Raw genomic sequence first — 60948 nt, 5'->3', positions numbered from 1 at the left:
GCTGTATGAAATGGATTTTTTCCTGATTTTTGCTTCTGTTATTTCATTGTTGGTTTAAAAAATGCCTTCAACTTCTGAATATTGACTTTGAATGCTGCTGTGTTGCCAAATTATCTTATTAGGTTGAGTAGTTTTTTGGTAGACTCTATAGGATTTTCTATGTACACTATCATGTCTTCTGTAAACAATGACAGTTTTGCTTTCTTCTTTCCAATTCAGATGCCTTTTATTTCTTTTTCTTGTCTGATTGCTGTGGCAAAGACTTCCAATACTATGTTGCATAGGAATGGGGAGAGCATGCATCCTTGTCTTATTGCTGATCTTAATGGGAAAGGTTTTACTTTTTGCCCATTGAATATGATGTTGGCTGTACGTGTCTCATATATGGCCTTTATTACATTGAGGTATGCTCCTTCTACTCCCATTTGCTGAGTGTTTTTAACATAAATGGGTGCTGTACCTTCCCAAATGCTTTTTCCTCATCAATTGATATGATCATGTAGTTTTTGTCTTCCCTTTGGTTTATGTGATATATTACATTTATTCACTTGTGACTATTGTACCATCCTTGCATCCGTGGGATGAATACCACTTGATCACTGTATATGAGCTTTTTTTTTTCTTTTTTTAATATTAAATTTTATTTAGTTACTTTTCAAGTACATTTTTTTATCTATTTCTCCCATCCCACCCGCCCCCCGCCCGGTATCCCCCCTCTCTCCCATTCCCCCCCCCAGTCCTCATCTCTGTGTCTTTCATACTTGTTCCTCAAAATCCCTCCCCCTTTTTCCCCTTAAGTTCCCTTCCCTCTCCCCTCTGGTCGCTGCCCACTTGTTCTCTATTTCAGTGTCTTTGTTTTTATTCTGTTTGCTTGTTTGTTTTATTCTTTAGCTTCCTGTCAAAGGTGAGATCATATGGTATTTGTCCTTCAATGCCTGGCCTATTTCACTCAGCATAATGCTTTCCAGTTCCATCCATGTTGTTGCAAAAGGTAGTAGCTCCTTCTTTCTCTCTGCTGCATAGAATTCCATTGTGTATATGTACCACCATTTTTGGATCCATTCATTTACTGATGGGCACTTGGATTGTGTCCAGCACTTGGGTATTATAAATTGTGCTGATATGAACATTGGGGTGCACAGATACTTTGGATTGGTATTTGAGGGTTCATAGGATACAATCCTACCAGTGGAATTGTCAGGCCAAAAGATAGTTCCATTTTTAGTTTTCTGAGGTAATTCCATACTGTTTTCCACAGTGGTTGCATGAGTCTGCAACCCCACCAAAAGTGCACTGGGGTTCCCTTTTCTCCACAACCTCTCTAAAATTTATTCTTTGTTGGTTTGTTTATGATGGCCACTCTGACTTGTGTGAAGTAGTACAGCATTGTTGTTTTAATTTGCATCTCTTTGATGGCTAGCAATACTGAGCATCCTTTCATATGTCTCTGGACCCTCTGTATATCTTCCTTGGAGAAGTGTCTGTTCAAGTCCTTTTCCCATTTTTTAATTGGGTTCGATGTCTTCCTAGAGTGGAGTCGTGTAAGTTCTTTGTATATTTTGGAGATTAAACCTTTGTCTGAGGTATCATTGGCAAATATGTTTTCCCATACAGTTGGTTGTCTTTTTAATTTAATACTGTTTTCTTTAGCCATGCAGAAGCTTTTTATTTTGATGAGATCCCATTTGTTTATTCTTTCCTTTATATTCCTTGCTCTAGGGGACATATCAGTAAAAATGTTGCTGCGTGGAATATCTGAGATTTTCTTGCCAATGTTCTCCTCTAGGACTTTAATGGTGTCACGGCTTATATTTAAGTCTTTTATCCACCTTGAATTTATTTTGGTGTATGGTGTAAGTTGGTGCTCAAGTTTCATTTTTTTGCACGTAGCTGTCCAGTTCTCCCAACACCATTTGCTGAAGAGGCTATCTTTACTCCATTTTATGTTACTGCCCCCTTTGTCGAATATTAATTGACTGTAGAGGTTTGGGTTGATTTCTGGGCTCTCTGTTCTGTTCTATTGAGCTTTTTAATGTATTGCTGGATGTGGTTTGCCAATACTTTGTTGAGGATTTTAGCATCTATGTTCAACAGTGATATTTCCCTGAAGTTTTCTTTCTTTGTTGTGTCATTATCTGATTTTGGGTTTAGGGTGATACTGGCTTCATAAAAAGTTTGGGAGTGTTCCACATTCTTGGATATTTTTGAATAGTTTGTGAAGGATAGGGGTTAGTTCTTCCTTAAATTGTTTGTAGAATTCTCCTCTGAAACTGTCCAGTCCAGGGCTTTTGTGTGTTGAGAGGTTTTTTATTACTGCTTCAATTTTGTCAGCTGTTATTGGTGTGTTCAGGCTTTCTGTTTCTTTTTCATTGGGTTTTGAAAGATTATATTTTTTCTGGAAATTTGTCCATTTCACCTAGGTTTTCAAATTTCTTGACATAAAATTCTTCATAATAATTTCTTACAATCCCTTCTATTTCTGTGGTATCAGTTGTAATGTCTCCTCTTTCATTTCTGATTGTGGTTGTCTGGGTCCTCTCTCTTTTTTTCTTGATGAATCTGCATAAAGGCTTGTTGATTTTGTTGATCTTTTCAAAGAACCAGCTCCTGGCTTTATTGATCCTTAGAATTCTGCTTTTCATCTCTATTTCATTTAATTGTGCTCTGATCTTAGTTATTTCCTTCCTTCTACTTGTTCTGGGCTATCTCTTTTGTTGTTTGTGCAGTTCTTGTACATGTAGGACTAGGTGGTTTATTTGAAATATTTCTCTTTTTTAGTATGAGTATGACCTTTCCTCGCAGGACTGCCTTTGCCATGTCCCATAAGTTTTGGTTTGCTGTGAGTTCATTTTCATTTGTTTCCAGAAACTTTTTTACTTCTTCCTTGATCTCACTCTTGATGCATTCATGAGTTTGAGTGTTTTTGAGTTTTTTTCCTTGAGGTTGGATTCTATTTTCAGTCCCTTGTGGTCAGAGAAAATGCTTGATATGATTTCAATTTTCTTGAATTAGTTCAGACCTGTTTTGGGTCTTATCATGTGGTCTATCTTTGAAAATGTTCCATGTGCATTTGAAAAGAATGTGTATTTTGCTTTTGGGGGATGAAAGGCTCTCTGTATATATATCAGTTAAATCCATTTGATATAGGACATTGTTCAATGCTGCTACATCTTTGGTGATATTTTGTTTGGAAAATGTATCCATTTTTTTTAAAGCGGTGTGTTGAAATTCCCTACTATAATTGTGTTGCTGTCAATTTCTTTCCTGAAGTCCTCCAAGATTTTTCATATATATTTGGTGTTCCTATGTTGGGTGCATATATATTTACAATGTTTATGTCTTCTTGATGGATTCCTCCTTTGAATGTATTGTGAAGTGACCTTCTGTGACTCTTATTATGGCCCTTGTTGTGAAATTTGTTTTCTCTAATATGAGTATTGCTACCCCAGGTTTTTTTTCCCAGTCCATTTGCTTGGAATATATTTTTTCCAACCCTTCACTTAAATCTGTGTAGGTCTTTTGTTCTGAGGTAGGTCTCTTGTGGCAGCACACATGTGGGTCATGATTTCTTATTCATTTAGCTATTCTATGTCTTTTGTTTGGAGCATTTAATCCATTTACATTGAAGGTTATTACTGATAGGTACTCATTCATTGCCATTTTTTCTTACCCCTTTTCTCTCTCTCTCACACTTTTTTTCCCTTTTCTTAAAGCTTTTCTTAGCATCTCTTGAAGTGGTGGTTTAGAGGAAGTGTATTCTTTGAGCCTTCTTATATCTTGGAAACTCCTTATTTGGCCTTCCATTTTAATTGAGGGCCTTGCTGGATAGAGCAGTCTTGGTTGCAGGCCTTTGTTTTTCATTAGTTGTAATATTCCTTGTCAATCTCTTCTCACTTGGCGAGATTCCATTGAGAAGTCAGCTTCTAGCCTCACTGGGGCTCACTTGTGTGTTACTTCCTGTTTCTCCCCTGCTGCCTTAAGATTTTCTTTGTCTTTAAATTTTGTTATTTTAACTATGATGTGTCCTGACTTGGGCCTCTTTGGGTTCATCTTGATTGGAACTCTCTGTGTTTCCTGGATTTGTGTGAATTTTTCTCTGATCAAATTAGGGAAGTTTTCCATGATTACTTTTTCAAACAGGTTTTCCATCTCTTGCTCTTCTTGTTCTCCTTCTCGTATCCCTATTATATGGATATTATTATGTTTCATATTGTCATGCCATTCCCTTAACACCTCTTCATTCTTTCTGAGCCTGTTTTCCTTTTCTTTCTTTTTAGATTTTTTTCTACCTTTTTTTCCAGCTTGCTTGTTTGATCCTCTGCTTCATCTGACCTGCTTTTGATTCCTTCTACTGTGTCCTTCTATTCAGAAATTGTGTTATTCATTTCCTCTTGTACCTTTTTGATGTTTTCCACTTCCTGTTTCATATTGATGTAGTTTGCAGTGAGTTCATCATAGTTTTCCTGTAGTTTTTGGTAATTCCCTGTGAGCTCATTGTGCTTCTTTATAACCATTACTTTGAACTCAATGTTTGATAGTTGACTTGCCTCTATTTCACTTAACATTCTTTATTTGGCTTCCTCCTTTCATTTCATTTGGGGTTCGTTTCTTCATATTTCCATTGTTTGTGTAACTCCTGTTGTTTGCTCCTGTTTATTAAATTGATCTGTTCTGACTCCCTAGGTTTGTTGTGTGAATTTATGTGGTAGGAGACCTGTGAGATTCAGTGGTCTCCTTGATTTCCTGAACTTGCTGCTCTTGGTCTGTCTTTTATGTTGGCTCTCTGGATGTCTTTGGGTTTTTATTGTTGTTGGGTATTTCTGTGGTTGGTCCTTCCCTCCATCTGGTTAACTGAGGGTCAGTCTGCCCACCACATCTTGTGTGCTCTTACACAGGTGTGGACATGTTGTGTTGAAGCTGGTTCTTCTGTCGGTCCGAGGTTTGAGGCTACTCTCTCTCTGTTGTTCAGTGGTTTGTTTTCGGTAATTTCTCCACCATTTAGCTGTAATTCCAGATTGGTCCTGGGTGGAGATTAGTGTGGCTTCCACTCACTCTCTCTCCTTCTTCAGTTATTATCTGTTGGTGGTTCCTTTGTTGGTGTGTTCTCTCTTCCAGCAGGCATACTGGAGTTCACAACTCCTGCTTGTGAGAATGACCACAATCCAGAACATCGAAAACATGAAATGCTGGTGAGGATATGGAATAAAAGAAACTCTAATTCACTGCGTGTCCTCCTGACCTCTGAGACCACTGGCATTCACACTTCCTGCTTGGCCCATGGAAGCTTGCTGTGCACCCCAACTTTTCCCAGTCATGGCCTGAGCCCCACAGAGGTGGGGATTCTGTGTCTGGATCCACAATGTCTGGGCTGGCTTGCATCTCCTCAGCCCCAGCCAGCCCAGCCTGCATGAGTTGCATTTGGGACCAGCTTGGCTTTTGGGCCTCCACAGTCACTGCTTCTTGAATTTTTTGAGGCTCGTTTTGTGTGCTATCATGTGGTATATCTTTGAAAATGTTTCATGTGCATTTGAAGAGAATGTGTATTTTGCCGATAAAATCAGCAATGAATATGTATTTTGGGGATGAAGGATTTTATATATATCAGTTATGTCTATTTGATCTAATGTGTCATTGAGTTCCATAATATCTTTGTTGATAGTTTGTTTGGAAGATCCATTGTTGTTGACATTAGAGTGTTAAAATGTCCTACTATAAGTATGTTGCTGTCTATATCTTTCTTGAAGTCCTCCAAGATTTTCTTATATATTTGGGTGTTCCTATGTTGGGTGCGTATTTCTTTACAGTTTATGTCTTCTTGACGGGTATTTTGAAGTGTCCTTCTGTGTCTCTTTATATGGCCTTTGTTTTGAAGTCTATTTTGACTGATATAAGCATTGATACTCTGGCTTTTTTCCCCCTGTTTCCTTAGAATATTTGTTTGCAGCCCTTCACTTTCAGTCTACATAGGTCTTTTGTTCTGAAGTGGATCTCTTGTAGGCAGCATATGTGTGGATCATGCTTTCTTATCCATTCAACTATTCTATATCTTTTGATTGGAGCATTTAATCCATCTACATTTAAGGCTATTATTGGTAGGTATTTATTCATTGACATTTTTCCCCTTTGTACCTGTGTTCTTCTCTCTCTTGCTGTTTTCTTCCTCTTCTTAAAGCATTCCCTTTAGCATATCTTGCAATGCTGCTTTGGTGGAGCTGTATTCTTTTATTTAGCCTACTTTTTTTCTGGGAAACTCATTATCTGCCTTCCATTTTAATTGAGAGCCCAGCTGGGTAGAGTAGTCTTGGTTGCAGGCCTTTGGTTTTCATTACATGGGATATTTCCTGTCATTCCCTTTTGGTTTGTAGTTTCTTTGTTGGTAAGTGAGCTTACAAGCTTTAGCAGAGCTCCCTTATCTGTTATTGTCTGTTTTGCCATTGCTCCCTTTAAGATTCTCTCTTGTTCTTTGAATTTTCCAATTTTAATTATGATGTGTCTTGGAGTGGGCCTCTTTGGGTTCCTCTTGATTGGGATCCTCTGTGCTTCCTGGACTAGTATAAATTTCCTTCAACAAATTAGGGAAGTTTTCCATCATTACTTTTTCAAAAAGGTTTTCTATCACTTGCTCTTCTTCTCCTTCTTGTATTCCTATTATACAGATATTATTACATTTCATGTTGACATGCAGTTGCCTTAACCCCTCTTCATTCTTTTTGAGTCTCTTTTTCCTTTTCATGCTCTTTCTGGGTATTTTTTCTAACTTGTCCTCCAGCTTGCTGATTTGTCCTGTGCTTCATCTAGTCTGCTTCTGATTTCTTCTACTGTGTTCTTTAGTCCAGAAATTGTATTCTTCATTTCCTTTTGGCTCTAGTTGATATTTTCTATGTCCATTTTCATGCTAATATACTTTGTAGCAAGTTTCCCTGTAGTTTTTGGCAATTCTCACTGAGTTCACAGAGCTTCCTTATAACAATTGTGTTGAACTCAATATCTGATAGTTAACTTACCTCTACTTCATCTAGCATTATTTCTGAGGATTTCTCCTTTCCTTTTGATTGGGGGTTGTTTCTTTGACTTCCCATTTTTTGTGAGACTCTTCTTGTTTTGTTCTGCTTCTTAAATTGGTGTGTGTTGACTCCCCAATTTTGTGGTATGAACTTCTATGGTAGGAGACCTGCAAGATTTAGTGGTGCAGTCTCATTGATTTCCAGAACTTAATGCTCTTAGGATGCCCTTTATGCTGTCTATGTTGTCTCTCCGGATGTAATTGGGTTTTGGTTGTTGCTTAGTCCTTCTTTGGCAGTTCCTTCCCTCCAGTTGGTTGATTGAGGTTCATTCCACCCACTAAATCTTGTATGCTGCTGTGCAGGTGCTGCCAGAACAAAACCACAAAGCCCAAGAAACAAACCCACACCCACAAAAATAACTCCCCCACTGCCTGCAATCCCACTATCACCAGCAATTTCACTTGTATTAATAAGGATGAAAAGAGGTTAATAGTATTATAACAAAATAGAGTGAATATGACATGAACTACTGAAAGAAAAATTATTTTGAGAGGGTAGAAAGAGGAGCACTTATAATAGTTGGGAGTAGGAGCAATGTTAAGGGAGAAAGTAAAATTTACGTCATGAATAAAGTAGGAAATGGAGAAGGCTAATAGAGTATAAGAAGGGAAGCATATGGTATTAGTTTTAAACAGAAACTAAAATAAAATAGGATAAAGTGAGAGAGAAAAAGAAAAAAGAAGGAAAAAAGCAATATATATATATATATATATATATATATATATATATATATATATGACAAATTGAAAAGAAAGATCCACCAGAGCACTACCAACAACAAATGAGTTAAAATTAATTTACATGGAATGGGAATAAGAGGGGAAAAGAGAAACAAAGAAAAGTCTTAGAGTGGGAAGTGATTGCCTAGAATGGTAAGTGATTTTGTTTTTTTTGTTTTTTTGTTTTTTTGTGCAGGGACAGAGCTTTTATTTTTTTTAATTTTATTTAGTTACTTTTCAAGTACATTTTTTTTATCTATTTCTCCCATCCCACCCCACCCCCCCCACCCGGTCTCCCCCCTCCCTCCCATTCCCCCCCCAGTCCTCATCTCTGTATCTTTCATACTTGTTCCTCAAAATCCCTCCCCCTTTTTCCCCTTAAGTTCCCTTCCCTCTCCCCTCTGGTCGCTGCCCACTTGTTCTCTATTTCAGCGTCTTTGTTTTTATTCTGATTTTGAAATGACAGAGGGAGATATAATACTAAAAGTGAAGAATGAAAACCATGCTAGGACAGAAAAAAAATTAACATTTGAGAAGAAAAATAAAAAAGTAGAATATAGGAGAAAAGGGAAAGGTGAAAGGGAAAAAAGAAAGAAAACCATGCTAAGACTGGGAAAAATTAAAAATCTAAGAGAAATAAAAAGGGGAGGAGAGGGGTAGGTAAAATTTGAGATGGGAAATACAAAATTAGTGAAGATCCAGAGATAAAATTGAAATAATGCGACAACAGCTACCCCATCCACAATGAACAAGCAAATATTGCTAAAAGTGGGAAGAGAATGTGGGTATCTTAAGAGCCAGGGGGCATGAATATGAGATGACCATTGACAAGAAAATTGGTTTTGCGAGGCTGGATAGGGGAGAAATAGTAATAGTTTGGCATGGAAATGAGTTGTAGCAATGGTGAAAACAAAATTTAAAATGAAAATAATAAGCAGGAAGAAGGTAAAATGGGGTAAGAGAAGGGAGGGGCAAAGTATGTGAATTGAAATAAACTATAGTATAAAATCTAGTGACTTAATATGCACAAAACTGATGGACCAGATATGAATGTTAAAAAGCTATGCAGGAAAGAAAATATTGCAAATTGTGGAGAAGACCACAGTGGATTTTGTGTTGGTAGCCTCTAGCATTTCCCACTATTTTTTGTTTCTGGATCTGCCTCTGGTGATGTCAGATGTTGACCACTTCTGACCTTAGGCAGTCTGTTGGAGACTAGCAGGGATCTAATGTCTGTAGCTGTCTCCTTCAGTTGTTAATCTAGTCACTCTATACTCAGCAGTGAGGCTTAAGCCACATAGGGTGGTGGAGAATCCCTCCTGGGGTCTGGGCTATTGTTTTCACTAGGTTGCTCAGACTGCTGCTGCTCAGAGGGGAGTGATCTGCCTAAGCAGGATGGCTGCTTCAGTATGAGGGATGACTCAGCACTGGGATCCTGGTGGCTACTCTGTCAGTTCTCTCCCCAAAGTCTCTGTCCCCAGTCTCTCCTCAGGTGTCTCTGGCCCACTCTGTCCACCCACCCCCCTTTGCCATATCTCAGGATAAGTAGCTGCAAATGAAAATTTTTATGTTGGCCCTTTAAATGGCCTTTTGTATCTCCGGCCATCCATCTCTGGCAGAGAGCAACCCAGCCACTTTTCGCCACTGGTTGTTATCTGTATACTTTTTGGGCTCTGGTGCTCTAGGCTGGTGATACCAGCCTAGGGTTTGGATCCCACTCTTGTCAGGGGGATCCAAATGGTTGCTTAATTATCCTTCTGGAGCTCCCACCTGTGGGTGTCCAGCAAGTCTTCTCGAGTCTCCACTGCATTTCTTACCAGTGAGGTTGTGCTGAAGCTGATTATTGTGTCTGTCCAAGGCTATACATCTTCTCTCTCACTATTGTTCAATTGTTTGTTCTAGGTGATTTCTCCACAATTTAGTTGTAATTCCAGATTGGTCCTGGGAGGAGGTTAGCGTGACTTCCATTCATTCCTCCACCATCTTGCCAGTCCACTAATAATTCTTTACTATGTCAATTGGAAGCAACCTCTCCATGGCCCTGGCAATGCTGAGGGTGATGACCTGGCATGTATCTGATGATTGGAAGAGGCTCCAGCAGAAGACACAGTTGAGTGGTTCCACCAAAAGATGTGCCATGTGGGACAGAAGACTTTCTGGGAAGTGGTAAAAGTTTGGGGCTTACTTCTTTGCTACTTCAATACAGTCACAGCCTGTGAGCGATGTACCAACTATGCAGAGAAACACCCTCACTGGCTACACCAAGATCTGGGAGGCCTGTGATAAGGGGACACTCCACTGACCTGTTGACAGGTCAACTACATTGTCCCCCTGTCACTATCTGAAGGCTAATGCTGTGCCTTGGCGTGTGTGGACACAACTACTCTCTTGTTGCAAGCAGACCTATGGCAGTGGGTCACAGAGTGAGCCACCATCTGAGGCCTAAAGCTGCTCTGTGCTGCCTATGGGAGCCCGGACGTCATCGAAAGCTACCAATGTACCCATTTCATGGGACATCAAGTACAAGAATGGGCAGACACCCTCAATATAAATTTGAGATTCTATCTACCATACAACCCCTCTGGAGTCTGTCTCACTGAAAGGTACAACTGTCTTTTGAAAGATGCCCTGAACATTGACACTAGCTCATTCTAGGGGTGGATGATCCACCTTTCTGACTGCCTGTGAACCTTGAACAAATGACCTGGAGTAGGAAAAGGATCTCCTGTCACCACCCTCACTAAACCTTGGGTGGCCCTGGGCTGAGACAACAAAAATAACATGCTTTTGCCAGTGCCCCAAGACATACCCCCAGGGAAAAGCACCCTCATCTGGTAGGCGCAGGTAGAGTCCTACTGGTGTTCCTCGGTGGCTACTTGAAGGAAGGGCCTTGTCATGAGGTTGCAGCTGGCACCTGTGGTAACAGCCTTTTGGCCCCTTAACCTTGTTTGTTACAATGCACAGCAGACTTCAGTTCCTAAGGGAACCTACACAGCCTCAGTTTGGCAGGTATACACACACCTCCCTTGGCCCTTTGAGTACAGGAGACCCTTAGCCTAGGGCCAGATAGGACATGGTACCAACCAACAGCCAGGGCATCCACCAGTCAGTGTAGTCATATTAACCAAAGACCAGACTGTAGCATGTGTATTCCCAGACTGCCAAGACCTACCTTTATTAGTTCCTATTAAACATCTTACTTATCACTCTTAGACTCTGCTTTGGAAACTCCTTTCCACAGTGGGCTGGTAGGCTAGTAGCCATCAGCAACTGTTCTGATTGCTGGGTCTGCAATGAATTTCCCACTGCTGCCTCCTCCTGCCTACCATGGTGGATCTGCCCTATGAACCACATACCTTGGGACTGGTGGCAAGGCTGGAAGGATCCTTACCCCTCTTTGAGCAGATGCATGAAAAGGTGGTTTCCCTCACGAGATAACAACAGGCCAATTGCACCAAGGCATGGGTTTTGTGTGCAGTCTGGGACATTGTTGGGTGGCTGTCAGCATTACAGGTAGAGGTATGACCACCTGTGCCCATATGTATTGAATGTAGAAATGGTACTATAAAAGACTATTCAGCTCATGGGGTGGATGTCAGTAGCCTTATGCAAAAAAACAACAGTAATGACTGCTACTGACCACTGGGGACAGTATACTAGCAGGGCACAGGCCCACCCAGTCCCATGGGGAGCTCTGTGGGCCGTGGCCAATACAGTTGGCCTACCTCCCATTTAAGTGGACTGGGTGTTGCACCTGGGGTAAACCATACATCCCCAGGTAAGTGTTACTCTTGCAAATGTCCCTATCAATTGGGACTCATTTTCGGCATACTATCAAGTCAAGCACTCTGACTGGAGGTTGTGTCCTCTAGCCACTTTTGTGCCCCCTGCAGGTACTATTCTAACCCATGAAGCCATTAAAGCCCTAGCAAATCACACTGCAAAAGCTCTTAATCACACTAGATACACTATAGCCCTGGTTGCTGATGAGGTAAATCAAATGAGGAAAGTTGTACTGCAGAACAGAATGGCATAAGACTAATTCACTGCTGCCCAGGCTGGTACCTGTGCCATTCTGCACACAGACTGTTGCATATACACCGATAATCCTCACAATGTATACCAGGCCTTAATTGTCCCAGGAGCTGAGATTAAACATATATCAGCCATAGCCTCTGATCACTTTACAACTTGGTGGAATTCTCTAGGTTCCTGGTGACAGTCCCTTCCCCTAGGTCTCTTTGGGTTTTGTCTTGCATTGTTGGTCTTGGAGTGCAGCCTTTACTATATTTGTGGTATATGGATGTCATGTGCCAACATGCTCACCACACAGATCCCCTATCTGAAGAATGTAACATGAAAAACATGAGGTGGAAGAGCAATGTTGGGCTGGACTGTACAGTTGTGCTGGGCATGGCTCCTCTAAACCCCACAATGGAGGGCTGGCTGGAGGGTCCTTGGCCAGAAGGAATGGGTATTGCTTTGGAAATGGACTGTAATTTCCTCATTTCCTTTTGGGAGCAGCTTCTTGTCTTTTGTGACTGTTTTTTGACCTTTCCCCTCTGCATGTATACACTGAGGTAATGTAGTTTAGAGTCATGTGTAAGACACATGTCCTGTTTGTGTGGGACCCCCTAAAACAGGGGTGTCCAACCTTTCGGTGTCTCTGAGCCACACCGGAAGAAGAGGAGTTGTCTTGGGCCACACAGTAAATAGATTGTGACACGTAATCACACACATACAAAAAAAAACTCAATGTTTTTTTAAAATATTTTATTTATTTATCTTTAGAGGAGAGAGGGAGAGAAACATCAATGTATGGTTGCCTTTCGTGCGTCCCCTGCTGGGAACTGGCCTGCAGGGAACTGGTCTGCAACCCAGGCATGTGCCCTGACTGGGAATCGAACCGCAATTGTCTGGTTTGCAGGCCCACGCTCAATCCACTGAGCTACACCAGCCAGGAAAAAACTCAATGTTTTAAGTAAATTTACAGCTTTGTGTTGAACTGCATTCATAGCCATCCTGGGCTGAATGTAGCCCTCAGGCTGAAGGTTGGACACCCCTGCCTTAAAACAAGTCTCAGACTCAGGGAGTTGTGGTCCTACTAAGCCACCATCAGTGCTCCCTCTAATGTGAGTAGTAAAGGCTATGTCTGTTCCACGTGGTCCTCCTCATGATTTTTTTTGGCTTGTGTAAATTAGCAGTCGAGATCCTCAGGCTTGACCTCCTGTGTTACGTGTAGTATAGACTTTATTATTTTTTCTATTTTGAAAAGTAATTTGACATTTGATTAAATATGAGTATTTGCTGGCATTGTAGAAATTCGGGATTCTTCTCCCTGTAAATTTAACAACCTCACCTTACCAGCCCTTTTAAATCTAACAGTCTTCAAGGAATATCTTCTATGTCCTGAATTTCATTGACTTTCACACAATTTTTCTAGGTGTTGTTGCCACACTTAGCTTTATTGTCAAAGACTTATGTCCCTCCAACTGCTCCCTTTAATTTTCCTAACCACTGCCCATACCTAGAGTCCTCATGATGTCAGAGCTAAGTGCTGGTCCACATTTTAAAGCCATGTTGGAGAGGAGGATGTTTTCCTCTCTTTAGGCTGCACTTTTGTAAATGGAATTTGCACACCACGATATAACAGAGTTTATTTGAAAACAGTGCTTTCTGGGATACTCTATGAATTCGACTTTGTTATGACAGACATACAGTTGAGGGTGTATGTTAGAACAGACAAAAATTGGAGTCTTAGTCCCAGGGCTACAATTAGAATAACTATAGTCCCCTAATGACAAGGCATTGTTTCTGGGCTGAGGTCATTGTGTTCAGTTTTGTTTTCCCTCAGGACACATTCTTTTAAAACAGAACCCACCCCAAATTCAGAATAACCTGAAAATATTCTTGGGGCAAGCCTACCCACAAATTTTCCAGATGTGCCTTGTCTCAAGTAGTAGACACAGGCCGAGAGGCTCTTTAGCCTCTACTGAAACTATAGATCTATTGAGACAATTTTATCAGAAGAACCCAACCTGGTTTGTTTGGTTCCAACTGCAAGAGACTTGAGTTCCTGTGTAAAGCTCCTGAAACTCAGGGATAGAAGAATGGACACATTCTAAGAATGCACAGGGTTTGACTCAACCTTGGACAAAAGGGAGACCCCAGGAGAGTTTGCCTGAAGAACATGAAGGAGAGAAGAGAGGTAAGTTAAACTAAGTGGGCATAAACAATCCATGACCACTACAACTGAGAGGGACAAGAGATAATCTGAGCTGCACAGGCAAGTGATATTCTAATGTGAAATTTCACATGAATGTTATGTGGGAAGTGAGCAGGGGTGTGGGGAGAGCTGTAGATATGATGAAGCAGCATAGCTGTTTCTATACCCTGAACTAATGCTTGGGAGAATATTTAGTTCTGAAAATATTCCATAGATCTTTAGACTATTGATGGTAGCACCCTCAGTTGGGAATGCCTGGGGGTGAGCAAAGCGGAGAAACAACAAATCTGGGGCTCTGGCTTTACTAGAGTCCGAGGGTGGGGAGCCTAGGGTTCAACAGGCTTTACTGTTGGCTAACGTAAAGTATAAGAGAAGGAAGTAAAGTGCAGGAAGGATAAAGTGGAGTCATTCAATGGCTCAGTTATAGAGGTTACTCTGGACTTTTTGAAAAAGAAATCTTTTATGGGGTGGCCTTGTTTCTTATCCAGTTGTTTTGCTAGTAGCTGTGTCATACAGCTGTTGATGTCTATTCAAGATGGATGTCTTTTGAAATGCATACCTTGGAAATCTAAAGATTAATGTCAGGCACTTACAATATAATAAAAAGGCATAATGTCAGGTACTAATAAGACAGGAGACAACATAGGAAGAACTCTGAGACTGCAGTACTGTTACTGGCCAGCATCTAGCACCCTGGTTGCCAGGAAATGCCTTTTACCAATTAAGTTGAATAAATAGTATATCAAGGCAGGGAGGAGGAAGGAGACCAGTCTCACATGCTAACTCAGCAGTCCTGAGCCTAGTCTGATAATACTGCCAAGGTGTTCCAACATCACAAGAAACACTATGTTAGCAAGAAAGAAGGGAAGTCCTTGCAATTCTATGTAGCATCTCCACTATCTGGGAGAGAAAGCCTTGAAACTGTGCTCTCATCCCAAGGCCCAGAATGCAGGACAGGGTCTACGGTGCCCAAAGAAGAAGTGCATAAAACCAACTCCAGTTAATTGTCTACCTCTGGTCACTATCTGTTTTATGAGGGAGTCCCTAATGCTTACAGAAAGAGCCCATAACTAACTTTGGAAAGTGCCCCAATTTTAATTAACTACCTCCAGTCACATATTTGTTTTACAAGATGAACAAATGGAGTCTGGAGCAAGATAAGGATTCAGGCTAACAGACCCCCACACATACCTAAGTTTGGGAAGTTACATTCCCCCAGGAAAGGTGGTACCGCATTTACCCGTTAATCAATATGTAACTTTTGTCCTTTATCCCACCAACTATTTAAGTCCTCAGAACAAAGGACTCACTCTCTTCCTGGGAGACTCAGGTGCTCTTGGCTCCTGGGCCACTGGGCCTCTGGCCACTAGGCCTTTGGCTGCCTGGGGGCTTGCTACCCTGGTCTTCAGCCACTCTTACTTTTGCCACCCTGCTCTGCCCTGAAACTTTGCCTTTCACCCCCTGCTCTACCCAATCCCGTTGTCTTCCATGGGAATGGGTCACTAATAAACTGATTTGCTAATAGATTTGCTGATCTGTAATTCCTTTTTTTTAAGATTTTATTTATTTATCTTTAGAGGGGAAGGGAAGGAGAGGGGGAGAGAAATATCAATGTATGGTTGCCTTTCGTGCGCCTCCTGCTTGCAACTGGCCTGCAACCCAGGCGTGTGCCCTGACTGGGAATCAAACCACAATTCTTTGGTTCACAGGCCCGTGCTCAATCTACTGAGCTACACCAGCTAGGGCTGATCTGTAATTCTTTATATGCATCAGCAAGAAGAACCAGGCCTCTCCCATCAACACTTAGACTAAAGTATTTTAAATGCCAGAGGCTAGTCAGGTTTACACACCTGCTAGTAGACAATAGGGAGTGGAACAATGTCTGTTGCAATCACACTGGAATCCATTTTTAGGAAGAAATCAATAAAATATTCATTAGCAGTCAGACCCACTTCAGTCACTTGCATCCTGTTTCCATCTTTTCTTTGCTTTCTGATTTTAAAGATGATAATGAATTTATCTGGTATACACACATAAAGAGCTAACACATAAAGAGATAAAAATAGGACTTTTCTCAGTTCAATAAATGTTAATCAGCATACAATGCCTGTTCTATAAACTGAGAACAAATTTCACAAGAGATATTTCAAAATCTCACAGTGAAATAATTTTTTTGAAGATCCACTCCCCTGTCAGTAAATGTCTTGGAGTCAATATTCTAGCACCTCAAGAATTACCTGATACATTATGCTGGTATGATCGTAAACTTTTAGTTATAGAAACCACAAGTAAAGTAAGCTCAATAAGAACTGGAATTTCTTTTTGTTTTGTTCACATTGCATCCCCAGTGTCTAGAACAAAGTATGTACTCAATATATAATTGTAGAATGAATGAAAGACAAAAGTAGCTTTAAAAAAGAGAAGGAATGGTTCAGGGAGTCAAAGAAATTCACACACAACCACAGATCCCAGCAGTGCTTAAATCACCAGAAAGGAACCCAGACTAAAGTGGGTCTGCCCCCAGCATAGTCAGGAATGTGTAAATCACTTACTCCTAATTATCCTTAGTTAGGGAAGATAAGACCGAGCAATTTATTATCTGGCTATAAATTGAAGCTGTTTAACTACCTGTCTCAGTTTCCCCATTCCACTTGCTGAGGAGTTTTCTTAGCTTCTTACTAACCTGCCTCACTAAGATCGCCTTCTTAAAGTCTAGTATTCACCAAGAGAGCAGGCTGTGGAACAAAGACAAATCCACAATTCACCTAAAGCCATTTAAACTGCACAGTAAAAGTTAACGGGTCAGGCCATTTTTCCAATCCCGATGGACTGCCCATGACTCAGATATCCCAACTCAACTGATCCCGAGGCTTAATCGAAACTATCTCCCACCTCTCACAATAGACATGTGGCACCAGCCACAATGGCTGGTGGTCAGACTGACCCTCCTGTACCTGGGAACAGCCGGCCCTTTACCTAGCCCATTGTCCTGGTTCACTTCCTGAAATGCCCAAGGCACTTGCCCATGAAGAACAAGAGACTAACCCCTCCACTATCCCCTCACAAACACAGCCCTTTTTCTTTTAAAAACCCCACTCCTGCCTTCCCCCGTGCTGGAGTAGATCCTGACTCAGCCTGCCATAAGCATAGCATCAAATAAAGGCACTTGGATCAGATCACCAGGTTCCTCCTGCCTATATTTCTTTTTTAAAAACATTTAAAAAATATTTTATTTATTTATCTTTAGAGGGGAAGGGAAGGCGAGAGGGAGAGAAATATCAATGTATGGTTGCCTCTTGTGGGTCCCCTGCTGGGAACTGGCCTGCAACCCAGGCATATGCCCTGACTGGGAATCAAACCGTGATCGTCTGGTTCGCAGGCCCACGCTCAATCCACTGAGCTACACCAGCCAGGGCCTGCCTATATTTCTTGAGCATTTGTAACAAAAAGTGGCTGTCCTCTGATAATTCACATCCATTGTCTCCAAATACTATATATACAATCATCTCCAGATTTTTTTCTGCTGTTACCTAAACATTGCGGTTATAATAAATATCTAAAAACAAATAAAAAGCTGCTATGAAGTTTCATGGTAAGAATATGCTTCCCTTTTCATCCCAGAAAACATCACTAATTTTTAGCAAACAGGAATTTTCTGCAACATGAGCCTCAGAAACCCTTGCAAAAGTTTCTCTTTTTTAGAAAACAAAGTGAAGGGAATTGCTGGAGAGGGTAGTTAACAGTGGTAAGAGGTGAACCTCAATACTGATCCTCCCAAGACTGAGGCCCAAGAAAAGAAAGTCAAGGGAAATAGGTTTTATCAGGATGGTCAGTGAATTTGGCTCCTAGTGCAGCTGTATCAAATTACCATAGCCTTGGTGGCTTAAAAATAACGAAAATTCATGATCTTACAGTACTGGTGTTTGGAAATACCAAAAGGTCTTACTGGTCTAAAATAAAGGTGATGTTAGGGTTCATTCCTCCAAGGGGTTATAGGGAAAATCTGTCTCCTCGCTTTTCCATCTTCTGGGAGCTGCCTGCATTCCTTGGCCCCTGGCTTCCTTTCATCTTCAAAACCAGCAAGGGCCTGTTGGACTGTAGTCTTTCTCCTACTACTTCCCTGTGACACTAACTCTTCCACATTTAAGGTACCTTTGCAACTATTACAGAGCAGAGGTCCAAGGGGGAGCAATATTTGGCCCACCCAGGGATGCCAAAAAAATTGTTAAAGAACAGATACACCGGAGCCCTGGACTCCAGAGGATGGTATACTAATACCGTCCGGACACCCCTACTGGCCCGATCTTCCATGGCCAATTAGAAAGACATTTCTCAATGCCAGAGACTCATGAAAAGGAAACGAAATGTTTATTTAATGCTATTCAGACCTAATGCCTTCATTAAAATATCAAAGTCCTTTAGGGTATACACCTACACACACACACACACACACACAGAGCTCCCTTCTCCCCCTGTCCTAACTCTGGGTACCCCAAATCAGGAAAAGAGCACACGCCCGTTTTTCCAGGCTACTGGTACCGCCAGCTGTGTTGACGTCCAGGCAGGATCTCCAATTAATCCAAAGTCATGTGGCATCTTCCACTGGCAAGAGTTCTTTGTACCATTTTTTCCAGTCAAAGTCTCTCCTGCTTTCCAGGCCACACGGCCAAAGGGAGCACCCCAAAGCTGTGTGGGTCTCTTCTACCAAAGCTGCAGGGGTCCGCACTCCACCAAAAGTGCGTGTCTTTCTTCTTCACCTGGCTGCAGGGATCTCCACTCTGGCAAAGCTGCATGGTTTTCCCTTTCACCTGGGAAAGAGGGGGTCTGCACTCTGCCAAAACCGCGTGGCTCCCTCTTTCACCTCGCCAAGAGGGGGTCCTCACTCTGCCAAAAATCACACGACTCTCTTCAATGGCTGCCGTGTCTGGGTTTAAATCCCTGCACCAATCTTCCTCTGTACCCCTATTTCCGACTCCTCCCACGATCAGTTATACCTGCCAATATTTCTGTATTATTACAAGTTTACTGGGCTGCCATCGTGAGTCTGGGCAGGTATCGCCCCATGTCATGGAGCCAGTCTTCTCCAAGCTCCCACGCAGGCGCTGTAACTCCAGGGACCTGCCCCCCAGTTACATCTTGGGGGGAAGTGACTTCATCCCCCTAGCTCCAAGCCTGGCCACAGCCATTTAACATATCCAAGTGGCCTGCCAAAGGCTATAGATATGTTAAATGTCCTAGTCATGGATTAGCTGCAAGGCTGTGGCTGTACAAAAGAGCCCTGCATGTTCCTGCTCCATGTGTCCATTCCCCCAACTCACACCTGAGGGGGAAGGGGTGAGGATATCTTATATGTCTCTCCAATATTCCTATACCCTCTGAGTTCTGGACAACATTCCAAATCTTTTTTTGGGCCCCCCTCTTGGCCACACCCTGTATCACAATCGCATTGGCCAGGATAATCCAGCATATCCTTAATCTTAAAATTTGACTATATAGCAATATTAATTCCCTCAGCAACCTTAACTGTCCTTTGCATTGTGACATCATATATTTACAGGTTCTAGAGAATTAAATGTGGGCACCTTTTTTTAAAGATTTTATTTATTTATCTTTAGAGGGGAAGGGAAGGAGAGAGGGAGAGAAACATCAATGTACTGTTGCCTTTCGTGCGTCCCCTACTGCGTCCCCTACTGGGAACTGGCCTGCAGGGAACTGGCCTGCAGGGAACTGGCTTGCAACCCCGGTATGTGCCCTGACTGGGAATCAAACCGCGATTGTCTGATTTGCAGGCCCACTCTCAATCCACTGAGCTACACCAGCCAGGGCCTAAATGTGGACACCTTTTGAGGACATTCATTCAACTTAGCCCTGTGGGAGATGCTGTTTAATTGGGTTTTAAAAGGAGAACTATGCCAACAGGTTTGTGTTCAACCACAGGTGTTCCTAACCACGATTGTGCTGTTTGTTCATGGCACAGAAGTAGGACTCAACACTAGAGGAAGTATGTAGGGGTGAAGGAACCAAAGGATTCAAGAACTGCCAGGTTTCTCTCTTGGGAAGTGTGCTTACGCTGGGACCTTCCCCAAAGAATGACTGGACAAACTAGACAGGTGTGTATGGGAAGTGCTGAGGTCCAAGCTGGTTCTAATCCCTGCCACATTTCCAGAGAGCCAAACATCATGAGAGCTTGGATGTGACTGCAGGAGACTAGACAGAACAGAGGAAGAGAAGCCAGGACCTGCCCTATCTGCTGTTTGACACTTGGCTGTGGGGCGACAAGACAAGGAGGATTGCAGGACCAGTGTGGGTCCCGACAGGGAAAGGAACTCTTGGACAACTGTGGGGACCGCAAAACGGCCACATGGGTAACCATTGCGAAAGAGAGAAAAAGCAGTGAGACAGAAAGAATGACTCTGGGCGCAGAGCAGTGGACTGTTTCCCAGAGTTAGTGACCTAGGTCTGCCCTCCATGAGGTCTCCATGGCAGCCCCCTCCAGACTTCCTTCCCTCCCTCACCCGTGAACAATAAAAGAAAACCTTGGGGGCTATCCCAGGACGTCTGGGGTGGTCTGGCTTGGGAACGCGCCTCTGCTCTCCCAGCGCGCATTCCTCACAGCCCCTCCCCCGTCTGCGTCCAGGAAGGATGGCGGGTGGGATGGGGGAAGGGGAGGTAGGCAGAGGGGGGGGGGGGAGTCTGGCGATTCACAGGCACCAAGGGGCGGTTTGTATCCATCCGCTGCTAAGGCAGCAGCGGTCGTCTGACCGCTGCTAAGGCGCAGCTGCTTCTGACCTCCCGATCCCGAACCCCGAACCCAGCCCGCCGGTCCCATAGATTGCAGTGCCGAGAATGTGAGGGTGATCGCCAGGGAGGGGGTGTGCGTAGGTCCGCAAAGATAGGCTGGGGTTCCTCCCGCCCCCAGCCTGGGTCCCGGCCCCGCCTCCTCTGGTCGGAACTACAGTGGGCTGGGAGGGGGCGTCGGCCCATTACTGACGTATCCCTCCGCCCCTCTTCGCGACGCCTTGGCTGCCAGTGCTTCGTGTCGCATCCTGCGCAACCCCTACCCAACACCTGCGTGTTTTGGTGCAGCGGTGGGCCGGAGAGGTGCGTGGCGGGGCGGGAGGCCACACTGCAATTCGAAGCGCACGGAGGGCGGTGGAAAGCTGGTGAGGAGCTCCGAGAGGAGGGGAGAGGACCACTCCGGCCGTGAGCCTGCAAAGGCAGATGGGGCTATGGTGGGGGGCGGGGGGTGGGGCCCCGGTGCCCCGGTGCCCCACCCCCCACCCGTTTACAGCCCGCGCCCAGGCCCTTGCAGCCTGGCGAGGAGGAGGGGACCCGGCCGGTGGGAGCTGGTTAGTTAGCTGCGCAGCGCTAGGGGAGCCGGGCGACGAGAAGGCGGCGACTGGCGGGGGCCGGGCCCAGGGCCCTGGGGTATCCAGAGAGGCTCCCCGTGGTCCTTCGGGGAAGCGAATCACGCTGGCTTCTCCCAGCCATCTTCCCTGGCGCCCGCATCCCGCCTTCCACCGTGTCTGTACTGGGAGAGGGCTGTGGGGGAGGGGGGCTGCTGCGGGAGAAATGGCGGAGCGGGAGCTGGGCTGGAGGGAATGCCCAGGAGGGGGCCTTGGCGTTGGCTACTCCGGCCTCTGATTCTGGAAAGGGGGGCCTGTTGGGCCCCGCGTCCTGGGTACTCTCCCTTCCAACAGGCACCTCGTTGATGCCCAAGTCTCCTGTCTGCGCAGTAGGTCTGGCGATTTCAGGCGGCAGGACGCACCTGTAGAGGAGCGGCTTGAGAAAAAGTTGGAGCAGGAAAATAGCGTGTATTTCTGGAGGTGTGAGGGGTTGGGGCTTGGTGGGCAGCAGCCATTGACTGGAGACCCAAATAGGGGGGTGACTGAGACCATAACATGGCAAGCATCCGGGAATCTTAAAATGTCCCTGTGTACCAGCTTCTTGGCAATTCCCTTGACTTCTTGCCTTCTCTCCAGCCAAAACTGGGGGCAGGAAAAGATGGGTTCAGAAGCTTGGGTGAAACAGATTGATGATTCCAAGCATCACTACACACAACCTGTTTTCTAGAATATGTGGGCACCCATCCCCCAAGTTGTTCTGCAGAAGGTGAAGGGATGAGGTGCACCTAGTGGTGAATACTCAGAATTGGAAAAGGGAGTAATGGGAAGGTTATGACGTCAGGAAAAGATACAGTTATCTGGAATCCTGACACAGAGGGACTTAATTAAAAGAGAGTATTCAACCAAGAAAACTCTGGACTCCCATGATTGGTGTTGGTGTGTCCACTACGTGCTCAGTTTTTTACAATGGTCTTCTGTTCGATCTTTTGTCTGTCTATAGGCTTACTTTAAGGCTGGTCACTTTCTGCAAAGAAGGAAAGGAGAAAGAAATTGGATCAATTCTCTACAGGTTGGTGCAAAGACAGACAACACAGGGGACAGTTACAGAGTAAAATCATGGCAAGTCTTTGTGATCTGCCTCTTCTCCTCTGCCAGATTTGCACATTACCCCAGCCTCCCTTATCCATTTCTTGCTGGAGGTATTAGAAATATTTGTGTAGATTTGAATTGGGCTGTAAATGGGAGCAAACCTGAGGTTAGGAACCAGGAGAGAGGAAATGTTAGAGAAATTTGACCCTTAAACAGAAAGAGATGTTTGCGTCAAAGGTCAGGGCATCTGCCTGTCAACTAAGTACTCAGACTCATATTTTCTCCTGTATGTTTATTTGTCCGTAGGACAGCCTGCTGTCTGCTGTAGGGCTTAATACAACTGGAACAAAGCAAGGAGGGGGATATTGCACCACGTCAGAGCAGGTTGGTATGGGAGTGGGCACAAATTAGGATGGAGTAATGGAGACTAACACAGGTCCAAGAGTGATTAAGGTCTAATCTGGGGGCTCCTTAGCCCCATTACCAACATACTTTCTCACCAATCTTACACCTATTTTGTGGTAGACCAAGTGTGTAGCAGCTCTGGGTAAATAAGGGTGACATACTTTCTAACAGCCCTATAGCCCTACCAAGAATTCAAGGTCTAGGCTCTGTGTGAGTCTCTGCTTGGAGTGACACAATTGGAAGAGACTCAAAGCCCCATGCCGTTCTCTCTCCTTAGATCCACCTCTAGTGGCAGCTCTGGTGGTGTTGCAGTTACTGTTGACCATCACGCTCAACAGATCAACACCCACCTGGGAACCGTCTGTCATCCTCCAGCTTGGTTGTGCCTCTTCTGCATTCTGCCTGTAATATTGGCTGAGGCTGGTCTTAGGACAGAGGCTGATTAACTGCTGGACTGGTGATTGACTCTTTTCCAACTGAATCACTGAAAGATCAGAGTGTGAAGATACAAAACTGTGACTCTTCAGTGGTAGAGGCTGAGACTGTGTTACTAGTGTTTAACTGTGTCTTTTCTGTAACTGGTACTATGACTGGGGCTGAGATTGAACCTGGTGTCCAGGCCAAGCCTGGAAAGAAGGCTGGAGAAGAGGCTGGAGGTGGGGCTGAGAGAGAGAATGACATCCCGATGGTGGTTAGACCCAAGGTTAGGACCCAGGCCCAGACTGTGCCTGGGGCAAGGCCCAAAACTGAGTCAAAGGCTATGAATGGGACAAGGCCCAAAACTGAGTCCCAGGTAATGGCTGGGGCAAGACCCAAAACCGATTTCCAACTAATGGGTGGGGCAAGGCCCAGAATTGAGGCCCAGGCAGTGGCTGGGGCAAGGCCCAAAACTGAATTTCAGGCAATGGCTAGGACAAGGCCCAAATCTGAGGCCAGGGCAATAGGTGGGGCATGCCCTAAAACTGAGGCCAAGGCAATCCCTGGGGCAAGGCCCAAAGATGAAGCCGAGGCTTCAGCACAGACTGAGCTCGGGGCCGAGGCAATGTCCCAAACAGAGGGCGTGCCCCAGACCAATGCAACTGCCTGGCCACTGGTCAGTATGGAGTCTGAATCAGTTGCTAAACCTTCAGCCACGGCTGTAGATAAAGAACTGGTAAATGTAGAGGTTGAGACCTTTCCTGGTTCCCAGGTTCAGTCAGGAATTCAATCCTGGTTTGGATCAGGGGATGAAACTAATACAGAATCTTGGTGTTATGCCAGGCTCAGGGCCAGAGAGGAAGCTTCTAACGAATCTGGATTCTGGTCAGCAGATGAGACCTCTACTATTTCTTCTCTCTGGGCTGGAGAAGAGGCCAGTGTTAGATCATGGCCCAGGGAAGAGGCCAATACCAGATCCAGGCACAGGGCTAAGCATCAGCCTAACCTCCAGTCCAGGCCTGGATCCAAACAAGATCCCTATATTGATTCCTGGTCTGGGTCTGAGGAGGAGTCTAGCAATCCATTCTGCTTGTGGCCTGGAGAAAATACCAATAACTTGTTCAGACCCAGAGTTAGGGATGAGGCAAATATTAGGTCCAAGCTTGGAACAAAGAGAGAGGACTTTTTTGAATCTGAGTCTGAAGATGAATACTATAAGGAGTCCTGGTTTTTGCCTGGAGAAGAGGCCAGTAGTAGATTCAGGCCAAGAGATCAGGAGGAGCCTAATACTGACTTGAAGCCCAGGACCCAGAAAGATGTTAATAACAGTGATAGGGTCAAACCAGACCCCAGGTTTGAGGAGGACATCATCATTGGGTCCTGGTTCTGGGCAGAGAAAGAGGCTGGTGAAGAGGCTGGGGCTTCAGCCATCTGTGAATCCACCCCAGGGGTTGAGGAGGGGGCTATTGGTGGATCCTTGTTCTGGACTGAGGAGCCTGAGTCCAATTTGGGGGCTGTAGCCAGAGAAGAGATCAAGCAGGAGTCTGAAGAAGAAGCCATATTTGGGTCCTGGTTCTGGGATAGGGATGAGGCCTGCTTTGACCTAAATCCCAATCCTGTGTACAGGGCTAGTTCCAGATTCAGAGATTCAGCTGAGAAGGAAATTAAGGCATCATCCAGGCCCAAAACCTGGGAGGAGGTCACTGTTGAATTCAAACCTGGTCCTTGTCATAGGATTGGCTTCCCATCCCCAAGCTCCTTTAGAATTACCGAAGAAGCATCCGCTGCATTTGCTGAAATGTTTGAGGGAAAGCCCCAAAATGGGGAGCTTACCTCAGAAGGTGAAGATGAGGCCAATCAGCCTGAACCTCAATTCACATTTCAGTATGAACCATCCTACCGGTCAGTCAGGGAAATTCGGGATCATCTTAGGGCCAGGGACAGTGCACAGCCTGAGAGTTGGTCCTGCAGCTGTATACAATGTGAGCTTAAAATCAGTTCTGGAGAGTTTGAGGAACTCCTCCTATTAATGGAAAAAGTTCGAGATCCTTTTATTCAGGAAATATTTAAAATTGCAGTGGGTATGAGAAGTGCTTCTCAATTTACCCGAGATTTTATTCGGGATTCAGGTGTTGTCTCACTTATTGAAACCTTGCTCAATTATCCCTCTTCCCGAGTCCGGACAAGGTTTTTGGAAAATGTGATTCTCATGGCTCCACCTTATCCAAATCTAAACATGATTGAAACATTCATATGTCAAGTGTGTGAGGAAACGCTTGCACAAAGCGTGGATTCCCCTGAGCAGCTGCTTGGATTAAGGCTGCTTAGGCACCTTACTATGACTACTGACTATCACACACTAGTTGCCAATTTTATGTCTGGGTTTCTCACCCTATTAGTCACAGGAGATGCAACAACGAAGTTTTGCATTCTGAAAATGCTGTTGAACTTGTCTGAAAATCCTGTGGTGGCAAAGAAGCTATTCAGTGCTAAAGCTCTATCGGTATTTGTGGGTCTTTTTAACTTGGAAGAGTCACATGATAATATTCAAATTGTTATTAAAATGTTTCAAAATATCAGTAACATCATAACAAATGGAACAATGGCCTCAGTTGATGAAGATTTCAGTCTTGAGCCGCTTATTTCTGCATTCCACGAATTTGAGAGCTTGGCTAAGGAACTACAAACCCAAATAGACAATCAAAACGATCCTGAGGGGGGGCAACCAAACTAATATGTTTGACCTGTCTGTGATCAGCCTTATGTTCCCCAAAAGCCCTGAGTAGTGCTTTGGTTTTCAGTCTGATGGTATGTTGTAACTTATATTTTTATGCTGTTAACTTTGTCCAATTCTTGGCTTGAGCTGGATCATTTTGTGGATGCCAAATGAATATTAGAGCGGAAAACATCATTTGTTCATATTTGTCTTGCTGTCCAGATTGCAGTATTTTTCAGTATTGAGTGTCCAGTGAACTGAGTTACCTATGTAAACTACACTGCTTTTTGTTGTTTAAACATGTGGTTCTGTATTTGAGTGTATTTTCAATAAAGTTCTGTGTGAAAATTGGCAGAAGTGATCCTTCAATTTAAAATCCAGGTGCAGATTCATTGTGCATGCTTACCAACGTAGATAATTAGAAGTATGGTAGACATACCCTCATTGGAAAATTCTATTCCTGGAGTTTAAAGAGATTACTGAGGGCTGTGGTACTTGAAAAAATGTTCAGAGAAAAGGGACCCACTTAAATTGGTCACTGAAGGGTAGGATAAGACAAACCCTAGGTCATTCTTGTAAGTGAGCAGCAGTGGTAGGAAGAAAAGTGTGTAATTGGAAAATCTGTTTAGTAACCTGGATGTATCCTGTCTGCCTGGAATAGGTGAAACAAGTTTCATTGAGGGATGTGGTTAGAATGAGGGCAGTTTGGAGAACTAAATCAGCCAATTTTACAACTCAAAATGCAGATATTGCTTCAGTGCCACCAAAAAAAATGAAATAATAGGATAGCACACCAATTAAATGGAGTCAGAAGTTTCTAAGATTTTTTCGTGTGATCCTAGTCCAAGGCAAGTATAAGTATTAAATAAATACAATGCATCTATTTAAAATGATCTATTTATTGGCATGAAGTGGCACATGCTTTTATGTCTGGTAAAATAGAGAAGAATATTATCATCTATGGGAAAATTGAGCCCTGGCTGATGTGGCCCATGGACTGAGTGCCAGCCTGTGAACCATAGGGTCACCTGTTCTATTCCTGGTCGTGGGCCAGGTCTCTAGTACAGGGTGCTTGAGAGGCAACCATACATTGATGTTTCTCTCCCTTTCTCCCTCTCTACCCCTTTCTCTAAAAATAATTTTTTTTAAGAAAGGAAAATTGATACCATTTTAAAGTTTGTGTGTGAGTAGAAAACTTCTATGCAATTTCAAAATGACTTTTTTTTCAAGTACAGTTTTTTGTCTATTTCTCCCATCCCAGCCCCCCCTGCCCCGTCTCCCCACTTCCCTCCCATCCCCCCCAGTCCTCATCCCTGTGTCTTTCATACTTGTTCCTCAAAATCCCTCCCCCTTTTTCCCCTTAAGTTCCCTTCCCTCTCCCCTCTGGTTGCTGCCCACTTGTTCTCTATTTCAGCGTCTTTGTTTTTATTCTGTTTGCTTGTTTGTTTTGTTGTTTACCTTCCTGTTAAAGGTGAGATAATATGGTATTTGTTAAAATGACTTTTTAAGAAATTTCATCTATTCCATAGTCTGGAATAAAATCTACAATGCAAAAAAAACAAAACATTTCAGAGACACATCAGGGAAACAAGACAAGGATTTTTAAGATAAAATATTTTTCTAATGCCTTAAGTTACAGGTAGACATGTTGGAAAAGATAGCTATATAAATGAATAAACTATATGTGTTACAAGAAATTTTCAGAGAGAATCGCTTAGAATAAGTTGGAAAGAAAAGTAGGCCCCATGAGATTTAAGAAAAACTAGCTTTTTAATTGAAATACTTTAAAGAAAAAGAAGTTATCAAGGTTGCTGAGTTTATATTAGTCTCTTGACTGTACAAAAATTGCAACATTTTTAAAAAGATTTTATTTTTAAAGGGGAAAAGGGAGAGAGAAAGGGAGAGAAACAACAATGTGTGCTTGCCTCTGGTGCGCCCCCTACTGGGGACCTTGCCCACAACCCAGGCATGTGCCCTAGACTGGGAATCAAACCCAGAACCCATTACTTGGCAGTCCATCACTCAGTCCACTGAGCCACGCCAGTCAGGGAGGATTGCAACTTTTTTACATAACTTACATTCAAAAGAACATTTCCTTTTGGAGTGACAGCAAAGTTCTGGAAGCAGATAGCAGTGATGGTTGCACAATATTGTGAATATACTTAATGCCACTGAGTTCACTAAAAGGTGATTTTATATTATGTGTAATTTCCACAATAATAAGTAAAAAAAAAAAAGATCATACCATACCTTCAGATAGAAATTGCAGAAGTCAGGGATAGAATTGGTTTGGACAGGGAGTCCAGACATGTGAGAAACATATTTTATTTTTAGTTATGGGGGAAATGTTTCTGTTTTATCTGAGGATGATGTTAATTTTTGAAAAGGTTAAATTATGACTTATAAGTTAGAAATGAACACATGAAAGATTTTTCAACACAATAAAGAACTAAGTATGTAAATGAGACGAGTATGTTATCTCATTTAAAATATAAAAACAAAAAACAATATAATAATATAGTATGTTAAATTTTATACATGCATAGAAAACATTAGGATAACATTGCTGGGTTAACTACAAAATGAAAATATCTTAAGGGCAATAAATTATAGTCATTGATGTTACCTGTTTCACTGAATGGAAATCATTTTCATGTCTATTGGACAAAATATAGGTTAACATCAGCCTCTCAGAATGGAAAACATGCTCAATCAAAAGAAATGAAGCCTAGCCTTGCACTGAAATAATATCCAGTAACCTATGTTGTCTTTACTCAAGTTTTGAGTAATTTTTCTAACAGTGCAACATGCTTTTTTCTCATTATAATATGCAAGGTTTATGACAGTGATTTTCAATCTTTTTCATCTCATGGCACACATAAACTATTTACTAAAATTCTGCAGCACACCAAAAATATCTTTTTTGCTGATCTGACAAAAAATAGGTATAATTTTGATTCATTCACACCAGATACCTATTGTGTTGGCAGTTGTCATTTTTTTAATTTGACAATATAAGAGAAAATAGGTCAGTGCCCCTGACTAAATAGTCAGGTATTGTTTGCTTTAAAAATTCTTGCAGCACACTAGTTGAAAATCACTGGTTTATGGAAATAAGGCAAAGTGGCAGTTTTGCCTCCCTTCAAAAACCAACCATAAGTGTTAACAGGAATCACACTGGTAGTGGAAACTGGAGTCTGAATATTTATTTTGCCTAGCAATATTTTTCAGGACAGATCCCTTGTGTCTGTTTAACATGTCACTCTGAGTTTTAGACAGAATATGCAATGTCACTTCATCTCCAAACTCCTGGTTCGGTGTTTCTTGCAGCCCTGGACTCCCATAGAACAAGGCCCTGGCCTTGGGCTGGAAGCTTTGGTTCCAAATCCAGCCTTCTGTCAGCTCTCTATCTTCATCTTGGTCAGGAGCTGCAGGTTCTGCTAGCAAGCAGCTCAACCCCAGAGGCAGAAAATTATGCTCTTTGGTGCTTCAGGGATGTAGCCAACACACTGCATGGTCATATGCAGGCAGATAGGGGGTCGTGTAGGCTGACAGTGGGTCATGTGACCATGCTCACCCTTGGGCTGGCCCAGAGATGTATCCCATGGAAAAGGGACAAAAAGAGACAAAGAGATGGGGAAGTACATGCACACCTGATGATCCACAGACCGCTAAGGAATGAATAGTAAGATGTTAGGGTGGGTGTGTGGCTGTCTCCCTGTGCCACACTAGCCTGAAAACTAGTCTCAGGTGACCAGAATTACAGCATTTATTGGTAAAGGAAATAATACTGCAGGCAATCACAAGCATCTTAGCTGGGTGTATCTTTTCTCCAGGAGCTCAAGAAGCAGTAAGTCATCCTGTGGGAGGCACACATGGAGAGAAATGGTAGTTGATGGCAGAGGAGATAGGTAAGGAGGAAGTGGGTGTGAGGCTCATAAATGGCTTCTGCAGATGGTGGCTGAGACTGGATCCTGGTACAGGAAATGCCTGGGACCTTCCTGCTTCCCCTGCCTCCTGAACACGAGTCCCCTCTCCCCAAGCTCCCTGCACAATGCTGTGTGATTCAGTGTTTCTTTGTGTGGGTGGGGGCAGTGGACACATGGAGGGAGTTGGCATCAGGGTATCCCAGAGAAAAACCGAAGTGACAGTTTGTGAACACGCAGTTCATATAATCTATTGATGCTGGCTCTGGAAAAGCAGGTATTAGGATGCGAACTCTGTCCTCCCACCTATTTGCCACTTACTCTATTTTCTGTGTGTATTTTCCAGAGGATAAGAATTGCTGAGACCAGCTCAAAATTGGGAGGGGTGGGAGAGGAGTGGGGAAACATGTACCTAATGCTCCAAGGCTCCAGGTGCCTGGAGATGCAAGAGAGGAATGAATCCCAATTTGAGCAGCTCTAGGCAAGGGGGTTGAGAGACAGACTCAAGAGGAGGGAACTTAGGTACAGTTGGCCCCTGACAGGATTTGTCATTGGGATAATGCCAAGCTTCTCAACTCCCTAGAGAATCTCTGGATCTCAGCCCCAGGCAGCAGGTCCATCCCATCAGGGAATGCAAAAGTTGCTACTCCATCTGAGGTTTCCTCCATTTACAGTCCTGGGCCTAAGAGTAGGATCATCCTGGGAAACATCTGCAGAAACTGCTTAGTGGATGGTCCCATGGGTTCCCCTCTGCAGACACTTTGATGTCTTCCATGTGTTCCGCTCTCTGTCCACTTCTTAGGACTTGTTCCTTTGGTCTCACTCATCCCAGGTAGCATCCCTTTGTCACAGGTGGGCACAGGTAACCAGGTTCTTGGTGACTGAGGACAAAGAACCAAACACACAGAGAATTTATATCAAAAAGACAGCAGATTTATTAAGAACATGGGAGCAAGCCAACTCTGAGCAGAGATTGCCCTCTGGTGCTGGAGGAATTCTGTTCTTACAGGGCAGATATTTCCTGGCTAGTTTGGGCAGGCTTTTATTGCACATGTACAAGTATTTATATTACTTGAAAGCTACTGTGCATGTGGCCTCCCATGATTTACCTTGATTGGCCACCTGAGAAGGGGGCTCACACAATGTTAATTTATTATAATGCTATTATAATGAAGCAGAAGTCATTATATATCTGCTGCTCAGGTGTATTCATGATTCACCATGATTCAGTGTTTTTCTAGAAAGCAGGAACAACTGGTCTTAGAACAAGGTCTCTGTCCTTTATTGATGTCCTTTACCTTAGCCCTAGGGCATCTCCAGAGTTTTCTCCTTCCTGACTATCTTCTGCCTCACCTTGATAAGTTTGTGTCCTCTTTCTAACAGAATATTCCCAAGCCTGGGGGGCTCATGGGAACCCCTGATGCCCCAAGGCTGGATACTATGGCAGTTTAGGAAAGTGTCAATAGGAAGTAATTAATTTCCCAAAGCCTACTCATATCCTTATATTTTTTGTCAGTATACAGTTGAAATTATTCTGTAATACTACTTTGGGCCCTTTTGTTTACATTTAAAAGCTAGGATTGAGCAGTGGGCATGTGGGGTAAAATTACAGAGATTTGAGGCCTAGGACTACCTCCTTCTCTCTTACCCTGCCTCCTTTGTTATCCTCTTTCCTCCACTCTCCAGCAATGTGGTAACTTAAGTGTTGGGGCCAATTTTCAGATCATGGTCTTTCTTCTTAAACTCTTGTCTCTGGCCTGTGTCTTCGTTTTTAGAGTTTGACAAAAGAGAGTACCTCAAACATGGTGTGGTATAGAAAGAATATATCTAAGCTATGTCTTTGGTTTCTGGCACAGACCTTCAAAAAACCTTTGGACTTTGGTGATAGGAGTATCTCTGTAATGCTAAGGCGCTGACTTATGGTGGGCCCTGAAATACCTTCATGATGTGGGCTGGTCACTAGAAGGACCAATCATAATAGCAGTTGGAACTTTAGGCCACAGAGGGAAGGAGGGCTGGATTTTTGGTGAAATCAGGTGGCCAGTGATTTAATCGTGCATATTTAAGGAATCCCCAATGAAACTCAGGATTTGGTGTGACGTGGACACTGGCCCACAGTGTCCATGGCGTTGTCTATGAGACAAGATATTCACATGGACTCCTGAGTCCTGTGGAGGAAAAGGGATGGCACAGCTACTATCTCAAGGGGAGAGCGGGCCAACCCTTGTCTTGACAGACTTTTATTGGGTTCAATTTGCACAGGAATACAGGTAAAGCTCACTAATCATTGTCAGGCAGTAAAAATCAAACAATAGATAGCAGCATTCAAAGAACTATGAGGGCTTATTCTGAGTCAGGGTCTGTTAACTAAAGGACTACAAAACTTTGGGAAACAAACTCATTTCCTGATTGGACCCTTATCATTTAATTGAGAGCATTCTTAGCAAAGCAGGTTTCACAGGATTTTATGTATTCTTTCTTAGGCCTGATCACCCGGGTAACCTGCCTTTTCCAGCACAGGGCTGCACCACCCTCTGTCACTGTTTCAGGCTTAAGGCAGGCAGGGGAGGTAAGGCAGCCAAGAGATTAGGAGACTTCAAGCAGGCAGAATAAGAACTCAGGCTATGTCAAAACCAAGAGGCAAGGGTTCATCACCCCCTTTTTCTATAGCCCCACAAGTCCTTCCCTGGGGGCTCCCTGTGATCCTGCCTGTCTTAGGTTGCCCCTCCCTTGAGGAATCTTACCTGTCATTGGCTAACTGATCAAGTTTTGGGGGTCAGGCAGGGTGAAGTAAAAGGAGCAGAGGTAGCACCTCTGCCAGAGAGATAAACTTTGTCTCCTTAGTGGCTTATGGTCCAGAGGTTGCTCAGTCAGCCTTAGCCATGGACCAGGGGAGGGGGGTGGTTACAGCTTCTGAAACCAGGCAGGGCAGTTCCCAACATTTGTGGAGCTTCCTAGTTGGTAAACACACTGATATCCATGTAGGGTGATTTGCCCTGAACCCAAGGGAAGAAGGCATGGAAGCTGCAAGTCTAATATCCCTCCAGATCTTTTCCTATGTGTAGCCTTTATAATAAAAACTACAGGTAATAATTCATGGTGGCAAAGTAGGTGGGGGTGGAGCCCACTTCCTCCTGTGCCATGCTGGAACACCTAGCCGATCTTCTGAGGAACAGAGTGAACAGCCAACAGAACCCCATCTTATATGAAGGTTGGAGGCCAAAATTGTAGAGGACATTGAAAAACAGACAGTAAGGAGATTGTGTTGGGTTGGAAAGGTCCCTGGGACCTATGTGGGGACCAAGGCTGCTGTGGCCACTGGCCTGGTGCCTACCACCATGGTCAGTGGTAGCTGCAGGATCTTTGGAGGAGAGTCAAATCAGCAGCTCCCTCCCCTACCAAAGCAGGGAAGACAGCCTGGCCCTAGGAGTGACCTGTATGCCTGAACTGCTGAGGGTAATAAAGATGAAGTGGGAAATGCACAGAGGCAGTGTTCACCTGCTGGGACTGTGGACACCAGCTAGGTCATTACCAGAGAAATTAGGTGACAGCTGGAAAAGGCAGAAGTGTTGGGCTGTGTGGGCGACTTTTCCCACAAGTCCCCCTGTCTGCCACGGATGAAAATAACACTACCAAGGCATGATCTGCTTGGAGAGGAGAGGTGGCCAGTTTCTCCAAGGAAAAAGAGGCCAGGAGCGATGGCCAGTTTCTCAGAGGAAAAAAGCCTTGAGCCCCTTCCTCCAGTGGCTTTTATTGGGTTGTAATACACAGGAATACTGGGCGGCAAGGATCAAACAGTAGATAACACTTCAAAGAAATCTGAGGGCTTAGTCTTAGTCAGTGTCTGTCAGGAAGGGGGTTTTGCAGAAACTTTAGGGTTTCCTGCTTGGACCCTTAACATATGAATGAAAGCACTCTTAGCAGAGCAGGTTTCACAGGTTTTTTAGGATTTTTTTTGTGAAGCCAGATTTTTCCCTGGGATATACTCTAGCAAGGCAAGGAGCTGCACCACTCCCCATCAGGTTTTCAGGCTTAAGTGGATTAGCATCAGGAAGTGCTTCTCCCAGAGAACATGGGGACTTGGGCTATGTCACATAGCCGGGGTTGGGGGGCAAGGATCCATTGCTCACTCTTTGTTGCAGCCCTCCAAGTCCTTCCATGAAGGCCTCCCAAGTGATTGAGTCTGGCTTAGGTTGCTCCTTGCTCTGAGGAGACTTACCCGTCATGGACTTCGGAACATGCTTTGGGGGCAGGGAGGAAACTGAGACAGCATTTGCTACCAGAGACAAGCTTTGTCTCCTGTGGCTTGCATTCCAGGGGTCACTAGCTCATCCTTAGCCATGGGAGGTAGTTACAATTCCTGAAACCAGGCAGAGAGGTCCCCAACATTGGGCTGTGTCAGACCCTGACAAGGATAGTCTTTGGTTTGGTTAGAAGGTTGGGCTGTGTGAAAAGTTGGGCACTTGTTAGAATTATGCACTTAAACAAGAGAATTTTACTTAAAAAAAAGAGGCTCTCAGCCACTGTTTAAGGAACTCTTGCAGCAGCTGGCTAGTGAAGAGGAAGGAGGAGGCACACTGCACAGACCATTCAGAGGAGGGCAGCAGGACTCAGTGAGCAGCAGTTCCCAAGACTTATTTAGTAAGGGAGCTGAACTGCCTTGAAGAGACACTGAGTGCACAACACCCAGGCCAGCAAAGAGGGAGGTGTGTGAGTTGCATCTAACCAATGCAACTCACAGGCTGCACAACTGGTAGATTAAAGGCATTGGCCTGGCGCAGATTGACAGTGGGGGCCCGGCAGCACACCAAGGATCTGGACTGGAGGCTGGGCAACTGTGAATATTTTAGCCCAGATCTGGCTCCCACCTTACCAAACCACAGGAATGGAGAGAAACAAAGCACAAACCTCTTCTACCCGCAGCATCCAGGAAGACCAGCAGAACTGGCTTGGCTGGTGTAAAGTCAGCAGGAGGCTCCCCCCCCCACCTTTTTTTCCTCCCAAGTGAGACAATAAGACCTGGAGCTGTGAAAATTCCAGAGACAGACCCAAGGAGGGAGCACAAGGCTAACCCCCAAAACTGAGAAACTGAGACAAATTTCACTTTCCTTTCCAATAGAACTTGCATTTCATTGTTTATTTGTATTATTATTTTTACTTTTTATTTCATAAGTATTTTTTATTTCTCACCTTTGTGTTTAGGTTACTTCATTTTGTTTGGTTAATTATATTGTTCAACTGATTTTCCTTGTACTCTGATATTTTTTAAATTTTCCTTCTTTCACTTCACTCTTTTTCCAATAGCACTCTGCTCTTGGGCATGTACTTACTATTCCTGTTATTCAGATCATATATTTCTTGGCATATTATTGTAAATAATTGTTGTTTCATATAGTTGTATATACTATATAGCACCCTGCTCTGATATTAGTCCATTTCACTAAATCCTTGAGCTTCATTTCTGTTGTGGTGAACTCTATTCTATCATTACACTATGCCTACTTTCTATTCTTTACTCTCACTATATCTCACCATCTAACCTCACACAAACACCTTGTCTTCTGGATTCAACTTACAATCCTCCCCGCTAACAAGAATCGTATCTCTTTTTCACCTTTCATAAAAAGTGGTTAGTTGGGTGAAATATCACAGGTAACACTGTACTTATCCAAAGGATCTCCTATCTGTTCTCTATTTGTTGGTGCTTCAAATCCCATAGAATACTCTCCCGCTGTCTTAATCCATTTTTGCCTCCCCCCTCCAACTGATCACATACAAGGAGTAGGTGGGAGCCATGAACACCAATATACCTGTTGGAAGAGAGAACCCACCAACAAAGGAACCACCAACAGGTAAAAACCCAAATAAAACAAGAAATCCCACACAAACAGAAAAAAAGAGCAACCCTAGAGCATACAGACAAGGAGATCAAAGAGACCACACCACTGAATCTCACAGAACTCCTACCATAGATGCTCACCCTACAAAGACAGCTAGCAAAGCAAAATATCAGGAAGCAGAGAAACAAACAAAAAGAGTCATCTAAAATGGGGGGACAAAAAAAGAACCTGTGATCAAAAGGAGTGGAAAACTCCCCACTAAAAGAGCTAAATGAAATGGAGGTGAGTGAACTATCAGATACAGAATTGAAAATAATGCTTATAAGAATGCCCAAGGAACTCACAGACAAGGGACTGAGACAGAACTACAATGGTATGAAAAAGGAAATAGAAACTATAAACAAAACCAAGGAGGAATGAAAAATACAATTTCTGAAATAAAAAACACACTACACGGAATTACAAGCAGGCTGGAGGAAGCAGGGGACCGAATTAGTGATCTGGAAGACAAGGTGGAGAGAAAAACCCAGGTAAAGCAGCTACACACAAAAAAGACTAAAAAAAATAAAGATAGCTTGAGTAAACTCCAAGATAATATGAAACAGAACAACATTGAAAGCATAGAAATACTGGAAGGAGAAGAAAAGGAACAAGGCATAGAAGCCCTATTTGAAAATATAATGACAGAAAACTTTCCAAACCTGGAGAGGGAAAAACCATGCAAATTCAGGAAGCACAGAGTCCCAATAAAGATAAACTTAAAGCGGCCTGCTCCAAGACACATCAGAATTAAAATGCAAAGTTTTAAAGACAAAGAGCCAATCTTAGAAAGGAGCAAGGAAGAAACAAGAAGTAACATACAAAGGGGTTCCAATAAGGCTAGTAGCTGATTTTTCAACAGAAACATTCCAATCTAGGAAAGAATGGCTAGAAATATTCCAAGTAATAAAAAACAAATGCCTACAACAAAGATTACTATACCCAGCAAGGCTCTAAATTAAAATGGAAGGTGAAATAAGGACTTTCCCAAACAAAAGAAGGCTGAAAGAATACAACTCCACCAAATCAGCACTACAAGATGTGCTAAAGGGACTACTATAAGAAGAGGGAAAAAAAGAATGAGAGAGAGAGAGAGAAGAAGACATGTACAAGGGGAGAAAAATGAATAAATACCTATCAATAATAGCCTTAAATGTTAACAGATCAAATGCTCCAAACTAAAGGCATAGAGTAGCTGAATGGATGAGAAAACATGACCCACACATATGCTGCCTACAAGAGACCCACCTCATAACAGAAGACCTACAAAGGCTGAAAGTGAAGAGGTGGAAAAAATATTTCAAGCAAATGGACAGGAAAGAAATCCATGGTAGCAATACTCATATCAGACAAAATAGACTTCATAACAAGGTCCATAAAAAGAGACCCAGAAAGACACTTCATAATACTCAAGGAAAGAATCCATCAAGAAGACATAAACATAAACATATACGCATCCAACGTATGAGCACCCAACTATATAAGAAAAATCCTGGAGGACTTCAAGAAAGATATTGATGTCAACACAATTATAGTAGGGGGTTTTAATACCCCTCTGTCAAAAATGGATAGATCTTTTAAACAAAATATCAACAAAGATATTGCAGCATTGAACAATGCCCTACATCAAATGGACTTAATGGATATATATTACCAGATGGTTTCACAGGAGAATTTTACAAAACATTTAAGGAAGAGCTAGCTCTTATACTTCTCAAACTTTTCCAAAAACTCCAAGAAGAAGGAAGACTCCCAACTTATTTTATGAAGCCAGCATCACCCGAATTAGAAAACCAGATAAAGATACAACAAAAAAAGGAAGCAATAGGCCAATATCACTGAAAACATAGATGCCAAAATCCTCAGTAAAATATTGGCAAATCGCATACAGGAATACATTGAAAAGATCATAAACTATAATCAAGTGAGATTCATCCCAGGGATGTACGGATGGTACATTTGCAAATCAATGTGATACATCACATAAACAAAAGGAAAGATAAAAATCACACGATTGTATCAATAGATGTAGAAAAAGCATTTGATAAGGTATAGCACCCATTTATGATAAAAAAAAAACACTCAGCAAAGTGGTAGTAGAGGGAGTATTCCTCAACATGATATAGGCCATATACGAGAAACCTACAGCCAGCATCATACTCAACAGGCAAAATCTAAAAGCTTTCCCACTAAGATCAGGAACAAGACAAAAATGTCTTTCACCACTTTTATACAATATAGTATTGGAAGTCATAGCCACAGGAATCAGACAAGAAAGAGAAATAAAAGGCATCCAAATTGGAAAAGAGGAAGGAAAATTGTCACTGTTTGCAGATTTCATTATGGGGCACAAAGAAAACCCTATAGATGTCACACAAAAAGTACTTGACCTAATAAGTGAATTTGGCAAAACAGCAGGGTTCAAAGTCAATATTGAGAAATCAAAGGCATTTAAAAATGTTTTAAAGATTTTATTTATTTATCCTTAGAGAGGCAGGAAAGGAGAGGGGGAGAGAAATATCAATGTATGGTTGCCCCTCGTGCGCCCCCTGCTGGGAACTGCCCTGCAACCCAGGCATGTGCCCTGACTGGGAATCAAACAGCAGTTGTTTGGTTTGCAGGCCTGCGCTCAATCCACTGAGCTACACCAGCCAGCGCAAAGGCATTTTTATATACCAACAATGAAAATCAGAATCAGAAATCAAGAAAAAATCCCATTTGCTACAGCAAGAAAAAAAATAAAGTGTCTAGGAATAAAGCATACCAAGGAGGTGAAAGACCTGTACTCAGAAAACTACACAACACTGAAGAAAGAAATTAAGGAAGACAGAAATAAATAGAACTATATACCATGTTCAAGGACTGGTAGAAACAACATCATCAAAATGTCCCTATTACCCAAAGCAATTTATAGATCCAATGCAATGCCTATTAAAATACCAGTGACATATTTCACAGATATACAACAAACATTTCAAAAATTATATGGAACAGTAACCAACCCTAAATAGATGAAGCAATTTTGAGAAAGAGGAACAAAGTAGGAGAGATCACAATACCTGATATCAAACTATATTACAAGGCCACTGTAATTGAAACAGTCTGGTCCTGACATAAGAGTTACACAGTCCAATGGAACAGAACAGAGAGCCCAGATATAAACCGAAGTCTTTATGGTCAATTAATATTTGACAATGGGGGAAGAAACATAAAATGGTGTAAAATAGCCTCTTCAACAAATGGTGTTGGGTGATCTGGACAGCTACATGCAAAAAAATGAAACTCAACCACCAACTTACACCATACACAAAAATAAGTTCAAGGTGCATAAAAGACTTAAAACATAATCACAATGCCATAAAAAAAGTCCTAGAGGAGAATATAGTCAGGAAAATTTCAGATATTCCACACAGCAATATTTTCACCAATATGTCCCCTACAGGAAGGGACATAAAGAAAAGAATAAACAACTGGAACTTCATGAAAATAAAAAACTTCTGCATAGCTAATCAAAACATCAGCAAAATGAAAAGAGAATCAACCATATAGAATATATTTGCTAATGATACCTTGGAAAAGGGTTTGATCTCCAAAATATATAATGAATTCACATGACTCCACCCCAGGAAGACAAACGATCCAATTCAAAAATGGCCAAAGGACTTGAACAGTCACTTCTCAAAAGAGGATATACAGAGGGCCTGGAGACATATGAAAAGATGCTCACTATTACTAGCCATTAGAGAGATGCAAATTAAAACCACTATAAGATACCACTTCACACTGGTGAGAATGGCCATCATAAACAAATCAACACAAAAGAAGTATTGGAGAGGTTGTGGAGAAAAGGGAACCCTAGTGCACTGTTGGTGGAAATGCAGGCTGGTGAAGCCACAGTACAGAACACTATGGAATTTCCTCAGAGAACTAAAATGGAACTGCCTTTTGATCCAGTAATACCACTGTTTGGATTATGCCCTAAATATACTAGAACACCAGTTCATAAGAATCTATGCACCCCAATGTTCATAGCAGCATAATTCACAATAGCCAAGTGCTGGACGCAACCTAAGTGCCCAGCAATAAATGAGTGGATCAAAAAGCAATGCTACATTTACACAATGGAATAGTAAGCAGCAGAAAGAAAGGTGCTCCTACCCTTCACAATAGCATGGATGGAAGTGGAGAGCATTATGCTAAGAGAAATATCTCAGGCAGTGAAAGACAAATACCACATGGTGTCACCTATAAGTGGAACCTAATCAACAAAACAAATGAGCAGGTAAAATATAACCAGAGAAATTGAAATAAAGAACAATCTGAGGGTAAACAGAGAGGAGGAGGGAGAGGGATAATAGGGCATAATGGAGAGGGGGTCATCAAGGAACATGTATGAAGGACACATGGACAAAGACAAAGGGGGTGGGTTTCAGGTTGGGAGTGGGGATTGGGTGGGGCGGAGGTGCATGGTGGGGTGAAAATGGAGACCATTGTACTTGAATAAAAATATATTTAAAAAATCAATAAAACTATAATGTGAAGTATAGCACTTTCAGTAATATCTGTGTTTTTCTAGTAAATTATCAAACCTGAGGGGGTCATTGGAATTCTAGACTGTATAACTGGTCAGTCAGAAGCATGGTTGGCCCTCCAAGACTTATAACCGGCATTGTATCTTAAGTGGGGGCAATATTGCTGGGGACTGTACTTTTAAATCTGTGGAGTCTAATGCTAACTCCCAGTAGTTGGTGTAAAAAATTGATGTCAGAACAATGGTGCCAGTCTTTCAGCAGGCATCCCTGGATTATCTGTAAACCTACCTTCGATCCTATGTATCATACATAAATAAGTTAAAATGAAGGGTGCAGCCCTGGCTGGTGTGGCTCAGTGAATTGAGCACTGGCCTGTGAACCAAAACGTCAGCGGTTCGATTCCTGGCCAGGGCACATGCCTGGGTTGCGGGCCAGGTCTCATTGGGGGTATGCAGGAGGCAACCACATACAGATCTTTCTCTCCCTCTCTTTCTCCTTTCCTTCCCCTCTCTAAGAAATAAATTAAATCTTTAAAAAAAAAAGGATACAGAGCCCACTAGTAAGTATATTAGAAAGGGGGAGCAGCACATGATTTTGTGACACCCACCTGCATTTAAATGATTTTTAAAGTTATCTAAAACTTTTATTTCTTATCAGATCTCCTTCAGTCTTGAATTCCTATTGTGGGTACTATATTAGTATTTTAGCAGCTTCACATTACAGCTGGCCAGATACCTCTTAGTCTCACACGCACAGGAAGCAGATACTTAAGCAGTTTTCACCTGTGAATTTTTTCAATCTCAGTCAAAGGGGAGGGTAAATAGTGTGTGTATTTATGTGTGTGTGTCCAAGAATGAAGATGATTATCTATATTCTGATCACTTGTTTGTCAGGATCATCCCTCAATTTTTATGGGATATAGTTGAAGTAAAAACCTCATCACTCATGTGGCCTTTTTGTTTCCACCCCTTTTCTGGTTAAATATTATGGGTCATCTCATGTAATAAGATAATAAGGGTTCATGTAATAAGATAATAAGGGTTCAATAAAATGTTGTTGCCTGGGGTTAAAATTAGAATGGATATGTCATCTCTCCAGTCATGAATGAAAAGAAAGGTACCTTTTTACAGTACAGCTGGAATCTTAGACAATTTGACACTCTCTGCCCAGAATTTCAAAAGAGCAACCCTCAGTGGGATTTCATCTATAAAATACTATGAGATTCCCTATGGAGGGTTTCAAGGCCCTGCACCCTTTCATATGTTTCCACCTTTTGTGTCCATCTCCCAACATATTCTTCCAAGTCAGGGTGAGGACTAGAATGAAATAAGGACACAGTTTTAGGAGGCCCTCACTCTCAGGTGCCTTACCCTAATCCAAACCCTGCTCTACTTTGACTGCACTCAAGCCACATTGGGCCGTCTGGTATTTCCCAAACCAATTATACTCTGTGGTTTACTACTTCTGTGCCTTTCCCTGCTGTTCACTTGATCGTCACTACTCTCACAGTTGTTTCTCTGTTGGGGAAACACATTCATCCTTTTAGGCTCAGCTCAAATGTTAGGGTCTGTTTGAAGTCCTCCTGATATCCTCACCTTTCCTCTTTGCCCCTCAGTAGGAAGTAATTCCTCTGACCTGTGTACTTAATCTTTTATTTTCTCCTATTTTAGTATTTGTTTCTTTATACTAAGCACTGGAGTCTTTTTGTTTTATGAATAAGACAGAACTATATAGAAGGGCAGGTAGCATAGAGGACGAAACTTGGACCCTGGAAGTATGAATCGAACCCATCTGTCTGACTGCAAAACCTGAGCCTTTTATTACTTATAATAGTAATTTTTATTAAGATATATTGGGTGTTTGATATGTACCAGATACTCTTCTAAGGGTTCTAAATGTATTAATGAGGGGACAGGGGAGGGAATTTAAGGGGGAAAATGGGAGGGATTTAGAGGAACAAGTATAAAGGAAACAGAGACAATAACTAAGGGGAGTGGAAATGGGAGGGAGGTGGGGAGCACGGGGCAGGGTGGGATGGGAGAAATAGACAGAAAATTGTACTTGAAAAAGAACTAAATAAAAAAATAAAATGTATTTAATCCCCCAAACAACATATGAAATAGATGCTCTTGTTGTCTCCATTTTACATATGACGAAGCTGAGGCACAGACTGGTCAGTAACTTGGCAAAGCTCACTGAGCTGGTTAACAGAAGAAATGAGATCCAAAGCTTTTTAGGTTGAATCTGGAGCTGGTAGGCATTACCACAATGCTATGTCTATATCACTCTAGTGCTAATTATCACTAAAAGCTGCTGTCATCCTGCATATCTTCAACCTCAGATTTTCTGTAACTTACAGCTTGTACTAAAGTACTCTGTTCATCATAAAGATTCTTAAACCTGTGTGTTGTTCAATCTTCTGTTCTTTTATCCCTTTCTTCCTGCGTATCAGTCTATTCCAGCTTTTCCTTCCTTTCCAACTTAATGGTTAATTATGGTTCATCATTTTTACGATTCTTCTACCCCATCATTTAGTGCCTGGATCCACTGTCCTAGCAAAATCCCAGCCCTTAATCAATCCCAAATATTCACCTGTTTTTATACTTGTGTTGCTTAGTGCAGTGTGCCTGGGGAAACTTAATATCTTTCTGACTGTTGGCACCATGAATTTATCTTTCTCAAACTCAGTATAGCCCTCTAAATTGAATACATAATGAACATTTTATAAGGGTGCACTTTTATACAGTAAATTGAAACCAGTTTTATCTATAAGCTCAAGTATTTAATATACCTATGAACCCCCTAGATAAGTAAGGGTTTAGGTTTTCTGCTTGAGGCTTTCCCTTTAAATCTAGAACAGAAGGCAATCACAGTTGTCAAACCTCTTGCAATCATTAGGCAAGGCATTCAGAATCTACAGTTTTCCTCTTCACATGGAAACCTAAGTTCTGCCACTGCTTTGAAGGGGTGGTTGCTCAGTGACAGACAAAAGTCAGGAACTATTATTCACTGAAGAGTTCTGTGCCTGAGCCTACATATCAGTTAAGATTTTCCCATTTTCGTATAACAAGTAACTCAACTAAAACTAAATAAGGACATTTATGATCCACAGATTCAAAGTATTGAGGCCTTGATGGCTCTTTGATTCTGGCAGGAACTCAGTTTTTTAACATCTCCTGCCAGTCACAATATCAGCTTTCATCCTAAGGCTGGATGCTTGACGGCTTGCAATGATTCTAGGAGTCAAGCAATTTCCTGAAAAAGAAAAGGAGACAGTTATTCCTGATGGCATTTTCTTATGAGGGAGGACGCTTTCCTTAGTTTTTCTGCAGCCTTCTCCTAATATTTCATCGAGCAGAGTTACATCATCAACACTTCCTAAACCAGAGTACCAAGGGGATGGATTACTCCTAGACAATGCAGACTCACTCCTGAAGCTGAGATCAGCCTCCCCGTGGTACATGACCATGAGGAAGATGGAGGCATACTTATGAAAAAATGATGTTCTTTTAGTAAGGGGTTAGTTATGGTAGGCACAAAAGAGTATTATGAAGCACTGAGGTTATATTAACACAGAGCACAGGGCAATGTCTTAGCAATTAAGACCACTATAAGCCACCACAGAGTTCTTATCAACTCTTTCCTAATTAGCCCAGCCTACCCCATAATGTGACTAGATCACATTTTTTAAAAGGAAGTAGAAAGACTTGATACATAAGATATTTCAGAATATCATAAAATTTCTCATTTAGTGTACACAGGAGTCCTGTGAGATAGTTATTACCAGTTCCTATTGAGGGATGAATTAACTGAGTTACAGAAACATGAAGTACTTTTTCCAAAGTGACACAAATAGTTAGTGGCAAAGTCTCTATTCAAACTTTGGACTCAAACTTTTGGATTGGAGTCCAAAGTTTGAATAGAGAACTGCTTGGCTCTGAAGTCTGGTCAAGTCCCAGAGTAGAGTCCAGAGGAGAAAATCCCGACTCCACCATGCAGCCTCCTTTTAGAGTTTCCAGGGCTCAGAAACTGGTTACTATAGTCTAAGCGAGCACCTAGTAGTATAGTGCACTGACTCCTGGTGGTGGTGGTTGTGGTGGTGGTGACAACAGAGATTTTCTGCTCCTAGGGTTAAATTACTGCTGCTCAGACATCATGACCAGGAACTTTGATTCAGGAAGTCTGAATTCTAATTTGCACTCCAGTTTAAGAATTTGGATACTGCAATAACAAGTTTAGGGAGCCATGTAAATGTCCAATATCTAGGAGAGAAAAGAACTAATATTTATGGAGAGGCTAGGTTTGCAAGAGCAACTTTATTTCCATACCTGAAGTTCAGCTGAAAAGGACACAAGCTATTCACTGGACTTCAGCTACCCAGTTAAAATTCATAGTCCAGACTTCAGTTGACATGTAAAGAGCTTGGAAGTCATTGTTCCTGTACTTACAACCAGAAAAAAAGCTGAATAAAACTGAGAATCAATGACTTATCTTAGATGTATCAGAAAACTGAGGTCACAGGGCAAATAGCCGCCTCAAATTCTTGAGAAAAGACAAATCCAGAGAGTCACAGCCTCTCTCTCTTTACATAGAATACAGAGAGGCTAGAAACATAAACAAGGGAGAAGACTTAAATAGTAATTCTGACAAATTACTGGAGACTGAATGTGAAATAGTATGAATGAGAAACCCAACCTGCAGTCTTAGAGGTTTAGTGGGCTTTAAATTCAGGAACTCTAGCAGGTTCTTACAAGGGAGATCTCAGAAAGATCCCCTCATGGCTCTGGCAGTGGGAGGAGCAGTGTGCTCATAGGAAACACACCCAGAGCCTTCTCCATAGAAAGGCCTAATCTGCAGTGGAAAACTTTCCCAGGGCATCAGGCCTGCTGAGAGAAAGGCATTGCTTGTAACCAGCCCACTCTAGTTTTCCATTTTCACATAAGGTGGAGAAAGAAGCTAAGAAATATTTGTGAAGTACACAGCCTAGGGACACAGGCCCACAAAAGACGAATTTAATTTTAAGATTATACAGCATGCTCTCCACACATTTTTACCATGTCACATCACAAACCTGCAGTATAATAGGAGTGGAATATAGCTAAAAGAGCTGTAACATGCAGACTCTCTGCATGGAGTACTCAGGGGAGCCCAAAGATAAAAGGTAAGACAGGAAAAAAAAAAAGGACAATAAGGGAATTTGAAGACTGGTACCTACAGCTACAGCAAACATTACACACAGCTCAACAGTTAACTAGCCTAACATACAAATTCTTGTTAATTGTCTAGTCACCTCAGTTCCTGTTGCCCAATGCATTATATCCAGTTTCAACAACAAATTAAAAGGTATGCTAAAAGGCAAGAAAAAGCAGTTTGAAAATGCAAAGCAAAATGAGAACCAGATTCAAATATCATGCAGATTTTGTAATTATCAGGGAATTAAAAATGTATACGATTAATGTGTTAATAGTTCTAATGGACAAACTAGACAAGTGTGTATGGGAAGTGCTGAGGTCCAAGCTGGTTCTAATCCCTGCCACATTTCCAGAGAGCCAAACATCATGAGAGCTTGGATGTGACTGCAGGAGACTAGACAGAACAGAGGAAGAGAAGCCAGGACCTGCCCTATCTGCTGTTTGACACTTGGCTGTGGGGCGACAAGACAAGGAGGATTGCAGGACCAGTGTGGGTCCCGACAGGGAAAGGAACTCTTGGACAACTGTGGGGACCGCAAACCGGCCACATGGGTAACCATTGCGAATGAGAGAAAAAGCAGTGAGACAGAAAGAATGACTCTGGGCGCAGAGCAGTGGACTGTTTCCCAGAGTTAGTGACCTAGGTCTGCCCTCCATGAGGTCTCCATGGCAGCCCCCTCCAGACTTCCTTCCCTCCCTCACCCGTGAACAATAAAAGAAAACCTTGGGGGCTATCCCAGGACGTCTGGGGTGGTCTGGCTTGGGAACGCGCCTCTGCTCTCCCAGCGCGCATTCCTCACAGCCCCTCCCCCGTCTGCGTCCAGGAAGGATGGCGGGTGGGATGGGGGAAGGGGAGGTAGGCAGAGGGGGGGGAGTCTGGCGATTCACAGGCACCAAGGGGCGGTTTGTATCCATCCGCTGCTAAGGCAGCAGCGGTCGTCTGACCGCTGCTAAGGCGCAGCTGCTTCTGACCTCCCGATCCCGTACCCCGAACCCAGCCCGCCGGTCCCATAGATTGCAGTGCCGAGAATGTCAGGGTGATCGCCAGGGAGGGGGTGTGCGTAGGTCCGCAAAGATAGGCTGGGGTTCCTCCCGCCCCCGGCCTGGGTCCCGGCCCCGCCTCCTCTGGTCGGAACTACAGTGGGCTGGGAGGGGGCGTCGGCCCATTACTGACGTATCCCTCCGCCCCTCTTCGCGACGCCTTGGCTGCCAGTGCTTCGTGTCGCATCCTGCGCAACCCCTACCCAACACCTGCGTGTTTTGGTGCAGCGGTGGGCCGGAGAGGTGCGTGGCGGGGCGGGAGGCCACACTGCAATTCGAAGCGCACGGAGGGCGGTGGAAAGCTGGTGAGGGAGCTCCGAGAGGAGGGGGAGAGGACCACTCCGGCCGTGAGCCTGCAAAGGCAGATGGGGCTATGGTGGGGGGCGGGGGTGGGGCCCCGGTGCCCCGGTGCCCCACCCCCCACCCGTTTACAGCCCGCGCCCAGGCCCTTGCAGCCTGGCGAGGAGGAGGGGACCCGGCCGGTGGGAGCTGGTTAGTTAGCTGCGCAGCGCTAGGGGAGCCGGGCGACGAGAAGGCGGCGACTGGCGGGGGCCGGGCCCAGGGCCCTGGGGTATCCAGAGAGGCTCCCCCGTGGTCCTTCGGGGAAGCGAATCACGCTGGCTTCTCCCAGCCATCTTCCCTGGCGCCCGCATCCCGCCTTCCACCGTGTCTGTACTGGGAGAGGGCTGTGGGGGAGGGGGGCTGCTGCGGGAGAAATGGCGGAGCGGGAGCTGGGCTGGAGGGAATGCCCAGGAGGGGGCCTTGGCGTTGGCTACTCCGGCCTCTGATTCTGGAAAGGGGGCCTGTTGGGCCCCGCGTCCTGGGTACTCTCCCTTCCAACAGGCACCTCGTTGATGCCCAAGTCTCCTGTCTGCGCAGTAGGTCTGGCGATTTCAGGCGGCAGGACGCACCTGTAGAGGAGCGGCTTGAGAAAAAGTTGGAGCAGGAAAATAGCGTGTATTTCTGGAGGTGTGAGGGGTTGGGGGTTGGTGGGCAGCAGCCATTGACTGGAGACCCAAATAGGGGGGTGACTGAGACCATAACATGGCAAGCATCCGGGAATCTTAAAATGTCCGTGTACCAGCTTCTAGGCAATTAATTCCCTTGACTTCCTGCCTTATTTTATCTTCCTACCTTGTGGATTTCAACTTAGGGGGGGCTGAATATGGAGATTAGGAAGACACCAAAATGAAATGTTTACCTGCTTCTTAATGCAACAGTTTTATTACCTTCCATGTTTATGTCTTACACCCAATTAAATGCAAGGAAATGACGGAGTGAAGAGTCCATGTAGATAAATAGTGTGCTATTAATCAGTCTTTCTCATTCAGTATCTGATTAGTCAACATTCCAGCCCACTTTAATAAGTTGAGGTAATGGCGGTTCAGAATAGAGGGCACAGTTTTCTGTAGAGGCCATTTTGAAATCGTGAAGTCAGTCTGGTTATTTAATTTCTTTTTTTTTTCTAATCACATAAAGATTTTTATTTACTCATCAAAAAACCTAGTTGTTCAATGCCTGCTTATTTAATGATTACATATTTGAATTAATGTTTTTTTTCTTTTTTTATTTTTTATTTTTATTTTTTAAATTTCTAATTCAGGAAACCTAAACCCCGTGTGCAACTACCCCTGACGTCTCATTTTGGTGTAGTGACAGTCTCACAAAAGATTTTGTAGGGGGTTGGTCTGGGATGGGAGTAAAGGGCAGAAAACTGTACTTGAACAACAATTAAAATTAAAAAAAATATTCTGTAGAGTTTGTGAGAGTGGATTACTGAAGAACCATGGGAGTTGAGAGACATTTATTTGCTTATATCCTGATTCTTGAAAAGGAGGTGTTAGGACCTGAACTCTGGGTATCTATCCATTAACCTGAAATTTTTGTATCATTGTCAACATATTTTCTTGGTGTTTTGCTGAATACTCCCCCCTTTTCTGTGTGATGTGACTGTTCTCCAGCTAGAGGACTGATCTCTGGCGGGAAGGATAGCATCTCCTGAGATCTGCTGTGTGGGCTGGCCACCATAGGTGGTGAATAAGGGAGGGTCTATGTATACAGTGGAAAAGGGGAAAGGGCAGCAGTTTGTAAAATTCTATTGAAATAACAGTCCCCATTATTTTTACTGCCTACTTTCTGAATATAGTTACCTATTTTCTACTACCTACTCTTGCATCTCATATTTTTATTCAAGGAAAGAAGTGTGGCTTCTGCTTGGAAAATGACCGACTTCAGAGTTGGTGGGTATAATTAGACAAGCTGCAGGTCTTAGAGGAATGGCTGGGGAATCATTTGACAGGGGCAGACAGGTGGGAGACATTTAACATGAGCTTCAATATTTTAAAAAAACACATGTTATAATGCTTGTCATGGGTGTTGGCCCATCTCAGCCTCTTTTCTCTTCTCTGCCTGTTTGTGTGTCTGTACGTTTGCTTCTTTATAGGTTCCTATAGAAATCCGGAAGTAGCTGTTGACTTTGAATTTCATTAAGAAAGAGGACCAAAACTGTTCATCTGGATCCAAGGTGAGTGTGAGCATGAGCACCCTTATTGACTAGATATGGGAATTGGCTGTTTGCAAGTGGATGAGACCAGGTTATAGCTTGGAGTTATTCCGTAATTCTAGAGATAGCTCTGCCCTCACATTTGTGTATAGGAAATGGGATGTGGTGAGCCAAGACTGTGCATATAGGGTTATTGGTAGACACCTAATATATAGGTAAGGAAGCCATGAGGAGGACCAAGAAGGTGAGAAACATGTAGTTGACCCTTGAACAAACATGAGTTTGCACTGCGTGGGTCCACTTGTATGTGGATTTTGTTCCCAACTAGCCTCAGTTCAGTTGACCCACACAGTTCTTCTGACTGCAGTTAAAACCTGCATTGTACTAGATTCAGCTTTTTGGTTGGGGATCCATACGTGTGAAGAGCATATTTTAGGTATACATGGATTTTCAGCTGTGGAGGAGGTCACTGCTTGTAACCTCCACGTTGTTCAAGGGTCAACTGTATAACCAAAGCCCCAGATTTGGCAATGTAGGTGTTTGGTTTAAAAACTGAAGTGCATGTCTATCAAAACTCTTATTTCCGTTCTCTCCTGTGTTTTTGACCATAGGTCTGCCTGTGATTTCAGCTGTATGGCTCATTAACACTGGAAGCAGGGAAACCAGTGCAGGTTGGTGTGAGGCCCACCTGGATAGATCTATATAGTGGTGTATACCAAAGGGACTGGATACTCTGTATCCTCTCTTACTTTCAGCAAGCTTTCCCATCATCCCTGCTCCTATTTAATGCAGAGAAGAGTGTGGTAGTGCCTGGGCAGGACATTGTTGGGCATTAGTGGGAGTGTGGAAGGGATAAAGTGAGGTAAGAGTCATCTATAATTCTACTTCCTATTACACAGTCCATCTCTATTCTCTCACATCCTTTGTTTCTCTCTACATCGATAACCACACTTGGAAGAAGCTCAAAGTCCATTTCCTTCTTCCACCTCAGGTCTATTTCCAGCGGTGGCTGTACTGGCCTTGGAGTGGCAGAAGATTATCACTTTTAATAGGTCTGCACTTAGGAACCATCGTCTTTTCTCAGTCTTGACTTGCCTCTGCCTCTTGCCTGTGTCATTGAAGGAGGCTTTGTGTTTGGAAAGGGGACTGTGTGACTACTAAACTGGCAATCGACTCTAACTCTTGCTACAGAGTTTATCTCTGACTGAATGAAAGTGTGTCAAGATAAGATCTGGGACACATTGAGAATCCCGACTCTATAGGGTTATTGATATAACTGGGCTTTAACCATGACTAGGAGTAGAAACAAGGCCAAAACTGAAAAAACGACTGGTGTAGGAGCTAAAACAAAGAGGGAGGCTACTGGTATAGTTAGATCTGTAGCCGAGACCCAGGCTAAAGCAGTAGCTGATCCAGGGTTTCAGGCAAATGCAGTGGCAGAGATGAAGGCAGTGTGTAAGAAGAAGATTGTTACTGAGATGAAAGAAGGAGCTCTGGAAGATTTCAGTCCCAAAGTTGAAGATGAGGCCACTCAAGTATCTCAGTGTTCTGTGGCTGGAGCTAGTGCCAACTCCAGGTCCACATGTAAAGATAAGGCTGGTAGTGATGCCTGGTTCTGGGCTGGGGAAGATACTAGTGTTGGTCCCTGGTTCTGGAGTGAAGAAGAGACTAGTAATCATTCCAGTGCCAAGGATGAAGGTAAAGTTGCTGTTGCTCTTCCACTTTGTACTGAGAAGTTAGAGCCTATGGCTGGGGCTACCTGTAAGGCTAGGCCAGGGGCTGAAGAGGAAGAAGAGAATTTTATTGGGAACTGGTTTTGGGATGGAGATGAAACTAGTTTTGACCCTAATCCTAAACCTGTGAGCAGGATAGTTAAGCCCCAGCCTGTGATAGAAATTAATGAAAAAAATAGGCCCAAGGACTGGTCTGAAGTAACTATCTGGCCCAAAGCCCCTGCTGTAACTCCAGCAGTGTTAGGATTTAGATCCCAAGTCCTATCTGAGACAAGGCCTCCTTCATTTATTGTCCTGGCCTCAGTTGAGGAAAATACTCAGTCTCTGCCTGGGGCAACACTGTGTCCGTCTAAGAGCACACCCTCATGCTTACAGTCTGTCCAGGAGTACCCATTTGGTTCTGATCCTTGCATTCAGACCATAGAGGAGATTAGACGCCAAATCAGGATCAGGGAGATGAATGGGATTAAGCCATTTGCTTGCCCTTGCAAAATAGAATGCTACATGAATTCTGAGGAATTTGAAAAACTTGTTACCTTACTTAAATCAACTACTGATCCTCTCATTCATAAAATAGCTCAAATTGCAATGGGGATTATTAATGTTAATCCGTTTGTTCAAGAGTTTATTAATGAAGTAGGTGTAGTGACACTTATTGAAAGCTTGCTCAGTTTTTCTTCCTCCGAAGTGAGAAAAACAGCTGTAATTACACTGAATCCCCCTTCTGGGGATGAAAGACACAGCAAGACTGAATTACATGTTAAACATATGTGTAAGGAAACCATGTCTTTTCCCTTGAACTCACCTGGACAGCAGTCTGGCTTAAAAATACTAGGGCAACTGACTACAGATTCTAACCATCACCATATTGTGGCCAGTTACTTTTCAGAGCTTTTTAATTTGCTTTCCCAGGGTAATTGTAAAACCAGAAATCTTGTTTTGAAAGTACTTTTGAATATGTCTGAAAACCCAGTTGCAGCCAGAGACATGATCAATACAAAGGCATTAGCAGCATTAAAACTAATCTTTAACCAGAAAGAAGCAAAAGCCAATCTTGTTAGTGCTGTGGCCATATTTATTAACATAAAGGAGCATTTCAGAAAGGGCTCAATTGTAGTTGTCAATCACTTGAGTTATAACACACTCATGGCCATTTTCCGTGATGTTAAAGTGATTATTGAAACAATGTAGAATGAGCCAGAAAGAAAAACAGAACAATCTCCAAAATCTAATTTTCTGTTCTCAAAGAGCTGTGTATAATGCTTTGTTTATTTCAGTGTGTTCATTAAAAATTCCATCTCTAACAGCATTACCTGTGACAATCACTAGGTTTCAGGTAGACCATTTGGGGGGGTCAAATAAATACTAACTATATCATGAGCTAAAAATGCCTGTTGGTTTTTATCTTGTGTAGATGGGGCACTACTCAACATTTTACTTAAGAAATTAATGAACCTGTTTATCCTGAGTAAGCTAACTTGTTCATTTATATCTGCTTAGATCCATTTGTGGCTTCAAATGGCAAAAAAAAAAAAAAAGCATTAAACTTACAATATAGTTGCAGGAATAAGGCATATATACACAAAAAGATAACTGATTGTATATATACATATATTCACACTCTTGCACTCTCCATATGTAAAGAAGGTAGGGGTTTCTATAAGCTGTTTAATGATGAAGAATTGCTATTTCTCTTACTCTCCCTGCATCGCATAACTTGTTCTTCAACACAGAAATGGCCCTGACTCCTAGATAAATGTAATACTCATTTTCAGATGTTGCTATTACATTTACAACTCATTGTTAGGATATTTAATTTATGTCACAGTAGTCTCACAGAAGAGAAAGGAGGTAGGTATAGGGAGTAAACATTTCCTGAGTGCCTGTTCTTATGTCAGATACTGTGTTGGCACTATATTTCACAGGTTTCTATTTTTCTCTTCCCACAGTGGTCCTGTGAGCTAGGTAATCTCTCTCTCTCTCTTTCTCTCTCTCTCTCTCTCTCTCTCACACACACACACACACACACACACACACACACACACACACACACCATTGTATTGGATCACCTCTAATGCGAATTAGGGAGGTTAAATACTTCAGATTCCCATAGCAGGCAGGTGGCATATCTGTTTTGTATGATAATAAAACCCATTCACTATGCTACCTTACAGTCCTAACACTTTATTAGGTAGTGGCCTTGGAGACTCAGGGTCTGGATTTAATGATTGAGTTTGCTATAGAAAATGTCCCTGCAATTCTTCACTTCCAAATGCACATGTCCATTAGGCATTTGGCCATATGTGTTTGGGTTCAGTAGAAAAGTCTGGGTTGAGTGTGTGGATATGAATTGACAAGTGTCTGGAAAACAGTAGATACCCAAAATTGTTGAATAAGATGTAAATTTGGAGTCATCAAGTGAAATATGTTATATATCCATATCTTTGTCAGTCTGATTATACTTTTTTCAAAGACCTGGAATAATTCTGTGTATTGTTTCACATATTACATTTAAAAGGGATAATTGCTTTCTTCCTTGGAAAATCAATCTTTTTACCATTTATAATTTTTATTCCATATATGTATCATGAAATGTCAAAAGGTTCTATCTTTTACTAGTAGTCTAGTCTACTTTCTGCTTTTGTACCGACTAAAACTATAAGGTAAACCTAATTGGAAAATTATAGACCCAAAATTGCAGCTTTATCAACACAACAGGAAAACCAGGAGACAAGCTGCTGTCTCATCTGACATAATAGTGACTCCTGCAAGTCTTTATGGTTCAGAAAACATCCCCAGGACTTTGGATTATTGGATGTGTTATCCAAAGCTCATGGTAGGAATTACAATCCCTGGTCTGAGCTGAAGAGAATGTCTGTTTGTGAAAATAATGGGTTATGTGCTTTGAACAGTTTAGAAATGAACACAAGATCATACTGTAAATATTGTTTGTAACTTGCTTCCCCCTGCCACCATCTGTGTATCGTGAACATTTTTCCATGTCAATAAAGATGTTTCTGCAACGTATTTTTGAACCACTCAGTGTTTTTTGTGTGTGTCCACAGTTGATGCATAGTGCCTAATCTTTTATTGCACATCTTCTTAAACCGTATACACAAATTCTTTGGCAAAAATAGGGCTATAGTGATCTGCAGCTTGCTTTTTGTCTTTCAGATTCTATTTTCAACTTAGTATTATATAGATCTGCCACGTGCTTTTCATTTAATAGCTTTTTTAAAAAAGATTTTATTTATCTTTAGAGGGGAAGGGAAGGAGAAAGGGAGAGAAGTATCAATGTATGGTTTTCTCTTGTGCGTCCCCTGCTGGGAACTGGCCTGCAACCCAGGTATGTGCCCTGACTGGGAGTTGAACTGTGATCCTTTGGTTCATAGGCCTGTGCTCAATCCACTGAGCTACACCAGCCAGGGCTCAGTTAATAGCTCTATTGAGATATAATTGACATATATTAAACTGTACATATTCAAAATATACAATTTGATGTTTTGATACATGTATACATGTGTGAAATCATCACAGGCAAGATAGTGAACATATCTAATACCCCTGAAAGTTTCTTTGTAATCCCTCTCCCACCCCTTCCTGTGTCTCTTTGCCTTAGACAACCAGTAATCTGCTTTATGACAATGTAGAATCAATTCTCATTTTCTGTAATTTTATATAAATGGGATCAGTATATGCATTCTTTTGGGGGGTCTGTTTTCTTACTACTTTACCTGTTGGTAGACATTTGGATTGTTTCCAGGGCTAGAGGAAACGGATGCTATCGGCATTCACAACTATTCCATATGCTTTGCTTTTATCTTGGGATAACTGGATCATATGTTTATGTAACTTGCATTTTACAGTGTAACATTTTACATTCGTGCAGCAGAATATGAGCTTTATAATTACTCCACATCCTTGCTAACACTTAGTGTGGCCAGTCTTTTTCATTTTATCCATATCTCATTGTTCTAATTTGCATTTCTGTAATGATTAATAGTGATGGACATCTTTTCATAGGCATATTTGCCATCCATATATCCTGTATAATGTATGTGTAAGTTTGCCTTTTTAAGCAATTGTTCATTTTTATTTTTGATTTTTTAAAAAGATTTTATTTTTAGAGAGGGGAAGGGAGGGAGAAAGGGAGAGAAACATCAATGTGTGGTTGCCTCTTCTACACCCCCTACTGGGGACCTGGCCCAGAACCCAGGCATGCGCTCTGACTGGGAATTGAAACAGCAATTCTTTGATTCACAGACCAGCACTCAGTCCACTGAGCCACACCAGCCAGGGCTTATTGTTGATTTTTTTTTAATTTTTATTTTATTGATTATGTCATTACAGGTGTTCTATTCCCCCCTTCATTCCCCTCCACCCTGCACCCCCACCCCCACCATACCCCCTTTAGTTTATGACCATGTGTCTCAAGTCCTTTAGATTCTATATTCCCCATGCTATTCTTGTCCTCCCCCCCATCTATTTTCTACCTACTGTCTATGCTACTTATTTTCTGTACCTTCTACCCCTTCTCCTCCTCCCACTCCCCTGTTGCTAACCCTCCTTGTGATCTTCATTTCTATGGTTCTGCTCCTGATCTAGCTGTCCTTTTAGTTTGCTTTTGTTTTAGGTGTGGTGGTTAATAACTGAGTTTGTTGTCCTTTCACTGTTCATGTTATTTTTTTAACTTCTTTTTCTTAGATAAGTCCCTTTAGCATTTCATATAATAAGGGCTTGGTGATGATGAACTCTTTCAACTTGACCTTATCTGAGAAGAACTTTATCTGTCCTTCCATTCTAAATGAAAACTTTGCTGGATAGATCAATCTTGGTTGTAGGTCTTTGGATTTCATGACTTGGAATACTTCTTTCCAGCTCCTTGCCTATAAGGTCTCTTTTGAGAAATCCGCTGACAGTCTGATGGGAATTCCTTTGTAGGTGACTGTCCCCTTATCTCTTGCTGCTTCTAGGATTCTCTCCATTTTAATTTTGGCTAATGTAATGATGATGTGCCTTGGTGTGTTCCTTCTTGGGTCCAACTTTTTTGGGACTCTCTGAGCTTCCTGGATTTCCTGGAAATCTATTTCCTTTGCCAGATTGGGGAAATTCTCCTTTATTATTGGTTCAAATAAGTTTTCCACTGGTGGCTGTTCCTTTCCCCCTCCTGGAACCTCTATAATTTGGATGTTGGAGCGTTTAAAGATGTCCTGGAGGTTCCTAAGCCTCTCCTCATTTTTTTTTAATTCTTGTCTCTTCATATTTTCCTGTTTGGTCATTTTTTCCTTCTTTCTGGTCCACTCCATTGATTTGAGACCCAGTTTCCTTTTCATCACTATTGGTTTTCTGTGCAATTCCCTTCATTTCAGTTAGTTTACCCTTCATATGTTCCTCTAATTTGTGACTAAAATCAACCAGTTCTATGAGCATCCTGATCACCAGTGTTTTGAACTGTGCATCTGAAAGTTTTGCTATTCATCACTTAGAGTTATGGGCTCTGGGGCTTTGAGATCTTGAGCCATTTTTGGTGTGTTTGTGCCTGTTACGTATGAGGAGCGGAGCCTTAGGAGTGGGGCAGGGCCACCAGGGCGAGGTCACTGGGTTGTGACACTGTATGTGGGGGTGGGGTCAGAGTGGGGAAATAGCGGCCCCCTCTGCTGACTCTTGCTGCTGGGGCCCGCTGGGTCCTGTGTCACTGCCCACTCCCTCGCGGGTCTATCTGCTCAGGAATGAGCCACCACAGTCAACGCGCTGCCCTGCGCTCTCATCAGATCCACGGGTTGCTCACTGGGTTGCTCACTGGGTCACTCACTGGGTCTGCCCTTTGCAACCCCACGCCTGGGATCCGCGTGCCTGAGCCCATTTGACTGAGTTTTCCTGTGCAACCCCACTCCGCCAGCTGCTGGTTTCGCCCCTCTTACCAGTCAGGCTGAAGCATTCGTTGTTATCAGACTTCCAAAAAGTTCAATTTTCTGTGTTCTGGTTGTGTTTTCTGTTGCTAATATTTTGTTGTCTCTAAACTTAGTTGTGTGAGAAAGCACAGCATCTCCACCTATGCCTCCGTCTTGGTGGAAGTCCTCTATTGTTGATTTTTTTAAGAGTTCTTTATATATGTTGGATGCAAGTCAATTATCAAATACATGTTTTACAAATATTTTTTTCCTCATCTGTGGATTGTCTTTTTATTCTCTTAAAATGTATTTTGAAGAACAAGTTTTTAATTTTGTTGAAGAATAATTCTTTTTACCAGTTGTGTTTTAGTGTTGCATTTAAGAAATTGTTGCCTAAACAAGGTTACAAAAATTTTATCCTATATTCTTAAAAGTTTTACAGTTTTAGGACTCATGTTGGTTTATGATCCACTTTGAGTTGTTGTATATGATGTAAATTACAGGTTGAAGTTCATTTTTTGGCATAGTGATAACTAATTGTTCCAGCATGACTTGCTTAAAAGACTTCTTTCTCCACAGAGCTGCTTTGCATCTCTGCCAAAACTCAGTTGTCCCTGTATGTGTTAGTCTGTTACTGGACTTGGTATTCTGTTGCATTGATCTACTTGTGTGTCTTGATTATGATGCCAGACTCTTTTCATTACTGTAGCTTTATTATGTCTTGAAATCAGGCACTTTGAGTGCTCTGACTTCATTATTTTTCAAAAATTTTTTATTGTTCTATTACAGTTGTCCCAATTCTTCCCCATTGCTCTCCCTGCCCTGCCCTGCCCAACCCTCTACTTACACAGTCAGTCCCTACCCTGTTGCCCATGTCCATGGGTCACTTACACTTGTTCTAAGTAGACCCTACCCCTTCTTTTGTCGCTTATCCTGCTCCCCCCATCTCTCTGATCCCTATCAGTTTGTTCTTGTTTCCATGCCTCTGGTTATGTTTTGCTCCTTATTTTATTTTTATTTTTATTTTTTAAATTTTTTTATTGATTATGCTGTTACAGTTGTTCTATTCCCCCCTTCATTCCCCTCCACCCTACCCCCCATCCCCACCATTACCCCCCTTTAGTTTATGACCATGTGTCTCAAGTCCTTTAGATTCTATATTCCCATGCTATTCTTGCCCCCCCTATCTATTTTCTATCTACGGTCTATGCTACTTATTTTTCTGTACCTTCTCCCCCTTCTCCTCCCTCCCACTCCCCTGTTGCTAACCCTCCTTGAGATCTTCATTTCTATGTTTCCACTCCTGATCTAGCTGTCCTTTTAGTTTGCTTTTGTTTTAGGTGTGGTTGTTGATAACTGTGAGTTTGTTGTCTTTTCACTGTTCATGTTATTTTTTTAACTTCTTTTTCTTAGATAAGTCCCTTTAGCATTTCATATAATAAGGGCTTGGTGATGATGAACTCCTTGAATTTGATCTTATCTGAGAAGCACCTTATCTGTCCTTCCATTCTAAATGAAAGTTTTGCTGGATAGAGCAATCTTGGTTGTAGGTCTTGGGATTTCATGACTTGGAATACCTCTTTCCAGCCCCTTCTTGCCTGTAAGGTCTCTTTTGAGAAACCTGCTGACAGTCTGATGGGGACTTCTTTGTAGGTGACTGTCCCCTTATCTATTGCTGCTTCTAGGATTCTCTCCTTCATTTTAATTTTGGCTAATGTAATTATGATGTGCCTTGGTGTGTTCCTTCTTGGATCCAACTTCTTTGGGACTCTCTGAGCTTCCTGGATTTCCTGGAAGTCTATTTCCTTTGCCAGATTGGGGAAATTCTCCTTTATTATTTGTTCAAATAAATTTTCCACTGTTGCATATATGTTTACAATGTTAATGTCTTCTTGGTGGATTCTTCCCTTGAGTATAATGAAGTGACCTTCTGGGTCTCTCTTTATAACCTTTTTTTTGAAGTCTATTTTGTCTGATATGAGAATTGCTACCCCAGCTTTTTTTTCTTGTCCGTTTGCTTGAAAACTTCTTTCCAGCCTTTCACTTTTAGTCTGTGATGGTCTTTTGTCCTGAGGTGGGTCTCTTGTAGGCAGCATATGTGTGGGTCATGCTTTCTTATCCATTGAGCTATTCTGTGTCTTTTGATTGGAGCATTTAATCCATTTACATTTAAGGTTATTATTGATAGGTACTTATTCATTGCCATTTTTGTACCTGTGTTCCTCTCTGTCTCCCTCTTATCCTTCCTTCCCTTAAAGCAGTCCTTTTAGTATTTCTTGTAGAGCTGGTTTGGTGGAGGCATATTCTTTTAGACTTCTTTTGTCTTGGAAGCTCTTTATTTGACCATCTATCTTGATTGAGAGCCTTGCTGGGTAAAGTAGCCTTGGTTGTAGGCCTCTGGTTCTCATTACTTGGAATATTTCTTGCCATTCTCTTCTTGCTTGAAGTGTTTCCATTGAGAAGTCGGTAGCTAACCTTATTGGGGCTCCCTTGTGTGTTATTTCTTTTTTTCTCCCTTGCTGCCTTTAAGATTCTCTCTTTGTCTTGGAATTTTGCCATTTTGATGATGATGTGTCTTGAAGTGGGCCTCCTTGGGTTCCTCTTGGTTGGGACTCTCTGTGATTCCTGGATTTGTGAGACTTTTTCTCTTATCAAATTAGGAAAATTTTCTCTCATTACTCGTTCAAATACGTTTTCTATCCCTTGTTCTTCTTCTTCTCCTTCTGGTATTCCTAGTATTCGGATATTATTACGTTTCATATTGTCTTGCATTTCTCTTAATCCCTCTTCATTTTTTCTGAGCCTCTTTTCATTTTCTTGCTCTTTCTGTGAGATGCTTTCTACCTTGTCCTCCAACTCACTAATCCTATCCTCCGCTTCATCTATCCTACTTTGGAAACTTTCTACTGTGTACTTCAATTCGGAAATTGTATTCTTCATTTCCTCTTGTCTCTTGCTGATAGTTTCCATTTCCTTTTTGATGTTGCTGTAGTTTGCAGAGAGATCATTATAGTTCCCCTGTAGTTTCTGGTAGTTCACTGTGAGCTCTTTGAACTTCGTAATAACCAGCGCTTTGAATTCACTGTCTGATAGTTGATCAGCGTCTATTTTATCTAACATTCTTTCTGAAGTTTCTGCTTTTTCTTTCATTTGGGGATTGTTTCTTTGTCTTCCCATTGTTTCAGACTCTTCTTGTTAGTCTCTGCTTCCAAAATTGATCTGTTCTGAAACACTGGTTTTATGGTGTAAACTTCTGTGGTATGATCCTTGTGAAGTTCAGTGGTGCAGACTCCTGGAAGTTTCTTGATGTTCTTTGTCTCCACCTACACTCACGCTGGTCCTCGCGCTGGTCCCTGCGTTGGTCGCCTACCACTGCTGAATGTCCAGGCTCTAGTAGCCGCCTCCTCAAGCACCCAGGCCCGTTACTACGGCAGTGGCACAGAGGCTGGGAATGTCCCGGCTCCCGTATCTGGCTCTCTCTGCTGCCCAGGACCGTCACAGGGGTTTGGAGTGTCCCGGTTTCCGTACCTGACTCCCTGGCATCTAGTCCTGTCTCTATGGCAGTGGCACAGAGGCTTAGAATGTCCCAACTCCCGTACCTGATTCCCCAGTGTCCAGTCCCGTCGCTATGGCAGCAGCTCAGGGGCTGAGAACGTCCCAGTTCCCGTAGAGGGCTCCTCTGCCACCCAGGGCTATCTCAGGGGTTTGGAGTGTCCCAGCTTCCATACCTGACTCCCCGGCAGTCCAGTCCCGTCGCTATGGCAGCAGCACTGGATCTGAGAACTTCCCGGCTCCCGTAGCTGGCTCCTCTGCTGCGTCACAGGGGTTTGGAGAGTCCCGGCTTCCGTAGCTGGCTCCTCAGGTCCCAGGCCTGTCTCTATGGCGGTGTCACAGGGGCCTTTGGTGTCCCAGCTCCTGCAACCGACACTTCCGTTGCCCAGGCCGGTAGCTGTGGCATCGGCACAAGGGCCGAGAATGTCCCCGCTCCGGTTCCTGACTCCTCTGTCTCCCAGGACCGTCACAGGGACTTGGAGTGTCCGGCTCCCATACCTGACTCCCCGGCTCCCAGGCCTGTTGCTCTGGCGGCAGCACAGGGGCCGCGTGAGACCCAGCTCCAGGAGCTGACTCTGCCGCCGTCTGGTGTTTCAGCGTCAGTCACAATCTCTGGTCTTTTAATTTCATAAATGCTGGGTAACCGATGGTTTATTGTGCTGTTTCTCTATAGATCTGCCAGGATTTTCACCCATGAATACAGGAGCTAACATCAGC

At 42.9% G+C, this 60948-nt stretch overlaps 2 protein-coding genes across 13 annotated transcripts; both read left to right on the top strand.

Annotated features, from left to right (window-relative positions):
- The first annotated feature begins 22750 nt into the window (after positions 1–22750).
- LOC119038473 (G-protein coupled receptor-associated sorting protein 2-like) lies at positions 22751–26333 on the top strand. Its single transcript, XM_037130977.2, has 2 exons — positions 22751–22828; positions 23127–26333. The coding sequence occupies exon 2, from the start codon at positions 23436–23438 to the stop codon at positions 25998–26000; it is 2565 nt and encodes an 854-aa protein (XP_036986872.2). The 5' UTR covers positions 22751–22828; positions 23127–23435; the 3' UTR covers positions 26001–26333.
- On the top strand, positions 22769–53815 carry GPRASP3 (G protein-coupled receptor associated sorting protein family member 3). Of its 12 annotated transcripts, none has more exons than XM_053657483.1 (6): positions 46627–46795; positions 47435–47521; positions 48747–48792; positions 48996–49076; positions 49667–49726; positions 50047–53815. In XM_053657483.1, exon 6 carries the CDS (start codon positions 50345–50347, stop codon positions 51977–51979), a length of 1635 nt encoding a protein of 544 aa, XP_053513458.1. In that variant the 5' UTR covers positions 46627–46795; positions 47435–47521; positions 48747–48792; positions 48996–49076; positions 49667–49726; positions 50047–50344; the 3' UTR covers positions 51980–53815. The 12 variants fall into 12 exon arrangements, with proteins under 12 accessions (XP_053513455.1, XP_053513458.1, XP_036986882.2 ...); XM_037130987.2 differs by having other exon boundaries at positions 47432–47521; XM_053657482.1 differs by having other exon boundaries at positions 47396–47521.
- The last annotated feature ends 7133 nt before the right edge of the window (positions 53816–60948 follow it).

Source organism: Artibeus jamaicensis, unplaced genomic scaffold (assembly GCF_021234435.1).
Source record: "Artibeus jamaicensis isolate MK-2021 breed Jamaican fruit bat unplaced genomic scaffold, CSHL_Jam_final scaffold_461, whole genome shotgun sequence".
Classification (NCBI taxonomy): domain Eukaryota; kingdom Metazoa; phylum Chordata; class Mammalia; order Chiroptera; family Phyllostomidae; genus Artibeus; species Artibeus jamaicensis.
The sequence above is the reverse complement of the archived record's forward strand: the minus strand, read 5'-3'. Positions and strand labels throughout refer to the sequence as shown.

What these genes read in the sequence shown, in the direction of transcription:
- LOC119038473 (XM_037130977.2), top strand. Translation starts at nt 23,436, where the DNA reads ATGACTGGGGCTGAGATTGAACCTGGTGTCCAGGCCAAGCCTGGAAAG.
- GPRASP3 (XM_053657480.1), top strand. Translation starts at nt 50,345, where the DNA reads ATGACTAGGAGTAGAAACAAGGCCAAAACTGAAAAAACGACTGGTGTA.